The sequence below is a fragment of the Natator depressus genome, chromosome 18 (assembly GCF_965152275.1).
Source record: "Natator depressus isolate rNatDep1 chromosome 18, rNatDep2.hap1, whole genome shotgun sequence".
Taxonomy (NCBI): domain Eukaryota; kingdom Metazoa; phylum Chordata; order Testudines; family Cheloniidae; genus Natator; species Natator depressus.
This window is the reverse complement of record NC_134251.1, coordinates 6,970,472-7,021,135: the sequence shown is the minus strand read 5'-3', so window position 1 is coordinate 7,021,135 and position 50,664 is coordinate 6,970,472. Positions and strand designations below refer to the sequence as shown.

At 49.3% G+C, this 50,664-nt stretch overlaps 1 protein-coding gene across 2 annotated transcripts; it reads right to left on the bottom strand.

Annotated features, from left to right (window-relative positions):
- Window positions 1–5,610: 5,610 nt before the first annotated feature.
- On the bottom strand, window positions 5,611–47,003 carry LOC142000779 (protein-arginine deiminase type-3-like). Of its 2 annotated transcripts, none has more exons than XM_074975331.1 (16): window positions 46,779–47,003; window positions 31,235–31,343; window positions 30,151–30,223; window positions 29,171–29,232; window positions 28,076–28,193; window positions 26,768–26,893; window positions 17,948–18,126; window positions 16,657–16,760; window positions 15,872–15,983; window positions 15,312–15,419; window positions 13,263–13,414; window positions 11,111–11,255; window positions 10,504–10,597; window positions 9,677–9,756; window positions 8,760–8,885; window positions 5,611–6,077 (listed from the first exon to the last, which is right to left on the bottom strand). In XM_074975331.1, exons 1-16 carry the CDS (start codon window positions 46,868–46,870, stop codon window positions 5,844–5,846), a joined length of 1,914 nt encoding a protein of 637 aa, XP_074831432.1. In that variant the 5' UTR covers window positions 46,871–47,003; the 3' UTR covers window positions 5,611–5,843. The 2 variants fall into 2 exon arrangements, with proteins under 2 accessions (XP_074831432.1, XP_074831430.1); XM_074975329.1 differs by having other exon boundaries at window positions 5,632–6,077; window positions 31,235–31,415; window positions 46,779–46,998.
- Window positions 47,004–50,664: the final 3,661 nt, after the last annotated feature.

Sequence of the window (50,664 nt, the reverse complement as noted above, 5' to 3'; positions counted from 1 at the left end):
AACACTGTCATCTTAGATCAGCTGCAGCTTGATAAGGAAAAAGAAAAGGAGGAGTTGTGGCACCTTAGAGACTAACCAATTTATTTGAGCATAAGCTTTCGTGAGCTACAGCTCACTTCACAAAAGCTTATGCTCAAATAAATTGGTTAGTCTGTAAGGTGCCACAAGTCCTCCTTTTCTTTTTGCGAATACAGACTAACACGGCTGTTACTCTGAAGCTTGATAGGGGTCTCTCTTCAAAAGACTGCTCGCTGGGAGAGGGTTGTGATCCTACATCTGAACAGGGAATTTCAAGAGCACTACTGCAAATTTCACTTGCCCTGATAGGCGCCTGCTTGAAGTGCAGTTGCTCTCTGAGAAGGGACCGCAAAAGTGGCAGGGCAGGATTCCACAATTGTGCCGCAACGGCTCCCACAGCAGCTGCCTCAGTTTACAAATGAAAACATGGGGAGAAGGGTTTTTCCTAGTTGTCCGGGGCTCTGAGGTGCAAGCTGGGTTCTTTCCTTCACTTGGACAGCTCCCTAGAGTTCTGCTGATGATAGCGCGGTCGCTCTCCCAGGGCTGACCCTGGCTCTGCAGGGCTCACAGGTGTCAAATGCTCTGTCGCTGTGCTTTGGGCACGATGCTCAGACATCGTACCTCTGCTGAGTCATGACTGGAATAGCATCTGTTGAGGAAGAAGCGGCCGTAGAATATTGCCAGCTGTTCGTACCCTAACAGCACTTTAAGATTTCTTCCTTGGTTTCTTAAATTGACGCCTCAAGCATTGTATTACCCCCCAGACGGCTCCTTTCGGACAAGAGCATGTGTCCATGTCTGCTCTTTCCTTGCTCTGTTCCCAGCGCCCCAAACTGAACTTGACTTGTTCCAGGCAGCACATAGGGCGGCTGGTGAGACGAGCCGACCCCTCTTACGTAGAGAAACCAAGAGGTTAGAAAAGACTTGTGCCCTTCTAAAAACAAAGGCCTCTGGGAACGCTTAGGCGCAATACCCAAAATCTGCTTGGTACGGAAGTCTCTTGGGTGCCGCTACCGATTGCAATCCGCTCACTGGAACGGGTTTATTAGATCAGAAAGTCTTTTCAGCTCTAGGATCCTATGTAGTCTCACTGCTTTACCCAATTAAACATGCTCAAGCACTTCAGTGTAAAGACTCCATGCTCGAAAGCTGTTTAAATTGTCAAGACAATGTGAGTTAACCCTTTCACCGCCTCTCCCCTAGTACTGTGGGATTATGAACCGTGGAGGGTTATTAGCCATGTCTTGTAATTTCCTAATCTTAAAAAGAGGCTTAATTTACAAAATGTAGCGGGGATATAAACCCCCATGCTCCAGTCCCTAACTAGCAGGGGCTAGGAAGGCATTTCCCCCTGGCATGGTTCTGTTTTAGTTACCCGCTTCAGGATGTCCTGCTCTTCCTGTGAACCATTTAGTACCGGCCAATAGGGTTGCCAGCTTTCTAATGACAAAACTGACCACCCTTGTCCTGCCTCTGCCCTGCCCCGTCCCCAAGGCCGGACCCCTTCTGAGGCCCTACCCTCCACTTACTCCATCCCCCCCCCCATCACTCGCTCTCCCCCACCCTCACTCACTTTCACTGGGCTGGGGCAGGGGGTTGGGGTGTGGGAGGGGATGAAGGCTGGAGGTGTGGGCTCTGGGGTGGGGCCAGAAATGAGGGGTTCAAGGAGTGGGCTCAGGGCTGGGGTGTGGGAGGAGCTGTGGGGTACAGGCTCCGGGAAGGGGCTCAGGGATGGGGTTGGGATGTGGGCTCTGGGAGGGAGTTAGGAAGGGGTTCCAGCCAGGGGTTGGAGGCAGGCGGGGGTTCAGGATCCAGCCAGGTGGTGCTTACCTCAGGCGCTTGGCAGCTCAGCGGGGCTAAGGCAGGCTCCCTGCAGCTCCTGGAGCTGGCTGGCACGTTTGCCTCCTAGGCGCAGGGGCAGCCAGGTGACTCTGTGTGGTGTGTGCGACCCACATCCGCAGGCACTGGCCCTGCAGCTCCCTTTGGCCACAGTTCCCGGCCAATGGGAGCTGCGGGGCGGAGGCAGCTTGGGGAGCCTCCCTGTTGCACCTGCACCTAGGGGCCACAGGGACATGCCAGCCGCTTCCGGGAACCGCGTGGAGCCAGGGCAGCCAGGGAGCCTGCCTTAGCCCCGCTGCAGTGCTGACCGGAGCCGCCAGGGTCCCTTTTAGACCAGGCGTTCTGGTCAAAAACTGGTCACCTGGCAACGCTACCGGCCAATGTCCCAGACAGAAGGCTGGACTATATGGATCCCTGGTCTGACCCATCCTGGCAGTTCCTACAGCACGGGAAGTGTGCTAGGCATTCCGTGAACCAGTCCGGCACGGTTCCAGCTCAAAGAGCTGACTTTAGAGATGGGCAGTAGCAACAATCAAGACTGAGGAAGGATGAAAGTTACAAGACTATTACGTGGCTACGTAAACTGGGTGTGCACGTGTTGGAGCATGTTTCTGGGTGTGGGGGTGCTTTGGGTTGTGGATCTGAGCACGGGAAGTGAGAGCTGGAGAGGCTGGGTTGGAGGAGGGAGGACGGGTGTGAGGGATGGGCAGTGGGAAGGTGACGGTGACCAGCAGCATGAATGCAGGTAGTGGGGTGAGCCAAGGCAGGGAGGTAAAATCAGCTGAGGAGCAGTGGAACGGATTAAAACAAATGGCAGGCGGGTCCGTAGTGTGGGCCCCAGGCTGCTGCCAGGTGGTCGGGTCCCACAGTGAAGGGAGAGGGTGAGTGGCAATGAAAATGCTCCTCTGATACCCGGCTGCAGCTGTATCAGGGGTGTGGGGCTGGGGGATGCAATCACACACCCAGTAATGCATATCAAGCCACTCTGGTCCAGTGGCAGCCCGTCTCCATCGCGGAGTGGGGCAGGCTGCTGCTTCTGAAGGCCTGTTGTAGGAGGTGTACATGGAGGAGGGCAGGCGATGGGAGCGGGAGCAGATTTCCAGATTGACCCAGAGGGGGAGGGCAGGTGTGCTAGGTCCTGGCTGCAGTGGGATGTTGCCAATATTCTCGGCATTCTGCCTTTCTAGGGCAGGACTGTTCTGCTGCCCTAACAACCAGGAGGAATAAGGAATCCGGACATAAGCCCCAATTCGCGTCTTCCGCTCTAACCAAAGGACAAAGGGACTGGATCAGCCAGTAGAGGGCAGTAGCACGCCACAAAAAGCATCCTAGCACAGATCTTTCTCTTCCGCATGAAGGGGGTAAGCCAGGAATGCAATGGGCCCGATGCTCTTCTCCCACGGCTGTACGTCAGGATTGACCCTACTGGAAATCAAAGGAGCTGAATCTGTGTGAAAACAGACAGAGGAGCAATGGGCCCAATGCACTTACTGTTTATTATCTGCACCGACGTATAGAAGAATAAGCTTTTGGAAGAGTTTATCCAAAGTGGATATTGCTCTGCCGTTCGGACTGTGACGGCACTGACTAGCTCTTAAATAGCTCATTCGGACGCACGCTGGGTGACAAAAATGCTGCATGTTTAATTCTGCCCTTTCTTCACATCCTCCACTGTGATCTTTTTAAAAAAAAAAAATGGTCTGATGGTTCCCTTGGCTCCCTCATAGTCTTTACCTCGACCTGCAACACAGGTGAAAGCTACAAACTGCTTTGTCTTCACTAGAATATTGTGTCATAACAACAGTCATGTTGTGTCAGACCAGTGGTCCATCTAGCCCAGTATCGGGTCTCTGACAAGGGCTAGTACCAGGCCTTCAGGGGCAGTGTATAGAACAAACAGGGCAATTTTGGAGAGATCCACCCCTGTCTTCCCCTCCCATCTTCTGGCAGTCAGAAGCTAAAGGTCATCCCAAGCACAGGGTTGCATCCCTGACCACTTGCCTAATCCTCATTGCTGGACCTTTCCTAATGATGTCATGATATTTTTCTTATGTTCTATCCCTTTCCTAATCGTTAATGCTAACATTCTCTTAGCTCGTTTTGCTGCTATGCATTGAACTGAAGTTTTCAGAGAAATCTCCACAGTGACCCTATGATTTTTTTCTTGAATGAGAACAGCTAATTAAGTTATCGTGTGTTAGCCACAGGAAGGTAAGAACACACACGTTGTTTTGCCCTCGCAAAGAGATTTTACAAGGAGCTTAAGGGTGTGACTACAGAGCACGCTACGCCCAGATTGACTCAGTATCTATTGCCCTGCCATAAGAAGAGTTCACTGAGTATGTAAAACCTACATGCTCCGTGCATCTGACTGTGAACTCTTGAACTTTACATAACACAGTACGGTGGTCAACTTCCGACTGGCCAGAACTTTACTGTCCAGTCAGGTGTTTTCTCCAAACTCAGGACATCTGGCCCTTGATGTGCTCTGTGAGAAATATTACCATGCCAGGTCTGAAAGTTGAATGGTTGGAGTGGAAGTGATGAAAAGTTACTTTTCACCCTCCAAATGGAAAAAGCTACAGCCCTCCATGCCCCTTGACTTCTTGTAATTCAACAAGGTGTGGTTGTGAGGAGGCCCCTGTGCTTAAGTACTCAAATAACTTCTTTAAAGCGGTGGCTCTCAACTTTTCCAGATGACTGGGCCCCTTTCAGGAGTCTGATTTGTCTTGTGTACCCCAAGTTTCACTATACTTAACGAGTTGCTTACAAAATCAGACCAGCACCCTACTCCTGAAAAAAGTGCGGACTTTCTCATTTTTACCCTACAATTCTAAAATAAATCAACTGGAATATAAATACTGTACTTACATTTCAGTGTATGGCATATAGAGCAGTATGAAATTTTACTTGGCCCCAACTTCGCTAGTGCTTTTTAATGTAGCCTGTTGTAAAATTAGGCAAATATCTAGGTGAGTTGATGTACCCCTGGAAGACCTTTGCGTACCCCCAGGGATCCGCATACCCCTGGCTGCCTTAAATGACAAACCAACAAAAAAAAAAAAAAAAAGAAAAGAAAAGAAAACTTACATGGAAAGTTGCAGCTCCCCCAGGGAATGTGGAGAGGAGCGAGCCCGAGAAGATGGGTTCAGCTTTCACTACTCTCCCTAACTTGTAGCTTTTCCTTTCTGTACCAGAAGTGGGACCCTGTGCTTAAAGCTGGAGTTAGCTTTTTTCAACAAAATATGTAGTTTCATCAAAGCCAAACCAGGGAGGAGGGAGAGAGAGACTGTAGCCTGGTGGCTAGGGCCCGGGCTTGGAATGTGGGAGACCCTGGTTTACTCCCTGAATCAGAGTGAGGTGAGATGAAAACAATCTGCTTTGAATGAGCCGAACAGGGACTTGACTTCTGCATCCCAGCTCAATGCCCTCCCCATTGCCTGCCTTCCTTCAAAATCTTGAAAGTTGCCATGCGAGGGAATTGTCGTCCTCCAGTCAGCTGTCGTTAAGGCACAGAACTGGGATACTAGACTATTCTGTTCCTGGCTCTGCTACAGTCTTCCTATGTGACCTTGGAAACGTTCTGTGCCTCAGTTTCCCCAACTGTAAAACGGGGCTGCTAGTACTTCTCTGTTGCACAGATGAGGATAAATACATGATGACTGGGGGCCTTATAGGTTCCTAGGTAGCTATAATAAATTAGGTGACACACACATCTTTAACGTCCTATATTTGATGAGCGGCAAGAAACAGTGGTGGGGATTACAGTCCCAGCAAACTGTCTGACTTGTGTGGCAGAGAAGGGGATGGGGTTGCTAGCGATTTCATATGCAGGTTAGTAATGGGTTTCTTTAGAAAGTATTGTTTTTATTGAAGTTACAAATTCAGTAGTGGGTGAAGTGAACCCCAGGAAACTGTATGTCACATTCATCTTTAGGTCCCCTCCTCTGAAAAAAAAGCAGTGAGATTTATTTCACCCCCTTTGCTCAGGGGATCATATTCCACCACTTGAAGGAGAAGGGTTTCCTGCGGACGTTGGTGCCGCAATGGATCTCCCCGGAGAGGGTGTGGTAGGAGAAAAAGTCATTGATGAAGGTGCAGGTCAGGCCCAGCGGCTCCAGCAAGGAGCGAACGTTCTCTTCCAGGCAGCACCGCTCGTCGACGATCGGCCCAAATGGCTTCGGGATGCCCAGGTGTTTCCCCAAGACGATCATGTTCACCTGTAGCCAGGAGAGGAAAGAGCGGATGGGAGCACTGAATATACTGTTACGCCAGCCAGACGCATTCCTTTGCGGATTTCACTGCAGTGTCTTCTGCATAACTCCAGCATGACGACAAGAAAGAGCGCAGAGCCAAGGGTTGGGGGATACAGTGAGGACTCAGCCTACAAAACTACAGCGTGCAGCTGGACTCAAGCCACAAACCTCAGCTGCAGATCCAGCTCCAGGCACCCCAAAGTTTGGCATGAGACCCTCTGCTACTGAGAGTTTTTATTTATTTTTTTTAAACAAGGCGTCGTATATTGACTCCTCGTTATACAGACCCTGCACTGACGAGTCACGCAGAGAATCGGGGGCTTGCTGAATAGTTTTAAGCTGAGGATCTCAAAGTTGGGCCCCAGCTTAATGCTGAAATTCTCAGAGGCACTAGCTCCCTTTCCTGTTTGTGACTGGGAGAACACTTCCCTTCCCATGCATGATTGTGCACGGCAGGAGAGAGGGTCCATGCCACGGCCCAACAGCCCCCTGGCACCTACCGCAATTGCCCTCCTGGCCAAGGACAATAGGGAAATCAAGGCCGCTGAGCCGTTCTTAAATACAATCTAGCAGCTGGAAATGGGAAGGAGCCAGAAACATGTATAATTTCTACAGTTCCTAACTGATGGCGGGGAGAACGTTTTGAGTCACATGGCCTTGCCTGAGCCAACTGGATTGTGTTTAGCCATCAAGTAGCAGATGCTGTCTCCATTCTCATAGAAAAGAGTGTACCGTTAATGGAAAGCGACTCCCATGGGTGTCCCTGGCCATGCTGCAATCAGGGTTAGCTAGTCTCTACCGAGGTCCCCTTGGCTATGCCTGCACTGCAATAAAACACCCGTAGCGCCGAGTCTCAGAGCCTGGGTCACCTGACTCGGGCTGCAGGGCTAACGCTACCAGTGTAGATGTTTGGGTTGGAGCCTGGGCTCCAAGACCCTCTCCCCTCGCAGGGGTTCAAGCCCAAATGTCTCCACGACTATTTTATAGCCCAGTCGCCTGAACCACGTATGCCCAAGTCCGCTGACCCTGGCTAGCCACGGCCCTGCCTCGGCTCCGATTGCAGCGTAAATGTACCCTCCGGGTCTGACTACACCAGAGCTGGAGGTGGAATTTCCAGCTTGCGGAGACGTACCCACACTCGCGCTGGTTGAACTAGTGCACTAAAAATCGAAGTGTGGCTGAAATCCAAGGCACGTGCTCGGGGTGGCTACCCCGTCCTGCTTCTATTTTTAGCAGGTTGGCTCAATCAGAACTAGCGTGGGTACGTCCTTCTAGCTCCAGCATGGACGTGCCCTGCGTGGCAGAAGAGAATGATTTTGCTCCTCTGCACAGACAGGAGGCAATGCTGCCCAGGTAAACTGTAACGCACCGTTTTAGGATCCATTTTTATTTTCGGCTATTTTTAATTATGAATCACCAATTATCGTGGTGGTGCCTGGGGGCTAAGATCAGGACCCCCCTGTGCTGGGCACTGTCTGAACACAGCCCCTACCCTGAAGTACACCTGACAAAGGGCCCGACCTGAAGTCAATGGAAAGGTTCCCTCTGACTTTAATTGAGCTTTGGAGTGGGCCCAGAAGGCAGGCCAGGCACCTAAAGGAGGCAGCATTGTCTAGTGGAAAGAGCAACTATACTGAGACTCAGGAGACCTGGCTTCTATCTCCAGCTCTACCCTTCACTTGCTTAGTGACCTTGGGCAAGTCTCTTCCCCACTCTGTGTCTTAGATTTCCCCATCTGTAAAGTGGGTGTAATGAGACTGGCCTCCTTTGTAAAGTGCTTTGCAATCTATTGATGAAACGCACTAGGTACTGTTAATTAAAGCAGCATTGCCAACCCCAAGATGAGTCTGCATGTGCAATCCCCTCATCCACCCCACCCCCCTAAAACCCCAAATCCCATCACACTGGATTAAAAATCATGTAATTTTTTGCAATAATAAATGTTTACTATTTTGGATTTGCCTTTGGCTTCCAAGCCATTAGGGGACTTCACATTTTCAGCTTTCCTTCACAACCATGAGGGTTACAAAGTGAAAAAGCAGAGATTCTCTTGCATTCACTTGACTCCAGTAGTTGGCACTTTATGGAAAAACAGCTGCCCCAGAAGAGACCGTGCTACTCGCAATAAAATCATGAGAGTCCGCAACAGTGATCCCAATAAAACTGCAAGAGTTGACAACGCTGTGAAGGAGGCTGGACTCTGAATGGGCTGTCCGAGGAGGAGGACTGGTCACGAAGATTAGCCTTGTACTCAGCAAGGTTTGAATGTTTTCAGCGAAACCCAGTCCCCAGAGAAGAATCCAGTAGAACGGGATGAAATTTTTCAGGTGAAACTGTTTTTCTGGTGAAAAATGCAGATTTGGCAACACTGAAATTTTTGTGACTTGAGGTTGGTTTGGCCAAATTGGAGAAACAAAACAAAAGTCTGGAGAAACCCTGTGTTTTGTGTTGACATTTTTGAAATGTTTTGATTTTTTTTCAGTTCAAAGGGACTTTTTGTTGCAAGATTTCCTTTAGTTTTGGGTTTTTAAATCAGAACTATTTAAAAATAGTCCAAACTGAAACACTTCATCTGAACCAAAACCTACTTTTTAACCCCTAGAATTGCAAGAAAACGGGAGAGGCCCTTGTTCCTACGGTTCTTACCATGTCTGGGAAAAAAGCAGTGGCTTCCTTGTTGATTACGGAGAAGAGCTGGGGGAGGTCGATGATGTCTTTCTCACTCAGGCCCAGCTCCCGTTTCAGGATGTCTCTGTTCCAGTCGATGCAGCTCTGGGGAGGAAGGACAAGGTCACAAAACCCTTCCTCCTACAGGCAGCCCTGGGAGGAGCAGTTTGGAGAGGCAGCATTTTTGCTGTCCGTTCAGTAAGAGACAACGTGGGAAGTAAATTAGGAATTGAAATGGAGAAAGAACCTCGCCTGGAGGGCCAGTGGTGGTGGCATGTGAAACCCAATACCCAGCCATGAACCCAACTCTCCCCTTGCTAGGGCCTTATATCAGAGCTGAGATAAATCGAGGCAAAGTCTTCCCCGGCTATTTCACTGGTTCTCTGGCTCCACTGTGAATCTGGACACACTCGGCGCTTCCTATGCTCTCTCTCACCTGTCCCAAGGGTTGCAGTGCAGTAGCCCTGACCTGCTTATTGTCGGGACACAGCCATTTCTTCTACTTTGGCCACAAAGCCACCTCCTCTTCCCTTCATACATGACCCATTTTACTCAGTACTTCATCCCCTTTGAGCTAGACCATGGCCCGTTGTGAGTAAAAACAGGACAGTCTGAGTGCAAGAATCTCAAAAAATGTCAGATTTTCTTAGTAGTTGCAAAATCCTATTTTCAATGTGGCTGGGTGTATTTTGAGCAGCCCCCTTACACCAGCCTCTCTAGGCCACGTCTCCAATCTGCCACAAACTGCTTCCAACCAGACATTTTCAGTAAGGTTCTCACGTGCAACAGTGATCGGTTCTTACACCGGCACCTAGATGGACAGAAGGTGGGTCAACTGGGTTACCAGAGTCCTGCATCCAATATCGCCGAGTTATTGCTCTGTCTCCTGTCCCTACCTGAACGTAGTCGTTCTCCCGCCTCAGGGTTTCATTGGCCAGAATCTCATCTATTGTTGTTGTGGTGACTGTCTCTAACTCTGCAAGAAGAAAGAAATTTAAGAGACGAATGAAAATTCATGTCCTAAGCAGGGATGTACATGTGACCTACGTGCATATGTAGATCTAAGAGCCTCATATCAGCTGGTCAGAAAATGGTGTTTTTTTCCCCAGGGGAAGTTGTGACAAAAAACAAAGCAAGTGTCATTTATGTCAACATTTTCCATGGAAAATTTGAATATTAAAAAATTTAAAACTCAAAAAAATATACGCTGCTGTCATGCCTCATGGTGGTTGTAATTCGGCTGCCTCAAACTCGCATTCTCCTCAACAGATTAGGTACCTTGGTAGGACTACATGTCCCATGATGCACTACAGTCTCCCCTGTTGGAGAGGGCAGGCGGTGCATCATGGGAAACCCTGGCCATGGTGTAGCATGGGAGATGTAGCTTATTCCAGGAGCCTAGTCTATAGAGAAGATTTGGACATGAGGCACCACACAGCACAATCAAATAGAAATTTTACCTTTTGGGGGGGAGCGGGGGGGAAAATGAAAAATCAAAGTATTCCATGGATAAACTTTTTCCTCGACAAAATTTATTGTAATTGAAGACCTTCTGTTAAAACAATTTTGACAGGAAGTTTTTGAGCAGCTCTTTGCTGAGCTGTCCTGTGCCCGTAGAACAGCTTGTTGAGGCAGGCCTGTTCACCACAGACGGAAACTTCTGGATGGTTTGTTCTAATGTGTGAAGTGGTGCGGGAGAGAGAAAAAAGATGAGCTATCCTACCTTCAAACATCCTGGCTTCTCCATAGCCCTCTTCCTGCTTCTCTTTGAAGAGCTTGTAACAGGCACTGGGGCTGGCTAAGAGCAGCCGAAAACCCTGACAACAGACAAACCGGTTCATTGACAGATCTTTGCCATTCAATCACATTTCACATTACAAACCCTCTGCCCAGTGGGTTCAGTCTACAAGGAACGGTTGCAATAGTCTGGATCAACAGGTGTGGTACCCACGCTCATTACACCCTCCCTGGAGCAATCAGTTTTCTGGAGTGAGGTAAATTCAGCTTGAAAAGAGGGATCTTGCAGAGGAGAGTTCCACATGTTTTGACCTCCCTAAAATGTTCAGGTGTCTAAAAAGCACATGGCAGTGCTGGAGCAGACATATGCTCTGAGGGTTTGAGGTCTTACCCAGTGAGCAGTATGCGTCTGCCCAAGGCCAGTCCGAGACGTCTCACCCAGTGTGTGGTACCTGTCTGCCCGGGGCTGGTCCCAGATGTCTCACCCAGTGTGCGGTACCCATCTGCCCTTGGCTGGTCCGAGACCTCTTGCCCGGTGTGCGGTACCCGTTTGCCCTGGGCTGGTCCGAGACCTCTCACCCAGCGTATGGTACCTGTCTGTCTGGGGCTGGGACAAAGCTCAGGAATTCATCCACGTGACCCACAAACAACCAGTCAGAGTAGAGCTCCACAGGGGCCTGCACTTTCTGGGCATAGAGGAAGTCCCTGACGGCCCTTGTCATCCTCCTGCCGCCAACCCTAGAGGCCAAAGGGAAGCAAGAGAAGAGCCAGACACATTCTTCAGTTAAGAGCATAATTGGGACGCAAGGTGGATAGGGCCAAATTAAGGCATAAAAGTTACAGGCTCATGGCTAGGCCCCCCGCCCCGGGAGTCAGATGAAAGTAAATTTCTAAGCCCTCATGGCTGCAGAGGAAAGCTTGAAAACATGAGGTGAGTGGAACTCATGCAGGGACATCTACCTGAGTTTGCAGAGAACCTGAAACAACTGCTCTGAGAAGACCAGCCGTGTGCATCTCAGGGAGGAGCTAACCCCATGACTCACTGATCTGGGGGCCCAACCCAGCCAGCGGCCCTGGGTGTGGCAAGAGGAGAAGAGTGCAGCAGTTCTGGCCTAGCCACATACCCAACAGCTCCTGGGGTAAGTACTGGGGTGGGGCAGGGGAGGTAGTTAGGAGACAGCTACTCTTTCTCCTGCCTCTGTGGGAGGGCAGAGCAGGCCACCCTCACTCCAAGCAGGGAGCAACACCATGAAATGGAGATGGGGCACGGGCCCCCTTGTCATGACGTGCCTGTTACCCCAGATTCCCTTCATCTAGCACTAAAGGCTGATAAACTCTAGATCAGTGGTAGGCGTGTAATTGCTAACCTGACCGCCCCATGCAAAGTGTAAATACTACTTCGTGGCTTATGTAATACGTTGCCAGGAAGCTGAGGCCAACAACTTGAATCATCCCGAAATCGTCTCAACTGCAACTTGTCTAATGTGCGCCTAGAATCCGCCTCGATTAGGCCAGGGTTCCTGGTGATGCTGCTTTATTTGGTCGCTTCCGCCAAGGGCTTGCAGCCTGTCTTTTCATTAGCTACGTCTGTGCAGCGCCCAGCACGAGGCCCCGATCCCTGAGGAGTTAATCTCTAGGTGTGCCTAATCTTGCCTTAGCGCAGGGGGATGGACTAGATGACCTCGGAGGTCCCTTCCAGCCCTGCATGTCTATGGTTCTACCACCGTTGTATGCAGTGTCATTGTAGCCGTGTTGGTCTCCGGATATTAGAGCGACAAGGTGGGTGAAGTAATGTCTTCTATCTCTTCCTCAAGCCCTGTGTAAGGTCGAAAGCATGTCTCTCTCCCTGGGGAATCCACCATGACCCTTGGTAGACTGTTCTAATGGTTAATGACTCTCACGTTAAACGTACCCTTCATTCCCAGTCTGTGGCAGCCCTAGCACCTACGATGCAAAATCACACAGAAAATACCTAGGCCAAATATAGAGCAAAGCTTGTTTTTCAAGTGATCCCACATCTCAACCTGGCCAGATCATGGGCTTGTATCACTGCAGAAGCCTGGACATAATTATTGCTTGGCCCCACGCTGATTAGCTCATCAGATGCTTCAGGGTAGCTTTATTGGGTACTGGTTGCAGGACATTAAGCATCAAATAAGGGATGTCCACTAAACTGGAAACCCAGTGGTTAAAATACTTGGAAGTCCCTCTGATGCAGGGCATGTCATGAGGTACTTCTGTAAGCTCTTTGGGGCAGAGACCAGCTTCTTGTTCTTGGTTTGTACAGCACCTAGCACCTTGGGATCCTGGCCCAAGACTGGGGCTCCTGCATCCTACCACAATGCAAATAATAAATGATAAGCCTAATTTGTAGGTGCTCCATCAATGTAAGACTGTTCTGTGATGAATTAAGTGAAGGACTGCAGCAGTAGGCATGGAGGAATTCGCTGGTTATGGCTGCCGACTGTCTGCATATGAACAAGCAATTCAGTAGTTAAATGTCTGTCTTGTTGTGGGATGGGAGTAGGTTGTACCCCTTTCTCTGGGTGTCTATCTCCAGGGCTGCCACTTTCCCTACTGCCATGCTTCCCTTCGTCCTCTGCTCCCCTGGCACTGATATTCCACGGATGCACCTGGAAAGCTTGTAGCACTTGCAACTTTGTCTTGTTGCTACATCTACTCCTATTGAGCTCAGCTGGGAGGAGATGCTGGTCTATTCTCCCTAGGCATGCTCATGCCTCTCACCTGGGGAAGCTGCTGCCAATGAGGATCCTTCCCAGTGGATACTCCTTCCCTTTGACGGTCACTGGAGGGCTAACTTCCAGGTTCCCAAAAGAGTCGAGGCTGGAGACTCTTTCATTATAAGGTTCTCGGGTCACGTAGCCAAAATCGGGGCCCTTCCAGGGAATAAGATGACAATGAAGTTGAAGAGCAATGAATTGCTTAACTTGGACAAAGTGAGGCCCAGGCCTTAAATGGGCATGCTACACAAGATACACTGCACCCTGCTGCAACTGAAGCAGTTAAAGTCGCCGCCTCACGGGGCTGGTGTTGGTTCTAAAAGCTCTGTCTGGAGTGGCCAAATAAAGAGGCACCATGGTCCAGGGGACCAGGTACAGCATGGCAAGTCAAACCTACATTATTCTATTCCCAGCTCTGCCACCAACTCCCTGTAAGACCTTGGTTGAGTCACTTTGCCTCTCAGTGCTTCAGTTTCCCAATATGTAAAATGAAGGCATGCTCCCCTCACCCTTTGCAAACGACTTGAGGTCTGTGGATGGAAAACCCTACAGAAGCCTATGCTTAGTATTGTGAAAGTAGAATGAATTATATTGAAATTATAATTCATTAAAGAAATGCTACTTGAAGGGTTTGTTGAAATATAGTTGTCAGGAAGAGAAACATTAAGGAGTGTGAGACAATGGGTCCTCAAACTAATTAGCTTAGAGCTCCTACTGAAAACCGTCAGGCATTGGACATAGTGCTAGCAGCAAAAGGAGGGACTTGTGCTCTCATTGGAAAAGACTGCTGTGTCTATATACCAGACAACACCAATGAGGTAATAGATCGTGCTAGCCACTTAAAACAAATCGCATATCTTCCCCACGAAGAGCCAAGTTCTTTATGGAAGTGGCTAAGTAACCTTTTCAATTTCTCTGGCATAGGAAACTGGTTGTTTCAGGGAGCCCTAACTCTCCTGTTTGGAATACCAATAATTTTTGTATGTTTTCAGTTACTTTCCTGTTGTATCCAAAATTGTGTCAGGCATGCTACACAGATAGCTGCCCCAAACCAGAATGCTAATTTGATGATTTTAAATATCACTTATGAACAAAGAGATAAAGAACGCTTGATATGTGGAACCCAGTCATTATTGGTCATTGCGTAACTTGACCAAAAGGAGGGATTGTGAAAGTAGAATGAATTATATTGAAATTATAATTCATTAAAGAAATGCTGCTTGAAGGGTTTGTTGAAATATAGTTGTCAGGAAGAGAAACATTAAGGAGTGTGAGACAATGGGTCCTCAAACTAATTAACTTAGAGCTCCTACTGACCTAGAAGATTGGTAAATGTTAGTATGCAAATAAGATATGTATGTATATTTGTCAGTTTCTGCTTCCTTTTGTCTCTTATGTTAAATTGGCTTTGGCTTATTTGTATAAATAAGTTAGTTTGAGCCTCAGAGAGGGACTCACATATCTGGGTTCATTGGCAAAGTGCTTTGCTAATAAACAGAGTGGTCTGACAAATTATGTGAGTCCTGAATCTGACTTTGACAGTATTTTGAATACAAGTTAACAGGGCTGCACATCTGGCTGTGAAGAACAGAATCTGAGTCGGTCCTGCAGCCCTCCAAGGAGTCAGAATCTCATCGCAGAGGCACGGAGCTGGACGGAAACCAGATTTTCTATTTCACCAAAAATAAGACTCGTCAACATTTTCTGCTAAACAAAATGACCCCAAAAAGTTTGTTTTGGGTCGATCAAAACATTTTGATAAAATCACAACATTTCATGTCGATTTTTGAACTTTAAATAAAAATTATATAAAAAACCCAATGAATTCAGTCTTGAAAAGTTCTTTTGGAATGAAAAATCCAAATGTTCCATTCTGAAAAACACTTCATTCCATTTTTTAAATGAAATTTAGTCAAAATCGATGCATTTTTCAAAATGTCTCAATAGCTGAAAACTGCAATTTCTGTCCAAAAAACCCAAAGCCTTTCAACACAAACTTTCCAACGAGCTGGTGTTAAATTGAGGGCTGGCACCGCTAGACAGCGTCACATACCAAGATGCTCTTAAAAGGGAAGTCCTGCAGCTCTCGGTCCCTGGGCGAGTCGAAGACCACGGGAAACATTTTATGGGGAGCCTGCACATAGCCAAACTCCATCTCATCCTGTTAGAGGGGACAAAGAGAATGGCAAATAAACAGCCAGCCAATACAGGGCTTGAACCAGAACCTGCAGAAGTGATTGCTGTTGATTTGGATGGGCTTTGGATCAAGCCCACATGGGATTGCGGTTGTACCATTGCTGAACAGATGCTTTTGCAGCAACTTAGAGACCAGGCAGGTTCTTCGTTTCGACCCAGCGTGTTCTTGGAGCTACATCTTTAGAGTGTTAGCTCCACTCCTCCAGCTTTGAACCTCGTAGGTTTCATCCAGGGACCCTTGTGATGCAGCAGGACGTGACTGAGCTTTATGGCCCGCTTCCCCCACTGCTCTGCACTGAGTGACTGACTGCCGCATAACAAGGGCACAAAACGCCACCCGGCAGCCATCAATGACTCCGCAAGGCAGCAGAGACGCAGGCCCCGTGCATTTGGCTTTCCCATTCCCGGTGGTATGACCTGGATCCAGCGGTCGCTGCGGTTCTCCACCTCCGGGCAGATGGTCAGCTTGCAGTGGGCTTTCCTGGCGAGTTCACTCACGGCTTCCACAAAGTCGGTGTTGTCGCTCACACTGGGAATGAAACGGGGGAGGAGAGTGAGGCCTAAACTAGGGGACAGACAGACACTCTCCCGCCAGCCCAAAAAAACCCCATCATCGGGGAGATCCCAGCAGGCCAAGGTCAAACAACAGTGGGGAATGGATTGGCCAACCATTATTTATCCAACAGGGGATTTAGTATGTTAACGAGGTGCTAATTGGCTTGGTGCCTGAGAGTAGCCGAGCCCCTTTCCTGGGTATCAAGAGAGAATTTTTCACCCATCAGTCTCACTGCCACCACTTGGGGCTTTTGGCCCAGGTGTTCTTGCCCTCCCATGGCACAAAGGTGTGTTGACGGAAATGGTCCAGGCTATAATCAAGTGATTCCAGGCATGATGGGTCCAGGGACAGTTGTAAGGTCTCCACAATCTGACTTCACGTGCCTAAAGAGGCCCATCCTAGTATGGGTCTTTGGGGGTGGCCTCTTCCAACCTGGCTTGCTCTTAAATCCCAGTTAGGCCCTTGGGGCTTGATCCAAAGCCTATTGAAGTCAACGGGGCTATGCACGTGTTTGATGTTATGCGTGTGGCGAAGGGCTGCGCTGGACCGGGAGCAGAGGGCTCAGCACCTCGCAGGATCAAGCCCCTGGGTAGAAAATGACAGCTCAGCCCATTTCCCCAGGGCAATTGACCTATCCTGCCCTCACCTGCAGACAAAGACCTCCAGAGGCTGCTGAGTGTTGGGGGTCATTATCCAGGGAGCCATGTGGAAAACCACCGTGTCTGTGAAAATCGGGGTCTCAGGAAGATTCTATGGGGGGAAAAAAAACAAGGGGTGATTGATGGATCTTAGTCCAACTTCAGAGATCTCTCTGGAGCAGGGGGGAGATCCCTGCTTGCATGTGGCCTCTGCCATCTCTCTGCTACGTCATCCCCACAGGATCTGGAGGGCAGTGATGCCTTTTATCATTCCCTTTGCTGCTCCCATGCATTTGGCCCTTTACCCCACTGTAATTCAAGCCTCTGCCCAGAAGGAAGGGGAAGCTCAGGCCTGGCTCAAATGGCAGGAGACCTCGATTTAGTTGCTATTGAAAAGCAGTTTCCTCCTGTTAAGTGTTTAGCATCAAAACCCTTGGCTCAGCTAGGGTAGCCCCTCATCCAGCCAGGACATTTTCGCCTTCTCCTACCAATGTTATGGCCCCCAGCATGGGTCAACCCAATGACCTTTGCTGCCGAAGCCTGCGACCACGTCAGCTAAAGAAGCAATTCCGTTAGCTGGCGGCAGTTGTAGGTAGTTATCCCGTGGTGAACCGGCTGCTAGCTGTGGACTCGCCACACTCTCTTTGCCAGTGTGTTTCATTAGTACCGAGGCGGTTGGCACAGCGATCTCCACAGCAGCAGTTACGGACCAAGCAGCCCACTGGGAAAGCATACCGCTCACTTGGAGACCGCGCCCAGCCCTGCTGGTTTTAGGGGCCGTGGGACATGTTATTCCGATACTGTTCGGTCTCCATCCCCTCTCCCCAAATCCTCCAACAAGCCTGTCTAGAAGCAGCTTTTCCTTTGGGCAACCCACCAGAGACACCAATTCTGCAAAGGCCAATCCCGCAGGCTAGCAGCCAGCGGCCTGGCACCAGTGTCAGGACTCCAAAGCTGAACCATTCCATGACCAAAACACCCAGCTCAGGGGAGGGGGACACGAGCCCTTCAGTCCCCATGACTGATCTCCTACACCCAGGCTGTGCGGTGCTCTGGCTTCCCCCGTGGTGGTCGTGCCACGTGCAGCAGTGGACAGGCCTGCCACGGCTGAACCTTTGCTCCAGCAGTAGAGCTCAGGCTTTAAGATCCAGCGGGCCACGGCTCAGTCCTTGCTGCTGCTGAGCCACCAAGGGGCATGGTGGACTGGCAGCACCCCCGCTAGAGAAGCCGCTCTGCAGAGCTTTCGTTCTCTCCAGCCCAGATAGGCGCAGGCCAAGTGAGCGCAGCGGCTTACTGTACCTCAACCGGGGCGTCCAGCAGCGTGACATGGAAGGACACCAGCCCTGAGAAGTCAGCGTCCGGGAAGGCAAATCCCTCCACGTAGAAGGTGTCCTGTTCTTGTCCGCTGGGACGATCCACTATGTAGGAGAGCTCATCTGACCCCAGCACGTGCTCATACTGTTGGAGAACGTCATCACCTATGAATGTAGAGCAGTATACTGACAGGTCGGGGGAACCACACTGAGCACAATGGAGCTAGCAGAGGTAGCTCAGCTGTTCCCAGCTCCTGGGGATCAAGCTTCCAGGCATGACAGGAAGTGCATTGTTGGATGATTGGACTAGACCTTGCATGCTGTGTGTGTAGGGCCTTGTCTACATGGAGAATTAGCCCCAGCATTGTGGCTGCACCAGTGCAAACCCCTCATGGAGACGGGTGAAGCCATGATTTGCACCAGTGGACCAAATTCCTCGCAGGAGTTAAATCCACCAGTGTAAATTGCAGCCTACACTGATGCAAATACACCAATGCTAGCAACTGGGGCCAATTTTCATGATAGGAAAGACCAGAGCGAGTGGACTTAAAGTCTGATTACTTCAATCACATGAGAGGTGCTTTACAGGCCTGGATGCGGTCTTGCTGGCTCTGCATCAATCTCTAGTTTGGACTGGAATTTACAAGAGGAAAGGCCGGGGGTTAGAGGTGATGTTACCCAAAGCCATGAAAGCAGTTTCATAATCTTTTAGAGCTAGTCAGAGAGCATCCAGTCAATGGTAGCCTTGGGATTTCAGGTGTGAACCAGCCCCATCAGCTGCCCAATGTATTTGGTTGGATGAGTAGTTTTCAGGTGATGGATTTGAGAACCAAACACAGAACATAGGAGCCTAGCTAATGACAAACAGTGGGCAGTGCATTTCAGCTCTGAATTCATGAAACTTTCAGGATGGGTGAAGTGTTTCAAAAACACCTTAGAAGTCACTGAATGTTCACAATGAATAGTGTGACCCTACGAACAGCAACACAGAATGGAGGGGTTTATTCACCATTGATTTACTAACCTGCTATTTCCCCGCACTCCATTATTACAGCGGAATCTGGGGCAGCCCCAGTTTTGATCATTTTATCCATTTACACAGCACGGGGGCACGGTTGCACCTAGGAGCTTACTGACAATATTTAAGAAGCATCACTTAAATATACCCATATTGGGTCCACCCAAGTAACTGACGCTCCCAGCTGCAGAGAGGCTAATCCCAGCTAATCTCAGCCCTGGTTTATACTATGAGTTTAGATCAAATTTAGCAGCGTTAGATCAATTTAACCCTGCACCCGTCAACACAACGAAGCCATTTTTGTCCACTTAATGGGCTCTTAAAATCGATTTCTGTACTCCTCCCCGACGAGGGGATTAGCGCTGAAATCGACATCGCTGGGTCGAATTTCAGGTAGCGTGGACACAATTCAATGGTATTGGCCTCCGGGAGCTATCCCAGAGTGCTCCATTGGGTCCGCTCTGGACAGCACTCTCAACTCGGATGCACTGGCCAGGTAGACAGGAAAAGCCCCGCAAACTTTTGAATTTCATTTCCTGTTTGGCCACCATGGCAAGCTGATCAGCACAGGTGACTATGCAGATCTCATCAGCAGAGGTGACCATGGAGTCCCAGAATCACAAAAGAGCTCCAGCATAGACCGAACGGGAGGTACTGGATCTGATCTGTATGGGGAGACAAATCTGTGCTATCAGAACTCCGTTCCAAAAGACAAAATGCCAAAATATTTGAAAAAAATCTCCAAGGGAATGAAGGACAGAGGCTATCACAGGGACCCGCAGCAGTACCGCATGAAACGTAAGGAGCTCAGGCAAGCCTACCAAAAAACCAGAGAGGCAAACGGCTGCTCGGGGTCAGAGCCCCAGACATGCTGCTTCTATGATAAGCTGCATGCCATTCTAGGGGGTGCCCCTACAATTACCCCACACCTGTATGTGGACTCCTGCAAGGGAGTCTCAAGCAACAGGGATGAGGATTTTGGGGACAAGGAAGGTGATGAGGAGGAGGAGGTTGAAGATAGCGCACACCAGGCAGCAGAGAAACTGTTCCCCCTGACAGCCAGGAACTGTTTATCACCCTGGAGCCAATACCTTCCCAACCCGGGCTCCCAGATCTTGAAGGCGGAGAAGGCACCTCTGGTGAGTGTACCTTTGTAAATATAATACACAGTTTAAAAGCAAGCGTGTTTAATGATTAATTTGCCCTGAAGACTTGCGATGCATTCATGGCCAGTACAGCTACTGGAAAAGTCTGTTAACGTGTCTGGGGATGGAGCGGAAATCCTCCAGGGACATCTCAATGAAGCTCGCCTAGAGGTACTCCCAAAGCCTTTGCAAAAAGTTTCTGGGAAGGGCAGCCTTATTGCATCCTCCATGGTAGGACACTTTACCACGGCAGGCCAGTAGCACGTAGTCTGGCATCATTGCATCAGAAAGCCTGGCAGCGTGTGGTCCCGGTGTTTGCTGGCATTCAAGCAACATCTGTTCTTTATCTCTCTGTGTTATCCTCAGAAGAGTGATGCCATTCATGGTCACCTGGTTGAAATAGGGGAATTTTATGAAGGGGACATTCAGAGGTGGCCGTTCCTGCTGGGCTGTTGCCTGTGGCTGAAAAGAAATCATCCCCGCTGTTAGCCACGCGGCGGGGGGAGGGGTGAAGCAATCATCCCAGATAATTGTGGGGGGGGGGGAGGGGTTAGTTGGGTTTGTGCTGCATGTTAACCTGAAAACATCAGCCCCGCCTTTTAAATGGCCAGTGTCTCTTTTTCAGTTTTACTCTCCCTTTTTTTCCTCCCGCAGCTGCAAATGTTTCAGCGCTGCCACTAGCATCTCCGTCCCCGAGGCTAGCGCAGATAAGAAGGCGAAAAAAGCGCACTCGCGATGAACTGTTCTCTGAGCTCATGCAGCCCTCCCGCACTGAAAGAGCCCAGCAGAAGGCGTGGAGGCAGACAATGGCAGAGTCCAGGAAAGCACACAGTGAACATGAGGACAGATGGCTGGAGCATGATGAGAGGAGGCAGGATGCAATGCTGAGGCTACTGGAGGATCACACTGATATGCTCCGGCGTATGGTTGAGGTGCAGGAAAGGCACAGACAGCCGCTGCAGCCCCTGTGTAACCAACCACCCTCCTCCCCAAGTTCCATATCCTCCTCACCCAGACACCCAAGAACGTGGGGGGGGGCCCTCCAGGCACCCAACCACTCCACCCCAGAGGACTACCTAAGCAACAGAAGGCTGGCATTCAATAAGTTTTGAAGTGCAGTGTGGTCTTGTCCTTCCCTCCTCCCCCACCCCACGCGGTGCTTCCCTCCCGGACTACCTTGGCAGTTATCCTCCCATTTGTGTGACGAATTAATAAAGAATGCATGAATTTGAAACAATGACTTTATTGCCTCTGCAAGCAGTGATTGAAGGGGGGAAGGGAGAGCGGATGGCTTACAGGGAAGTAGAGTGAACCAAGGGGGTGGGTTTTCATCAAGGAGAAACAAACAGAACTGTCACATCATAGCCTAGTCAGCCATGAAACTGGTTTTCAAAGCTTCTCTGATGCTCGGCGCGCCCTGCTGTGCTCTTGTAACCACCCTGGTGTCTGGCTGTGTGTAATCAGCAGCCAGGAGATTTGCCTCAACTTCCCACCCCACCATAAACGTCTCCCCCTTACTCTCACAGATATTGTGGCGCGCACAGCAAGCAGTAATAACAGTGGGAATATTGGTTTCACTGAGGTCTAACCAAGTCAGTAAACTGCACCAGCGCACTTTTAAATGTCCAAATGCACATTCTACCACCATTCTCCACTTGCTCAGCCTATAGTTGAACAGCTCCTGACTACTGTCCAGGGTGCCTGTGTATGGCTTCATGAGCCATGGCATTAAGGGGTAGGTTGGGTCCCCAAGGATAACTATAGGCATTTCAACATCCCCAACGGTTATTTTCTGTTCTGGAAAGTAAGTCCCTTGCTGCAGCTGTTCATACAGACCAGAGTTCCTGAAGATGCGAGCGTCATGTACCTTTCCCGGCCATCCCACGTTGATGTTGGTGAAATGTCCCTTGTGATCCACCAGTGCTTGCAGCACCATTGAAAAGTACCCCTTGCGGTTTATGTACTGGCTGCCTGGGTGATCTGGTCCCAAGATAGGGATATGAGTTCCATCTATCACCTCACCACAGTTAAGGAATCCCATTGCAGCAAAGCCATCCACTATAACCTGCACATTTCCCAGAGTCAGTACCCTTGATAGCAGCAGCTCAGTGATTGTGTTGGCTACTTGGATCACAGCAGCCCCCACTGTAGATTTGCCCACTCCAAATTGATTCCCGACTGACCGGTAGCTGTCTGGCATTACAAGCTTCCAGAGGGCTATCGCCACTCGCTTGTGAGGGCTGCTCTCATCTTGGTATTCTTGCGCTTCAGGGCAGGGGAAAGCAAGTCAAAGTTCTGTGAAAGTGCCCTTACGCATGTGAAAGTTTCACAGCCACTGGGAATCATCCCAGATCTGCAACACTATGCTGTCCCACCAGTCTGGTGGGAGTGTCCCGGGCCCAGAATCGGCGTTCCATGGCATGAGCCTGCCCCATTGCCACCAGGATGGCCAAATTGCCAGGGCCTGTGCTTTGAGAAGAGTCTGTGTCCATGTCCTCATCACTCTTGTCACCGCGCTGCTGTCGCCTCCTCGCCTGCTTTTGCAGGTTCTCGTTCTGCATAGGTACTGCATGATAGTGCGCGAGGTGTTTACAATGCTCATAACTGCCCCGGTGATCTGAGTGGGCTCCATGCTTGCCGTGGTATGGCGTCTGCAGGAGAGCAGAGTTGCAGGGGAAGTGGTGGTTGGATGACCAGTTTTGCAGATCTACTGCACTGTCTGCTGCCAGGACACAACAGCTGAGTGGGCTGCACGCTTGCCGTGGTGTGGCAAGACAAGAGCAGCCGAGCAGAGTTGCAGCAGAAGCAGCAGATGACAACGGTCATATAGAGGACCTGCGAGACCACCAGGAGAGCAGAGTGGCAACGGAAGTGGTCGTTCGATGATGACGGTTTGCAGACCTACTGCACCATCTGCTGAAAGCAGTATGGCGCCCGCATGGAAAAAAGCCGCGAAACGATTGTCTGCCGTTGCTTTCACGGAGGGAGGGGCGACTGATGACATGTACCCAAAACCACCCGCGACAATGTTTTTGCCCCATCAGGCATTGGGAGCTCAACCCAGAATTCCAATGGGCAGCGGAGACTGTGGGAACTGTGGGATAGCTACCCACAGTGCACTGCTCCGAAAGTCAACGCTAGCCTCGGGACTGTGGACGCACTCCACCGACTTAATGCACTTAGTGGCGACGCACACAATCGACTGTATAAAATCGCTTTCTAAAAATCGACTTTTATAAATTCGACCTATTTCGTAGTGTAGACATATCCTTAGTGTATGGCAAAGACTTTCAGAAAAAGGAGCCTACATCCCTAAATCTACATTTGGACTCCTCCAGACGTGCTCTGGTTTTCAAAAGTGCTAAGCATCCAGCAGCTTTCATTGAAATCATCGGGCGGCTCGGCAGGTTTGAGAACCAGGCAGTCTTTTTCAGAGCCCAGGTGAGGCTCTAGGAGCCGTGATGGGAAGGCACTGACCAGAAGGGGGTGCATGAGGCCTGTGGACCCAATTGGCCCTTCTCCAGCGACACTGGCAGCAGGCATCACATGTGGACAGGGGAGTTAAAAGGAGATGGCCCAGCTCAGTTTGGGGCTGACCAGGAAGGAGACAGAGCTCTACGACCCACCCCAGTGAGGGAACCCTGGTTAGAGCCAGGAGTCTGGGACAGCTTGCGGATGGGACGGCTGGACCCAGGGAGACCGGTTTGAACACAGGCCCTAAACAGTGCCAAAGACTCATCGGCCAATCCTATTTTGAATTCTTACTTTTCTCTTATTTTGGGGACTTCAGTACCCGGAAGGGGTGGGACTCGAGCCTTCCTTAGCCAGCGGGCTAAAGCACGACTGCATCAGACACCACAAGAGGGGGGGACCCATACTTGGCGATCCCACGGCCGGGTAAGTTGGGCCACAAAGGGGCCTTGCACAGGCAAGTCCTGGCAAAGGACCCTAACATTCTGTTCTGGTTTGGAATTAGTTTGACCTATATTCGGCTCCATAAGCAGGCTTGAAAAGGTTCGATTTTTATCAGTAAAGGTCGATTTCACCGTACACATGCAAACCAACAACTAAATATTTTCACCGACAATAACTGAAATTTACAGATAGGCAAAGTGAGGAAAAATGCTACATAAGACCATATTAGAGTCAAACTCCAGGGATTTAAGCTTTTGAATTAGGCTTGTTACAAATGGACTAGCGAACGGCTAGTAAAAACGGGTCAGCGTTGTTGATTTTAGGGATATTTACTTTCTATATTGTGACCTGTGATGTTGAAAAATTTGTGGTTGAAAGGTTTATGAAGCTTTGACTCTTTGAGTCTCAGCGTCTGCTGTCACTCAGTAATTGTTTGACAGCCCCCCACTGCCACAATTCCCAGCCATTGTAAAAATGTAAATCAATATTACTGGTTGAAATTATAGAAATCAGATTCTGCCAAGCCTATGCTCTATACACATCAGCCTCAAGCACCAAACAGAATCGCCTTCTCTCGAACCCTCACCCTGACCTTGCGGAGTTTTTAAGAGTGAGGTAGGGCAATCAAGTCAGTTACCTCTAACTCTCCCACAAACTGTGTCGTTCTTTGCCTGGAGCCCAGTACCACTTAGAAATGGGTGAAATTCTCTCTCTTCCTTTGAAAACCATCAAAAGAATGGCTTCCACTCTGATCCTGCCAGCCAGCCACCCCACTCAGCCATGTACTTGAATTCCCCCTGCGCATCTGATGTTTGCTCCTCACTGACCCCCAGGAGCCCCATGGGACTCTCTAGATTTTCATTTCCCAGACTGGAGGAGAAGCAGAAGCAGTCGGTCTCCAGGTGCACTGCCCCGTCCCTCGAACACAGCACCTCTGTCCTTCCCCAGAAACTAGGTTTTAACATCCTTTAGGAGAGCCCAGCAGACACTCTGCATTTACTTGCTGCCCCTGTTCTGGAACTGGTCATGTCTCTCTGGGATGTCTGGTCTCAGTAACTTATTTGGGCAATACTCTCCTTTTCACTGCATTGGTAGCTGATATCACATCTTCACTTCCACTGCCCTAACCCCAGTGCACTAAACACTTATAATTCAGATCTTCCCCAAGTGAAGATACTGTTCCATAAAACAAACACCCGCTGTGCTGGATCTACTTGGAGCAGGTCAGTAGCGGGCATGTGGTGGATCGTGGGAACAGGTCAACAGAAGCATGTGTTGGATCTGGTGGAAGTGGGTCACTTCTTCCAGATGGGGAAGACACTGGCAGGAGGGCACTTGCACGTTGGGAAGGGTGGGGCTCTGAGTGGCCCTGGAAGGAGGGTGGTGTTAGGGGTAGTTGGCAGAGCACACATTGGAGGCCCCCAGGTGTGAAGGCGCACAGAGACTTGGCAGCTGAATCACTTGTGGCACTTGCCTCAGCTGTGGGGCATCTGGCACACTAGCAGGGGTGGTGCCAGGACAAAGGCTGGCCCGGCAGCACTGCGGACACCCATAATGGGCAGCAGTGACACTTGGTTACACTAGGATGTCGCACTAGAAGGATGTTAAGGTGGCACGGAGAAGTACTCAATAAAAAAGCAGAGAAGTGCAACAGTTAAGGTCAACCAGACACCCTTAACTCTGCCTGCTCCTGTATCATCATTGTGATACAGTACAATTACAGCACTGCACTCTGGCCATGAGCCTCCAGTGCTGCTCAGGAGTGCCCTGGGGTGCAAAGAGGGCCTGTGAGTTCCCTCAGTCCAGGGCTAGCCCACTGTTTCTCAAACAATACAATAGAAAACCCCAACTGTGCAAACATCCAGGCACAAGTTAAAGAACCTGAATAGGTCCACTTGAGTCAATGGAAGTACCCACTCGCTTAGAGCTGAGCCTGTGTGTAATAGGGTGGTCTGCCTCTTTAAGGGCTGGCGCCCTGGGATCCCCCCACCCTCAGCCCTGTTTGGGGATGGAGCCTTTTTCCAAACAGGGAGCGGGGTGAGCAGACCCAGCTGGGAAGTGGGCAGGAGATTCCTTGTCCTGTCCAGGCCTGAGCACTGCAGGAGGCATGCTGGCAGGCCCTGGAGTAGGAAGGAAGACAACAGGGGAAAAGCCACTGAAGCCTGCTTTGGCTGGCGGAATAGCTTTGTTTTGATATGCTGCGGGGTTTGTGCCTAAAGAATAAAACTGTGCCCTTCAGGAAGGGCCGGGCCAGCTTTGGGGCCTGTTGTTGGTCTTCCCTGAGCTGGGGAGCCAGGTCAGCAACATGCCATGTGTGGAAGTGTTTGCGAGACCGGGGTGAAAGAGTGGAGGTAAATGGACGTGAATGCAGAGAGCAGCCTTCCTGAGAGGGAACAGCTAGAGAACAGCTAATTGAAGGGCAGATTTAGAACTTGATCCCACTCCCTTTGAAGTCAGTGGCAAAGCTCCCACGGGCTTCACAGGGAGCAGGAGCAGGTCCTCGGATGGATTCAATATTCCAGCCAATTTTTACTACCAACTTCCACTTGCTGTGTAGCAGACTGTTGAAGTGCCAGCTCTCACCATAATAGGTTATCATGGCATGCAAGACTGCCGTGTAACGCAGCGGCGCAAAGGCACAGAGCAAAGGCAGAGAGAATTCTAGACACTCTCAGAATGCCTTGGCCCAGAGCTGTAATTCCAAGCCCGCAGAAGGCCAGATACTCACCCCGAGCGTGGAAAACTCCCACTTTGTATGCGTCTGACACGGAAATGTGAAGAACCAGCTTGTGGTCATCAAAGATTGCATCAGGGCCTTGAGTTCTCAAGATCATACAGGACATGTCCCGAAGGTCTGAGGGTAAGAGGAGACCAAAAGAGAAAAGAGTGGGGCTTATTCAAGCAGCTGCTTTCAGATTTGGATCATCACGTCTCTGGAACCTAACGTTCAGCTAGTGCCTATCAGCCTAGCCCCACCAATGTCACTGGATCTAGGCCAATGTACACCGGGGGAGGATCTGGTCCATAGCGTATGTGATCCCTCTACAGAAACTCAGGTAACGCTATGTCTGATAGGACCACTGTATATATATCTCAATTGTATCAAGAAGGGATGGGGAAATCACTTTTGGGCTGGTCCTAAAGGAGGAAGATGCAGCTCATTATGAAGCTATTAGGTTAGAGCATCGGAACACGGGACCCCTGTGCTTTGTCCACCCCATCGGTTTCCATTGTGTTCCTTTTTTCAGGTGTGGGTTAGGGAAGACTGTAAGCTCTATTGTCAATCCAGGTGTCTCTTGTTTAGCATTGGAGACTCAAAGGTGACCCTCCAAAAATCAAAACTAGAAGTGGTTGGGTACCCAAGAGAGAGAAGGAGATATATGCCCCCTTGGCTATTCCGTTCAACAGGCTTATTTCCAAGAGACATGCGCCTTAAGGTTAGTAGCATCACAATGTAAAATAAACCCCATGGATATCTTGAACATGGTCTTCCATAAGAGGCACCCAACATCTAGACTTCCCGAGAAAGTAGACCAGCTATGGGTTGAAAATTGGCCTAAGCTGGAGCTGTCTCACTGCCTGACCAGTAGTCCGGCAGTCACATGGCTCAGTTAGAGGGTTACACTTCTAACACAGCCACTTGGCAAACATTTTTGCAGTTCTTATGGTATCACTGAGATCCCTTGGATGTGCCTGGAGCCGTGTTCGGAATAAGTGAGACATCCTGATAAGCGGCAGTTATAGTGGACTATCTGGGCATTTTCTAGAGTACATGTTTTATAGCTCTACTGGTAACAATTCATGGATGGGGGCCATGAAAATCCAGGCCTAGCTCTGATGAGTGGAGCCCATGAACCGCTCTTTGGGTTAGTGCCCAGTGTTCATACTCTCACTACTCCCTTTTATATAGGTGTAGTTTCTTCTTAGGACTCAGCTAACATCTTGCATTCTGGCCTGACCTGGCTGGAATTTCAAACATTCTGCATCATCTGATTAATGCCCATTCCAAAAGCAGTGATCCATTCCCAGCCAGTACCTGCATACGATCGCACACAGAAATCCATGTTGTCCATATCCGAGGACTTTGGGTCATCCCTATCACAGTTCACTAGCAGGATAGCTCCTTGCCCATCTGGGCCCCACGTCCACTCTCTCTGCAGAGGCAAGACACAGACAGGCTTGGTACGGAAACAAGGAACAAGACCAGAGAGCTGGAACCCAATTCTTTTCACTGCTACAGTAATAAAAGCCGAGAGGACAGGCATGTGACATAGCTGCTTCCTATTTCACTAGCCCCTATGGAAAGTGTTTCCCTCCCAGCTGTTCTCCATGTTACTCATTCCAGCTGGGTGGAGGATTGTCTTCCCATCCCAGGAACATTTCTGAGAGATCAACAAATTTTGTGTCAATTGAAACACTTAAATCATTTAGAAACATTTTGGTTACTATTTTTACTATAATTAGCTTGAATTTCTACATGAAACCCAGAAAACTAACATGTTTTTATCTTGGAAATGTCAAAACCAAAGATTAACAATTTCCAAACTTCTCAGATTTTTTTCCAAGTCAAAAAATTTGTCAAAACTGACCCTTTCCTGTGAAAAGTTTCTGTTTTGATGAACTGACATTTTCCAACAAAAAAAATAAAATCACTTAGGGCTTGTCTACACAGGGACACTCAGGAAAATTAATCCAAATTAACTAAAGGTGTGAATTTTAAATCAATTAGTTAAATGCATTAAACCCCTTTGTGGAAGCTCTTCTCCAGAATTAAAATAGCCTTAATTCAGTTTAGTTTAATTAACTTCCAAAGTGAATTAATAAACTGAATTAAAGCCACTTTAATTCTGAATGAGCGTGTTCACACAGGGGTTTAATGCCATTTAACTAATCCACTTGAACTTCACACCTTTAATTAATTCAGATTAATTTTCCTGAGCATCCCCATGTAGACAAACCCTTAATTAATGCTATTGTAGCTGGTGCTCTAGGCTGCAGACCACAGTACTAGATAAACCATGTCTCCTTTACACTTGATACTCTGCTGGGGAGCTCTGGGATGTTCAGCTCAGGATTTACTCAGCCTACTGGTCTCCCTTATTCCTTGGGTACAAAGATGAATCATACTTACCATATCTGTTGTTTTCCTCTTCACTGCTCCACTGCGAGTTGTATCAGCATCCAGGGAGATGTCTGCAATGGCGCAAGAGAAGAAGAAAACCCATCAGGCTGGAGGGCTCTGAGAACCAATGAACTGGACTCGACCATGTTCCAGCCAAGCTTGGGATCTTCAGTACCAAAAGCGGAGATAGAGGGGGATCCTTCGGTGGGTATGTGCCATTATAGGCTTCTTTAAAAGTGTGCAGCCCCCATAGCCTCAGGGCAAGACAAGGCCTGGACTGAACTGAACACAGCTCAATGGGGAGAGGAGTGAGCTACAAGGGAACCAGTCTCCATTACAGCATGGGGCTCAGATCAGCTAGTCTGTCCCTATAAGCAGGGCTGCTTGAAAATTTTCCATCAAAACTGTCTTTGACTAAATGAAAGTATTCATGAAAAGCATTTGCTTTCCACAGAACATTTTGATTTTTTTTTAGTTGAAAAACAGAACACCCAAAAACTGAAATATTTTGAAACTGTGGGAATGCTGCCATGGTGCCTTATGGGAGTTGTAGTCCAAGTGCCTCTTATCCCCACGATCCCCTGTGGTCCAGTCTCCCAGCTGAACTACGTCTCCCAGGATGCACCATTGCCAGCGCCAGCCATAGTGCACCAGCCCCCTCCCCAAGGGGGAGACAGTGGTGCTTCCTGGGAGATGTAGTTTGACTAGGGATCCTAGCCTACAGAAGAGAATGGGAGCATAAGGCACCCAAACTATAACTCCCATGAGTCACTGTTGCAGCATTTCCAAATAGAAATATTTTGGCTTTTGAATTTCCCCTGAAAAATTGAAATTTCTGTGCCCCTCTTCCACCTTCCCCCACCGATATTTTTGCCAGTGTACCCAGAAGCCAACCTAGAAAACGTGTCCTCCCACCCTCCTACCCAGTGAAGGGAGCGGCATTTTGGGGCTGAGTTTATTGAACAGGTGGATTCTTCGGTTCTACTTACCAACACCGGTAAGGTAGAGCATGGCTGTGTGCATAGGAGGCCCCCCATCTTGCCCATAGTATGAAATCCTAACCTGCAAAGACACCACGATCAGCACTACTACTTTCAGGACACCATCGCCTGTAGCAAAGCTAAGAGTAAAACAGATACTGCCTGGGGACATAATGCTGCCACGGATGAGACCAGAGTGCGAGTCTTGCACGTGGTCTTCCGCTCTCTACGCTGGGAGCAACTGGGAGTGCTGTGCAGATGACTCCTTCATTAAAATTCATTAGTTTAAGACAAAGAGGATGGTCATGTGGCTTGGGACCTGGGCCAGGACTCAGGAGTTCTGGGCTCAATTTGTGGCTCTGTGCCGTCAGGCAAGTCCCTTATTTTCTCTATGTCCCTGTTCCCCATCTGTGAAATGAGGATTATACTATCCCACTGTCTGTCTTCTCCATTTAGACCGGGAGTTTTCAACCTGTGGTCCGCGGACCCTTGGGGGTCGGCAGACGATGTCTAAGATTTCCAAAGGGGTCCGCACCTCCATTCAATATTTTTGAGGGGTCTTCAAATGGAAAAAAAGTTTGAAAACCACTAATTTAGGCAGCTCTTCTGGGCAGGGACGGCCTCTCACTGTGTTTGTACAGCACCTAGGACAAGGCGGCCTGTGGGTGCTACTATAATACAAACCCTAATGTAGATTAGAGTTGTATTGCTCCCTCATGGAAATGCACAATAGGATAAGGAGTCTAAATAATAAACAACCCATCAGCAAGTAAAACCAAAGCAACAGGTCCCGGCTGCTGAAATGAAGCGGTTTTACAACTGGGCTGTTCTCTCAGTCCGTGAGGTGACGAAAGCCCCAAATGGGAACGCATCGCCCAGGGATTCATGGGATACCCCGCTCATTCTAACGCCCAGGACGTGGGCACCCTTAGCAAGCAGACATCTCACCAGCCAAGGCACAGTGTCTGTTGTCCAACTTCAAACACCCTTTTGCCTGGTCCAAGTCCCAAGTAACAGCTCTTTGCTCCTACGCTTGTGGAAGTTTGACATCGTTTTTTCCAAGGGTGCTTCTCCCCCTCCATGACCAACTCACCTTGTTATCATTGACAGCGTTGCTTGGCGCCTTCATAGTCACCACCACCTCCACCCTGGCATCCAGGGGCCATCTGGGCACGCACGTTGGTACCTTGGCAACCTCAGGGCTGTGGACAATATAGATGTCAACACCAGGGGTGCCACGGACATCGAACGACGTGGCGTCCTTCGGGGCTGATCTGAGGCAGAGGAGGACATTCAGTTACTGTTGCAGCTGGAAATCCCGTCCGCTCCCGACTTCAGCTCCGTAAAGACGCTACAGAGCCAGACAGTGGTCATGTGACTGCTCCTGTTCTAAGGTGAGGGAATTCCTGTGGGTGAGGTAAGTGGCACCCATGGAAGCTTCTGACGTAAACTGCAAGAGTCCGTACTCCATGATGGAGAAGACCTGCTGTAGGTGAGCAGATTTCATTCAGTATTTTGGGGTGGGCAGGTACAGCTGAGATCTGGTGTCAAAAGCTTCACAAAGGAAACTGATTACAGCAGCAGTTCTCAACCAGGGGCACATGTACCCTTGGGCGTACGCAGAGATCTTCCAGGGGTACAATTCATCCAGATATTTGCCTAGTTTTACAACAGACTACATAAAAAGCACTGGTGAAGTCAATGCAAATTTCATACCATGATTTGTTTATACTGTTCGATATACCATACACTGAAATGTGAATACAATATCTATATTCCAATTGGTTTATTTTATAATTATATGGTTAAAAATGAGAAAATCAGCAACTCTTCCGTAATTGTGTAGCTGTGACACTTTTGTATTTTGATGTCTGATTTTGTCAGCAAGTAGTTTTTAAGTGAAGTGAAACTTTAGGGGTACGCAAGACAAATCAGACTCCTAAAAGGGGTACAGTAGTCAGGAAAGGTTGAGAGCCACTGGTTTACAGTGCACAAGTAGTCTTACTCGTCCTACAAAACCCTGAGACTATGCTCCATATCCATGAGAACTATTAACTATTTACACATATTCACTCATGTAATATTTCCCCAATTTAGATCAAGTTTTTGACACACAACTGGGGGCGGGGGGAATGAGTCGTATCATAGAATCTCAGGGTTGGAAGGAACCTCAGGAGGTCATCTAGTCCAAACCCCTGCTCAAAGCAGGACCAATCCCCAACGAAATCACCCCAGCCAGGGCTTTGTCAAGCCTGACCTTAAAAACTTCTAAGGAAGGAGATTCCACCACCTCCCTAGGTAACGCATTCCAGTGCTTCACCACCCTCCTAGTGAAAAAGTTTTTCCTAATATCCAACCTAAACCTCCCACACTGCAACTTGAGACCATTACTCCTTCTGTCATCTGCTCCCACTGAGAACAGTCTAGATCCATCCTCTTTGGAACCCCCTTTCAGGTAGTTGAAAGCAGCCTATCAAATCCCCCCTCATTCTTCTCTTCCGCAGACTAAACAATCCCAGTTCCCTCAGCCTCTCCTCCTAAGTCATGTGCTCCAGCCCCCTAATTGTTTTTGTTGCTCTCCACTGGACGTTTTCCAATTTTTCCACATCCTTCTTGTAGTGTGGGGCCCAAAACTGGACACAGTACTCCAGATGAGGCCTCACCAGTGTCGAATAGAGGGGAACGATCATGTCCCTCGATCTGCTGGCAATGCCCCTACTTATATAGCCCAAAATGCCATTGGCCTTCTTGGCAACAACGGCACACTGTTGACTCATATCCAGCTTCTCGTCCACTGTAACCCCTAGGTCCTTTTCTGCAGAACTGCTGCCGAGCCATTCAGTCCCTGGTCTGTAGCGGCGCATGAGATTCTTCTGCCCTAAGTGCAGGACTCTGCACTTGTCCTTGTTGAACTTCATCAGATTTCTTTTGGCCCAATCCTCTAATTTGTCTAGGTCCCTCTGTATCCTATCCCTACCCTCCAGTGTATCTACCTCTCCTCTGAGTTTAGTGTCATCTGCAAACTTGCTGAGGGTGCAATCCACGCCATCCTCCAGATCATTAATGAAGATATTGAACAAAACCGGCCTGAGGACCGACCCTTGGGGCACTCTGCTTGATACCAGCTGCCAACTAGACATGGAGCCATTGATCGCTACCCGTTGAGCCTGACAATCTAGCCAGCTTTCTATCCACCTTATAGTCCATTCATCCAGCCCATACTTCTTTAACTTACTGGCAAGAATACTGTGGGAGACTGTGTCAAAAGCTTTGCTAAAGCTTTAGGTAGGGATCAGCCAGTTCATTTACACCCGAAGAAAAATACTTAGAGACTTTACCAATCATCTCTGTGACAGACATGGCAATTTCCTGCAATAGTCTTAGGAAACCTTACTGAATTAAGTTTGTGTGTTTGGGGTCTATTGTATTAAATGTATTTTTACGTGTGGTTTATGTATTATTGTGGGTTGGGATTATATGTAGCCTCTCTCTAGAAGGCAGAGGGGGCTTGAATCCTGGGAAGTGTTATGAACTTCAAAGTACTGTAATGAACAACGTGCCAGACACGAATGGGCTCTGGGGACAAATAGTGTCAAGTGGTTTGCCTGGGGAATCTCTACAGGGAGTTGAATGCAAATTCCCACCTCTGGTTATGCAAAAACCCAGCCTTTGGAAGTTGTGTCCTGAGAAGGAGATCATTGTCTGGTGATTGCCTGTTCTTGGAATCTCAGGGTCAAGGGCCCAAGCAGTATAAAGGAAAGATTAACACTATGTCTCCACTACATCATTTGCAGCAGCGCAAGCTGCACTTATGGTAATGCTTCTGGTGAAGACACTCTAAGCAGACAAGAGAGAGCTCTACCATTGGCTTCATAACTCCTGCCTTCACGTGAGGTGGTAGCTATGTTGGCAGGAGAAGCTCTCCAACTGCCATGGCGCTGTCTACACTGACGCTTAGTTGGTGTAACTTACGTCGCTCAGGAGCATTTATTATTCACACCCCTCAGCGATGTAAGTTGCACCAAAGTGATTTGTAGTGTGGACATAGCCTGAGCTATTCATGGTGGTGTTAATTCTGAGCTAAGGCTGTTATGAACTTGTAACCACCCCATGTGGTGGAGTTTGAAGGACTGCCTCCTACCAGAGCCCCTGCCGGAGTTGGGGGGTGATCTTTGGTAGGCTTATTAGCACATGTGCAGGATCTTTATTATCGTAATAGGTTTTCTCTGTAATGCTTTCACCTTAAAAATAAAGGTGCTTACTTATACCTGCCGGAACGGTGGGCAGCGATCGATCCAGCAGGGGTCAATTTATCGCATCTAGTCTACCCGCGATAAATCGACCCCCGAGCGCTCTCCCTTCGACTCCTGTACTCCAGAACCGCGAGAGGCTCAGGCAGAGTTGATGGGGGAGCAGCAGCAGTCGACTCACCACGGTGAAGACACCACGGTAAGTCGATCTAAGTACGTCAACTTCAGCTACGTTATTCACATAGCTGAAGTTGCGTAACTTTGATCGATCCCCCTCCCCGCAGCGCAGACCAGGGCTAAGAGAAAGCAAAGTGCAGATGCTGGCCCATTTAAAGCAATCTGGCTTGCTGGGTATATCATGGTATAGACGGGGAACTCTGCAGCCTGGAAAAACCCCAATCAGGAGGAAGAGAGACACTGGTCTCTACCCAAGAAAGATGATGGCTGAGGAGCCAGGAGTGGGTGCCCTTGAGGGACCTCAGAGGGGGATTAGAGGTGCAGTTGCCCTAACTTTTGACAAGTTCATTCCCCATTTCTCTGGGTACAGTTGTGGCAGGTTATAGGAATAGACGTTGGTAATACCACATTGGAGAGTGGTACTAAATCTTCCTATAAACCCGCTACTCCCTCCGATACCTTTCCTTGTGGTTGGGATTAGCAATGCTTTCTTATGCTCTGTAAATGCCCTATTCCATGTGGTGGTTTCCTGAGCAGGGTTAGAGGACTGGGGGTGTGCAAGGGTGCGTGTAGGAATACATGGGTCTTTATCAATCTAAGGGATTTCTATGGCTGACATCACCATCTGGTAAGCATCTCAGACTTTAATGTGCAGATGTGGATCTGAGGCACAGAGAGATTAAGGGTCTCAGAGACACTGAGGCTTAGGGAGACCAAAAAGTGCCTAAGTGGTTTAGGAGCCTAAGTCTCATTAAAAATCACCAGGACCTAGGAGTAAATCTGAGACAAATATCTCCTAGTAAAGCTGGGACAAATAGTTATTTGAGGAAAAATTAAGATTTGGTCAACTGGAAAGCACTGACAAATTTGACATGACTAGCTTGAGCCATTCACAAAGTGGCCAGACAAGGTGAAGGAGGCGGTAATGGTGGTAGAAGATTGCTTAGTGGTCTTATCTCAGTGATTAGGGCGCTCACCTAGGACGTGGGAGACCCACATTCCAAATCCCTGCTCTGGAACAAGCCTGCAATGAACTTTTTCAATTCAAGGAAAAATCTGAAACATTTCAGATGCTGTTCAACTTAAACCATTTTTTTTTCAGAACTGCCAATGCACCGAAAATCAGTTATTTGCCCAGCTCTGCATCAGAGTCTAAGAGACTTAGGCACTTTTAAAATGATCCCCTAAGTGACTTGCCCATGTTTACACAGGAAGTCTGTGGCAGAGAAAGGAATTGAACCTGGGACCACAAAAAGCTTGCTGAATATTTCACATATCGTAGAATTGGAAGGGACCTCGAGAAGTCATCTAGTCCAGTCCCCTGCACTCCTGGCAGGACTAAGTATTATCTAGACCATCCCTGACTGGTGTTTGTCTAACCTGCTCTTAAAAATCCCCAATGATGGAGATTCCACAACTTCCCTAGACAATTTATTCCAGTGCTTCACCACTCTGGCAGGAAGTTTTTCCTAATGTCCAACCTAAACCGCCCTCACTGCAATTTAAGCCCGCTGCTTCTTGTCCTGTCCTCAAAGGTTAACGAGAACAATTTTTCTCCCTCCTCCTTGTAACAACCTTCTAGGTACTTGAAAACTGTTATCATGTCCCCTCTCAGTTTTCTTTTCTCCAGAGTAAACAAACCCAGTTTTTTCGATCTTCCCTCTTAGGTCATGTTTTCTAGATCTTTAATCATTTTTGTTGCTCTTCTCTGGACTTTCTGCAATTTGATCCACATCTTTTCCTGAAATGTGGCACCCAGAACTGGACACAATATTCCAGTTGAGGCCTAATCAGCGCGGAGTAGAGTGGAGGAATTACTTCTCGTGTCTTGCTTGCAACACTCGTGCTAATACATCCCAGAATGTTTGCTTTTTTTTGCAACCTTGTTAAACTGTTGACTTATATTTAGCTTGTGATCCACTATGACCCCCAGATCCCTTTCCGCAGTACTCCTTCCTACACAGTCCTTTCCCATTTTGTATGTATGCAACTGATTGTTCCTTCCTAAGTGGAGTACTTTGCATTTGTCCTTATTGAATTTCATCCTATTTACTTCAGACCATTTCTCCAGTTTGTCCAGATCATTTTGAATTTTAATCCTATCCTCCAAAGCACTTGCAACCCCTCCCAGCCTGCTATCATCTGCAAACTTTGTAAGTGTACTCTCTATGCCATTATCTAAATCATTGATGAAAATATTGAACAGAACCAGACCCAGAACTGATCCCTGCGGGACCCCACTCGTTATGCCCTTCCAGTATGACTGTGAACCACTGATAACTACTCTCTGGGAATGATTTTCCAACCAGTTATGCACCCACCTTGTAGTAGCTCCATCTAGGTTGTATTTCTCTAGTTTGTTTATGGGAAGGTCACGCCAGACAGTATCAAAAGCTTTACTAAAGTCAAGATATACCACATCTACTGCTTCCCCCATCCACAAGGCTTGTTACCCTGTCAAAGAAAGCTATTAGGTTGGGTGTGACACTATTTGTTTTTGACAAATCCATGCTACTATTATTTATCAACTTATTATCTTCTAGGAGTTTGCAAAATGATTGCTTAATTATTTGCTCCATTATCTTTCCAGGTACTGAAGTTAAGCTGACTGGTCTGTAATTCCCTGGGTTGTCCTTATTCCCTTTTTTATAGATTGGCACTATATTTGCCCTTTCCCAGTCCTCTGGAGTCTCTCCTGTCTTCCATGACTTTTCAGAGATAATCACTAATGGCTCAGATATCTCCTCAGTCAGTTTCTTGAGTATTCTAGGATGTATTTCGTCAGGCCCTGGTGACTTGAAGACATGCCATAAAGCAGAGCACTTCTGGTTGACCGGAGACAATCCAGTCCATGCATTCAATTCAATCATTCAGATGCATGTTTTCAAACCCCTTCCTAACCAGTGACAGCAGAATGGCCCCTTGGAGCCATCAGGGGCAGAGGACACCGGTCACAATTGGGAGCCCTAGCTTGTCATTCAGCATCCACCTTTCCTGTTAACTCCCATGAGTCACGATCTCTGTGGTTAGGGTGAGGATCCTTCCTGTAGCAGCCATGCAAACCTCTTCAAGAGAAAACATAGAATATCAGGGTTGGAAGGGACCTCAGGAGATCATCTAGTCCAACCCCCTGCTCAAAACAGGACCAATCCCCAGTTTTTGCCCCAGATCCCTAAATGGCCCCCTCAAGGATTGAACTCACAAACCTGGGTTTAGCAGGCCAATGCGCAAACCACTGAGCTACCCCTCCCCCCTTTAGTCATTAGTCCAGATCATTTTGAATTAGTCACACCTGGCCAGAAGCAGACCCAGGAAACAAGCTGTTGCCAAACAGGTGGAGTTAAGATTTCCTGCTAATCAACAAAGCAGAAAGAACAAGTTTATCCCAGCTGTCCTTCATGGATGGAGGAACCTGCCTGCTTGCTGGCAGGCCCTGGCTTGTGCTGCCTTTTGGCAGTGCAGGGTCAGGAAGGAGACAGGTGTTCCAAAGGCAGTTCTCCCAGCATGTCCTCCTCACCTCAGCAGAAAGTGCCCCAGTCATTGGCGACCCTCTGCATGAGGTGACAATGGCCAGTAGCCCTATCTGGTTCCCAGCAAACAAGGGATTAAACCCAGCTCAGCTTTCCCCTTGTCTGGCGCAGAGCTGGGGGGATGCCTTGGGAAGGTCCGAATCCGTTCCCAAAGCTCATAGCCCTGAGCCGAGTCCCAACCTGAGAGGCTGTTTCCTTCACCTTTTATTATTTATGACTTGGGTTACCATAGCCCTGAGGAGCGCCAGTCACGGACCGGGACCCAGTCACACCTGGCGCTGGATAAATCCAGAACAAAAAGATGGTCTCTGCCCCCAGGGGCTTACAAACCAGCAGACGGATACAGACAGACGGGGGAGTACAAGGAAACGCTGAGACAGCACTGGTCAGCACGTTGGCAGTGGTCCCAGCACAGCAGTGGCCTAACCATTGTCCAGTTTTTTGTGGGCATTGCAGCAAAGGAGAGTTTGGAGGAGGGACTGCCTCCTTTTTATAAGGATTATCACTTGAGGAAAAGCCTGGCTGAACACAGCTACTTCGTCCTGCCAATTCATGCTGCTCAATTAGGGATGGGGTGGAATCTCCATCCTTAGAGGTTTTTAAGACCCGGCTTGACAAAGCCCTGGCTGGGATGATTTAGTTGGGGATTGGTCCTGCTTTGAGCAGGGGGTTGGACTAGATGACCTCCTGAGGTCCCTTCCAACCCTGGTATTCTAAGATTAGTGAGGACGGTTGGCTCCATGGTTGAGAACTCATGACAAACTCATGTCAGTCCACTGTTTTTCCACCTGACACGGAGGGAACAGCCAAGTGTTAGTCATCAAGCACCGAACAAACAAGAGATCACATCACAAAAATCTGTGACCAGTATGTTGCTGCCTATGTAGATAAGGATTAGCAAAGCTTTCCCCACCGTGCAGCCCCAGCCCCAGAGACTGGGGTATTAACTGTTACGAAGACTCACAATAGGCGGGGCACAAAGATGATTAAAGACAGGAGAGCCAAGATGTGAGGCGGGTCTGTCAGGGATGTAGTCAAGTCTGGCAGGCAAGGAATGCAGCTACCACCCTTAGCCTCTACCTGTGGGTATTTTCCAGGAAGTTCCCTGTTCTTGTTTGGGACATGCTGCATCTAGCAAAGGCGCCATAGTGCAGTGTTGCCAACCCCAAGTGCTTAAAAACTAATGAGTTAGCCCCCAAAACTCATGAAATCATGAAAGAGAAAAAATACACTGGGGATTCTTAATCTTTGATATCTGGTTTCTGAGCCATTTTCATGTCAGCATTTTCTGAACGAACCGTTTTGCCATTTTGCTTTGAAATAAACCAGGTTCTTTTGAATGGTTTTGCAATTCATTTTGTTTTTAAAGAAGCCGGGTCCTTTTGAATTGACATTTTCTAATTGAAGTGTCACTTCAAAACCAGCATTTCAAAATGTTTCCTTCTACCCGAACAAAGTATTTTTTCAGTTGTTTTGTTTCAGCAAGAAAAACAAACCAAGAAAAGAGTTCTGTTTCAGTTTGAAACTCCGACAGCTTGCATCCGGGATTTTTCAGTTGGGTCACTGAACAGAAAAAAACAATGATTCACTCAGCTCTAATTGAGGGCATTCCACATCGCCTGGTGCTTGATTTCTTCAGTTTGGCAATCCTGCCACTTGCCAGTCACACCCAGAACTGCCCCCTTGTGCCCTCTTCCTGCAGGCCTGGTGGTGGCTGGTCCACCAAGCTACCGGATGCAGTTACACAACAGTGAAGCTCCCCTCCCTTCCTCTGATTCCAAGGACAGCCTGAGCTCTAAATTTACGGTGTGCATCAGTGACACTCCAAGCCATTCTCTGAGCCAACTATAAAACTATTAGCCCATCTACTTCCCTGCTGTACAACCGTGAGATAGCACAGGGAAAAGGAAACACAAGAGCAACTCAAACACTTTGAAAAGGAGTACTTGTGGCACCTTAGAGACTAACACTTTGCCCTCTCTTCCCCTAACACAGGCAGGGCTCCCCTTCTGCATTTAAGTCCAAATAGCTGCCTGAAGGGAATTCGCATCTGCAGCATGTAACATAAAGAGCTTTGAGGAAGCCATGAGCCTGAGCAACTGGACAGTCTGTGGAGGAGATGTATTTATTTAGATGGACTATATGGGCCAAAGGCGTTAACCTCATCCAGTCACTGTCCAACATTAAGCAGCATTAAACAAGGTTCCGAGTTTGGTGCACAGAGACCTCGGTCTGCTTAGTACCATGGCAAACACGCTATTAGTATCATAGTGGTAGAATATCCCGGTTGGAAGAGACCTCAAGAGGTCATCTAGTCCAACCCCCTGCTCAAAGCAGGACCAATCCCCAATTTTTGCCCCCTCAATGGCCCCCTCAAGGATTGAACTCACAACCCTGGGTTTAGCAGGCCAATGCTCAAACCACTGAGCTATCCCTCCCCCCAAATCTAATCTAATCTAATCTAATCTATGATTAGAAATCCTTTCAACCCTTTATTAAAGATACAGGAAAAGGACAGTTAAAGCATCTGAAATGTACTGTATTAAATAAACCTTTCTTTTTAACAACATCCCTTGTTCCCTTTCCTTGAGCTGGAGGGAGTTTTTAGAAGAAAAACCCCTTGTTGGACAGTCTTTCAGCTAATATCAGAAACGCTAATCACTGTCCTTTGAGGGAAAAGAGAAGTTAGCTGAGATGGGCTGGAGGTCTTGCTGTTGTTAAAGTCCGATCCTGTTTCATCCCAGGTGGTGTTTGGAATTCAGCTGGAGCTGGTGGAGGTAGCCAGGTCATCTGGGTCCCTCTCTCTGGTCCAGTCCAGTCAGGACATCTCTCAGGATCAGGATGACAAAGGTCCCAGGAGATGGTAGGGGAGGCAGGCATGATGGTGAAGCTTGCTCCAGTAGCCATTTTCTCTCCCAATGTCTCTTTTCTGAAGGTCCCACAGAGGGGGTGGTGGGCGGAGTGGCCCATCCCCTCATTATCTGGTCCACCATTTAGGCCTCGTTTCCAACACACCACATTTGGTTCACTGATTTTTGGTTTCACACTTTTCTTGTTTACCAGACATGATCCTAACACAGTCCTAGAGTTGTAGCAATCGGCCTTTTTGTTTGGACCAATCCAGTCTGTCTCCCTTTTCCCATCCCCATCTGTTGTAGGAGGTGATTGTGACATCTTATGACCTTACACTGACTTTTGACAGTTGAGCTCACTGTGAGGGTAAATTGATAGGCCCTGTGACCACAACAGAACCAGGGGGCTGCTGCTGCCAGAAGAGGGATGGAAACAGAGGGGCCGAGTAGCTCTAGGAAGAGCAGATTGAAAGTTGTTCATATGGAGGGTTTGGGGGGATAATGCAGGAAGCAGACTGCACTCCCAGCAGGGTCTTTCACAGAGTGTATGCTGCAATCTCAGTGAAGAGGAGCCATTAAGGCAGGATTGGAGGAGACAGGAAATCAGGTGAGTGCCTGATTTTACAGAGTCTCGTTGGGATTTAAAAGTTAGTTTGTGGTTCAGGCCCCAGGACTGAGATATAGGAGATACGGCTTCCATTTCTGGCTCTGTCACCGACCCCATGTGTGGCCTTAGGCAAGTCATGTATTTCTCACTGTGTGTCACTTTCCCCAGCTGTAAAGGTAGGGGAGCATAATCCTTTGACTATTGAGACTGTAAACTCTTTGGGGCAGGATTATGGTGACCGTATGTCCCGTTTTGGCCAGGACAGTCCCTTTTTTAAGCCTTGTCTGGACTTTTTCGACAAAAGTGGGCATTTGTCCCATTTGCTCTTGCCGACATGATCAGTTGGGCCTAGAGAATGTGTGAGGAGAAAGCTCGGGGAGGAGTAGGCCCTGGGACTGTATCCTGAGTAGGGAAGTCTGGCAAGAGGCTAGGAGAGATGAAGCAGCCGCTAGGCATGGAACAGGCTCCAGCGATAAGCCCTGGTAAAAGGGCAGGATCTAGGCCTCCGGGGAGGTAGAGAGCCCAGGGAGGTGCTCAGTGAAGGAAGGCATGAAAGGCCAAGCCCGAGGAGGGTGGCAGTGGGTTCAAGATTATGCTTTAATTTGGGGTCCTGAGAGCCAGGTGAGCCCACAGAGGTTGTGGGGAGAAGACCTGAGAGAGGCTGAGTAGGAAGAAGCCCAAGGAAGTAGCAGCACCGTGTAGTACTGAGCAGACCTGGGCTACTGGTTATAGGATCCCCAAGCTGGAACCTGGTGTAGTGTGAGGGCCTGCATTTCCCTACCAGCCACTGGGATGGTGACACAGGCTGAACAAGGGGACAAAGGATGACTGGAACCCCTGAGCATAGGGCGCACAAGGACCACAGGGCCCAGAATTGGGGCCAGAGACCTGATATAACAACAGTGAAATTCTGTTGGTGGGACTTTGTTACTCCAGAAGGTGTGGACGAAACTATGACATGGCTGGAAGGCCCAATCGTGGGAAGAGGCAGAGGACCAGAGAGGCCATCAGCAGGGGGCACTGGATGGGGAAAGAGACACTATGCCATGCTTGGCCCCACAGAGGCCCTGTCGTGATGAGTGCATTCCCTTCAGAGGGGCCCCAGTCTCAACTCGGCCCACTAGGGGCTACTGTAATATACATGATGGCAATGATGAAGGTCGGGGACTGGACTGTGGTCCAACAAGATTGGCTGCAGGATGAGAATGGGGAAGGAAAGCAGGAGCGGATTGGTTCCCAGAGCAGATGCATCTCAGGCCGCAATGGGGTGAACTTCCTGTACGCTGCCCTGCCAACATGCATCAGCACTGTCCTGGGGAGACCCTTCCTAAGGACAAGAGGAGATTGAGTTCAGTGACCATAGGCCATTCGGTCCCTGGCCCTTCCACTGAGAAAACGAACAAGGGTGCCAGTGTTGACAGACACCTGTCTCCTATGAACTGTGCTCAATCCAAATAGGCTACCAAACAGCCATCAGATGTGTAATGATCCCCCCACCCAAAACGGTGTCTGTGGAGACTGAACCCCACTTCTTTAGCTCCAAGATACTGGTCTCTGCCATGTGACCTAAAGGAGTAATTTCACTATGTGGTAGCAGTAGAAGGCTTTTATCTCTATGAACCAGGCACTGGAGGAAGACAACACACTTAGCCAGCATGTTACCCATACTAACAACTTCTAATCTTCTTTGACTGGATTTGAAACAGTGACTGTCAAGCTGTCTGGAGTGGCTCCAGACAGCACGAGTGCCAACTCAGGACAGACTGTTAAGCAGGGCACACAGCACAAATTGGGTATGAGTTCTATACTTAGATTTCACAAATCCAATGTGAACTTCTCAGTACTCACAGACTGTCTCCTTGGGTACTCCTATCTATCTTGCCACCCAGATAAACCTACCTTTGTGATACGTGATCCCTTACACCAAAAATCACAACAATATTCAGGTTACTCCCAGTCCCAAAGGACTGATCATTTACTTCAGGTCAATTGCACCTTAGATCCTACTCCAAAGACAACACTTGTAGCCAATCCTATAATAAACTATGTGAAGATCGATGAACTAAGAAAAAGAAATGAGTTCTTTAACCTTGTAAATACGATAAACGTACACATACCAATGAGTTCCAGTCTTCGGGTTCAAAAGGGGATAGAAGCTGCTGTAAGTCTTATGTCCAAGCTCTATAAGTCCTCTAAGGCTAACCCAGGCCAAGTACTGGGGATCCCTTGCTTATGCTTAGAAATCCTTGCCCCTCAAAGTCCAAGAACCATAAAGACCCAGTTTCTTCCTGCCAGGGGTTTTTATCCCCTTCCCCCAGAGTTCAAGCTGATGGGACAATTACTTATGCACTTTCATGGGTGTGGAGCAAGCAATTCACAAAGTCTTTTGTCCTCTGATGTCTCACAATGGTTTGTGTCGTGTCGATGGGCCTTCTTTCACTGGGCAGGAGATAATGCCTCCTGGGGCAAACTGGTATTTCACACTTGGTAATGCTCCTCTCCTGACTGGGGAGGTTTCCCGTTTCAGAGCAAGCACTTAATATTACCTTATAACTAAGGCTACATTTTAGTCACAAGTATTTTTAGTTAAAGTCACGGACAGGTCACGGGCAATAAACAAAAATTCATGGCCTGTGACCTGTCTGTGATTTTTACTAAAAATACCAGTGAATAAAACTTGGGGGAGGGTGGCCCGGCTGCTTGGGGGGGCGAAGGATGCGGGGGGTGGCCTGCGGCCCCAGCTCCCCACTGGTGCTGGTTCAAGCTGATGGGACAATTACTCATGCACTTTCATGGGTGTGGAGCAAGCTGGCCCGGGACCCCCGCTGATGCTGGGGGGGCATGGTTGGCAGGGCCAGCAGGCTCCCTACCTGGTTCCATGCCTCCCCCGCCCCCAGCAGCAGCAGAGTTTGGATGTGGGAGGAAGTTGGGGGTTGTGGCATGGGACGGGGTGAGGGGGGCTCCCTGGAAGTGGTGACATCCCCCTTGCTCAGCTGCTAGGCAGAGAGGTGGCCAGGCAGCTCTGCGCACTGCCTGTGTGTGCAACCACCGCCCCCACAGCTCCCACTGGCTGCGGTTCCCAGCCAATAGGAGATGCGAAGCCAGTGCTGTGGGCGGAGGCAGCGAGCAGAGCTGCCTGGCCACGCCTCCGCCTAGCAGCTGAGTGAGGGGGATGTTGTCACTTTCAGGGAGCCCCCCAGGTAAGCACTGCCCCGAGCCCGCCTCACCACGACCGGTGCCCCAACCCCCTGCCCCCTCCCACAGCCAAACACTGCTGCTGGGGGGACGCGGTGGACCGAGACTGCCCCAGCAGCTGCCGGTATGCCTGGTGCAGGGGCTGCCTGAGCTGCCCCTGAGCCAAGAGGACCAGCCGCTGCAGAAGTCATGGCAAGTCCCAGAGTCCGTGACCTCTGGGACAAACTCGCAGCCTTACTTAAGCATGGGATACAGCTGTTGTAAGTGAGATTCATGCAGGCAGCAACTTACAAGCACTTCATAAAGTCTAAACACTAAACACGTTTATCATTCTAATACCTAGAATAACAACACTAAGACAGGTGAGCCATGCTGGTTACCAGCGATGCATTTGTCAGTGTTCAGGGGCCTTGTTCAGCTAAGGGCCTTGACCTGAGCTGGCACCTGGTCTGCCAGCATCACAGTGACCAAGAGAATATCCCATCCCTCGAGCCACCCAGCAGCAAAGAGCTGGCCTTGGAGCTCTGCATGAGGCTGGGGAGCTGGCTAGATCCTCTGTGTGCCTGCAAGTGGCAGCAAGAAGTTGCATCAGAGAGACATTCCGTTATTTAACTTCTGGCTTTCTGCCAGGCAACCGATGTTGAATAATAGCTGTCAGAGGCTTTTTGTTCATCTCTGGCTGAGGTCTGGGATGCCTCAGGTCACCTGCTCCCTGATAACGAACAGTCACACCTGGAGATAAGTGTGATACAACATAGATCTTTCCTGCTTCCCCCGGGAGAGAAACACAACTGCAGACGGGCCTTGCACCGGGAAGCCTGGAGTTCAGCAGCAGTTGCAACATGCAACTACAAAGGTTCAGATTTCTCGGGAAGAAGAGGGAGGGACATTGCAGGATAACAGATAAAGACAGGTGGGTGTCTACAGGGAGGCGAACCTGGAAGTCTGCACTCTGATCTCACCCCACCTTCAATTCCAATGTATTCTTTGCAACTTTACCTGATTTCCTACAGCCCTGGGTATCGAACCAGGGATAATTCCCCCTGCCTTCCCAACCGCAGGGGCTACCATAATACAAATAATAAAAGACGGCACTGCTGGAGATGCTGCGGATTCATTTATTAAGTATCTGTATTACAGTAGCATGCAGAGGCCCCCGTCTGGGATCGGTGCCCCACTGTGCTAGGGGCTGTACATATGCATAAGAAGAGAGAGCCCCTCCCCTAAAGAGATTGCATGTACAATCTCAGGTGATGGCAAAGAGTTCCCTGGAGGAAGCAGCCCTATGTACTCTACCAGCAGGAGGGACTCAAGAGTTCCCATTCTAATGCCTGACTTTGCCACTAGCCTGCTCCACTCTCTGAGCAAGTCACTTAACCATTCTGCCTCTGAACTTTCTCCTCGTCCCTTAGTGCCAGTAAATGAACTCCGTGAATTTCCTCACTCCAGACAAAATAGGGTGCTGGAGTGAGGAAGCCGCATTATATCCCAGAGAGCGGGTGCAAAATCTCCCCTCCCTCGATCTCGGCCTCCACGCCACTGGTATGAGAAGCCAAGCACGGCCAGCGGAGAGCTGGGCATCGCAAAGAATCTCGGAGTTCTGCAGCCAAGCCGTTCATCCCTAACAATAATGCGTGCACAAACACTACGCGTGCGGAGCATACCAAACAGAGCCTCAGCTGGGATAGAGCCGCACGGCTGTACTGATTTCAGGGGAGCCGAGCCACTTTGCACCAGTGAGGATCTGGCCCCTGACTTTAGACAGACACGCATCTGGAGCCCAGTAGAAAATGCCACTTCCCTTATCTGTTTAGTCGTTCCCAGTCTGATATGTGGCTGCTGGCACCCAGGGTATAATTTTCAGTTTACAACAACATATTTCTAGCTGAGTTCATTCCAAGTTACTTTTACCATCACTGCACCCCTTGCCTTCCCCAACCCAGGGAACAGTATCCCTTTAAAGCTGACACCAGTAAAGAGCCAAATGATCAGAGAACCGCCAGCTATTAAAGCTCGCATTTCTTACCCCTGTATGTCAATGGAGATTTCTGTGCCCAGCACATAGACCATGCTAGTATGCTGCTGCAAGGATAGCCGTATGGTTCTTTGCTGGGACATGTTTGTACCCTTCTCTCAGCTGCAGTCTTTCTTGTGCTGCTCTGTTTACAGCAGATGAGCTAGCGCGATCAGATTAAAAGGCATGGGCCAAGTGTCCCACCCCTCCTCTCTCTCTCTCCGGTAGGCTGTGATTAGCTGGAGATAGATGTAATCCCACCTCCAGGATCTCTGCTTGGTGATTGGAGGGGCAGGTTGTGAAGCTGTGATCAGCTGTTTAGAGGTCAGCAGCATCAGCAGGGGGTGAAAGAATGGGAGGAAAGAGAGACAGGTTAACTTGGGGAAACACCAGTTGTTATCTAAGGTACTGCCGATTTCCAGGGCTGGGAGTAGATCAGCATCCTCTCTGGTGCCTGCCTGTCCATGTACTGTAGGGTTCTTTTACATACCTGCACACCAAGGAAACAGAAACTGCGGATGTAAGAAGAGCCAGCATCTTAAAATATTTAGCATGTTCCTGGAACAAACTTGGTCACTCACCGCAATGGAGCTCATTCAGGGGGCGTCTGTATATGTTTGCACATGTCTATAATTTTGCCTATAAAGCTGTAACAACAATAACTCTCAGCAGTCATGTAGTGCTTTACATCTTCTACTAAGCCCCAATACTCCTGGGAGGTAATTGAGGGAGTGCTGTTATCCCTATTTTACAGATGGAGAAACTGAGGCACAGAGAGGCTTAGGCCTACATTTTCACTAATTTTGGGTGCCCCGTCTGAGCCACTTCATTTCAAGAGTTCGTGGGCCCGTGCTCAATGTGTGTGTGTGTGTGTGTGTGTGCGCGCAACAATTATGTCTTACCTATGGTGCACTGGTGTTTTGGGGAGCAAAGCATGGGACTGAATTTGTACCGAACTAAAAGCAAGCCTCAGATTCCGACTTCTTTGGTTTATACTTTTATTGTTGGGAAATGACCTTGTGCAACCTAATAGCCAATGACCTATTGCCTCACAATGGGGGTTGATCCCTGGCAAAATAACCCCAGCAGCAATTAATTATGGTTAGCTCGTGTGCTGGACTTAATGATGCTTTCAAGTTGAAAGCAGTAACATCATGAGCGTTTAGCACACTGCCCAGAACAGAAGAGCCTGGCATGGAATTCTACAGCGACTGGATTTGGGATGCAGAGGCCTGAATGTGGGCTGGGGGGAGCGTAGGCATTTAGGATAAAGTTTTCAAAGGCACCAAAGTGTTTTAGGCTCCTAAGTGCCCAGACAATTTTGAAAATAGGGCCTAAGTCTCCTTGTAGGTTGATGGGACTTGGACTAGTACCTAAATATCTCTGAGGATCTGGGCCCACGTGCGTAAGTCACTTTTGAAAATAGGACTTCGGTGCTTTGAAATGTGCCGATAGTGAGATCTCAGACTCAGCTCTGGTCCACCACGCTCAAGCTCAGCCAGTTTGTCAAGAGTCCTTCAGTCTTGGCTCAATTAGCTAAGCCCTCCTCACACTGCAACAAGGACCAGTGACATGGAATTGTGCCATGGGCAGCGGGTATCGCAGGCCAGGGGAAGCTGAGTCTCACCAAACAGCCAGGCATGGCCCTGCCCATGCTCCGCCCCGAGGCCCCCTATTGCTTCTCGCTCTTCCCCCATAGCCCCAGCCCAGGCTGCTCCTCTTCCCGAAAGGGGGCTGGGGCTGGGGGTGGGGCTATGGCGAGCCAGCCTGCGGCCCGGGTCTTAGGGCAGCTAGGGCCGGTGCTGGGGCCACCTGGCACTGGGGCCCACCCACCGTTCCGGGGCTGTGGGTGCTGGAGCCACCCACCCAGCGCTGGGGGTGCTGAGGTGTCCCCCCCGGTGCTCCGGGGCTGGGGGCTCTGCGGCTGTGGTGCCCAGCACTCCAGGGCTGGGGGCACTGCTAATCTAAAGCAACACCACTGGATAGCTAAAGTGGAAAGACTAATTAGGGTGTCACGCCTGAAAGAGCGTCCTGGAAATGGTAGGCATTTTTTCATTGGAAAACTGATGCCAAAATGCCAAAATTCGTTCTCCTGGGGAAACGGCCTGAAAGCAATTGACTTGTACAACGGTCAGGGTTGCAATTCCGCCCCCTGCATGATGTTGCTAAGGGTGGACCAGTCTCTGTCGGGGAGCAAGAGTTCTGTCTCCTGAGGCTGCCTGGGAATGGAGATGATTTAATAAAGGCAGAGAAATGGCTTGAAGCACATGGTGCATCCAGTGATTTAGGGCCCGTTCAGTGAGAGGGAGGCTATAACACCCTGCAGGAGCTTGCTGTTAAATGAGTGTTGTCCCCAGCAGCCGGTCCTGGGAGGTCCCATTTTCAATTCCTCCCTGCACCCCATAACTCTCATCAGGCCTGGCACACTCGTTGCCCAACTCGCTGTTGTCATCATCTGAATCGAAAAGGTATCGTATGATGTGTCGAAGGCCGACTGGTAACGCGCTGGCCATTCATACTATCATGTGATGTGCGTCTGGGCGGCGCATAACGAATTAGAGAGATGGGCTGGCAATCCGTTCCTCAGATGTGTTTGGCAGACAGGGCTTAAGCCCAAGGAATGTGGTTTCACGGGTTCTGTGTCTCCAATGTAAACTAAGCCAGGGGGAACCTGAGACAATGAAAAGCACATTTGCATGCAAGGTAAACAAAGCCGTCAGGTGAGCAAGTGGGGGGAAATGACCATGGAGCACCCCCAACGAGGGATGGAGGTGGCACCCCCCCAGGAACAACTGGGGTTTGTGGTGGAGGAAAACTAGCAACTGTCCAATGTTCCCTCTAATTTTTCCATCCATGTGCGGAATGAGTTTTGTTATCTGCACCAAGATGGAGGTGATGTGTGGTGGTTCGGAGTGTGGGAGGGGGCTCAGGGCTGGGGCAGAGGGTTGAGGTGCAGGGGGGTGAGGGCTCTGGCTGGGGGTTCAGGCTCTGGGGTGGGGCCGGGCATGAGGGGTTCAGGGTGCAGGAGGGGGCTCAGGCTGGGGCAGAGGGATTGGGTGTGTTGGGGGGGGTGAGGCCTCTGGCTGGGGGTGCAGGCTCTGAGGTGGAGCCAGGGATGAGGGGCATGGGGTGCAGGCTACCCCGGGGCTACAGCAGAGAGAGAGGACTCCCCCCAGCTCTCTCTCCTCACAGCAGCACCTGGGCTGGGGGAGAGCGTCTCTCCCCGCCGCAGCCCCAGAGCTGGGAGGAAGAGGCTTGGGGGAGTTAAATGCACGGCCCTTGGTGGCCTCCTGCACAGCCACGCACCTTAGCGGGAACTTAGGTGGTGACTAGTAAAACGCAAAGCAACAATTGAACTTTGGGAAGATACAAGCAGAGGCAAAAGCCATTTTGTCATCCATGAGTGAGGGGACATGATGGGTGCAGCACCCTTCGAGCCAGTCAGAATTGGGACCCCTAGTCTGGAGGACCAGGGATGCTGAGAAAATGAGGTAGGTGAGGAAACTGGGGAGGCAAAGACTGTAACTTGCGAGGTTTTACTCGCCAGGAAGTGTGTTCTGTTTGTAACCTTCCCGGTCTCTTTCACTCACGCTCGTCATCGCTTTCGCCTCCGTTCTTTGTTAATACACTTATTTTTGTTTTACTACAAAACCAGCTCAGTGCTGTATCTTAGTGTGAGTCCTCAGCCAAACTAACAGTCTGGGGTGGGCTCTGTCTCTTTGAAGACAGCGAACTTGAGAACTGTTGTATGGGTCCAGGCAGAGGGACTGGACTCTGCAGGGGAGATGGTTTGGGGGCGACTCGGGACTGGAAGGTTTGTTGGGGTCACTCTGCCAGGAGTAACCATGCTGGGAGAAGCCATGGTGAGGTTATAGTGCTGCTTAGGTCAGGGCTTTGA

What these genes read in the sequence shown, in the direction of transcription:
- LOC142000779 (XM_074975329.1), bottom strand. Translation starts at nt 46,870, where the DNA reads ATGTCCCAGCAAAGAACCATACGGCTATCCTTGCAGCAGCATACTAGC. An exon ending in TGCTGGACGCCCCGGTTGAG is followed by an intron (nt 16,761 to 17,947) that starts GTACAGTAAGCC and finishes TTCCCCCCATAG; the next exon opens with AATCTTCCTGAGACCCCGAT. An exon ending in AGAAGCCAGGATGTTTGAAG is followed by an intron (nt 9,757 to 10,503) that starts GTAGGATAGCTC and finishes TTCTTCTTGCAG; the next exon opens with AGTTAGAGACAGTCACCACA.